Here is a 72,089-nt window from a genome sequence, read left to right on the forward strand (position 1 = left end):
TAATGATCCATGTACCTTGCTTATCGTTCATTTCTACCTAACTTGATCTGTTTAAGGTTCTTAAAATGTTTAGGTTTGAAAATAGTAGTTCGGGATGTTTGGACTTCATGGTACACATACCAGGTATGCATACCATCATTTAAAATTAAAATCCAGGGATTTTAGTACGCAAACCCGTTTGCGTACTGCTCCAGGTCACGAAAATTCGTTTGCAAACCGGTATGCATACTGGCCTGTAGACGTCGATTTTCGGTAAACTTGTTTTGGCCGTAACTTCTTCGTCCGAACTCGGAATGACCTCATTATTTTTTCATTCTCTTCCTATTTGAATTATTTTCAAAATGGTGATGAGAAGTCCTGAATTTGGATGAGTTAAGATTGGTATTTGTCCCAACTCATGTTTTTGAGTGTTTTGCTTCGTTTCATCGAACTTGTTCCACTTCCCTTGGACTTGGACACTTGTATTCTTGGAGTACCTCTCTTCTAAATTCATTTGAAGTTTTCAGAAGATAATTTTGCAGTATTAATCTTTATTGGTTTCATGTATTGAAAATATTGTTATGGAATATGTGTGTTTCCGTCCGTGAACTATGATTGTCCCATACGTGGTCAAAAGTTAAGTCTTTCATATGTCGGTATGAAAATATTTACAAAAGATAGAATGAACTTTTGACTACAAAAGTTAAGCCTATAATGTCATTGTGCAAATATTGATGGAAGATAGGATGAACTTTTGTTTACAAAGATTAAGTCTACTATATGTCATTGTGCAAATAGTGATGAAAAATAGAATGAATCTTTGAATATTCCGTATTATTGATCTTTCCTTGATCCATATATTTGTGTATGTACTATGCGGCTCCATAAGTTCTCTTATGTTGAGCATGGCCAATTAAATTTATCATTTTCCTTGTGGTTAATTCAATCTAGATTTGTTGATGCAAATTCATGTTTCATGTGATTTGTTAACGTCCAAAGAAATCCTTCTTTTCTTGTAAAAGTAAGGTCGCTCTTGTTGTTCTTTCGGGAATGACATTTTATGGGGAAGAGTTCTTAATTGAACTTGTGATTAATTTCCAAATCTTTGTGGGGAGTGCGACTGTGGAATATTATATAGGTTATCTTCTATCTTTATAAACTCCTTGATGAATGCATTTAGTTTCGGCTATACGATTGCATCTAAACAAGTTGATATGTGCTTCTTTTTTAGTCATGAAGTGTCTCTATGTAAATTTCATTAGGATCCCACTAATTTTCGTACCTTTGCCAATTTTTATTGACAAAAAAGGGGAGAATTAATGTGTAGTTCACACTAGAAATACATATGGTTTACGAATCATTATGTAAGGGGGAGTAGTTTTCATGTGAGATGAAGTATTGACTAAGGGGGAGTGATACGTATCACCATAGTACTGTTGTCGAAGTTGTGATATAATTGAACTTTGATGTTGTGTAATAATACTATGACATTTTATAATAATGATTGAGAGTTACTGTTTTCTAATTGTTATAGCTACGGATCTTCAACAACGATGATGCTGAGTTGAACACATTTTGAATCATTGGAGTACTTGGAAGTGGCGAAGATTTTGAGTAATGTTGAAGAACCAAGGAGATCAAGCATTTGGATGAGAATCTACATGAAGTTGGTGGATTTTAGTTCAGGGCTAAAATTGTAAAACCAAATTTAATGTGCTGACATCCTGAAAAGGATAAAGCCGTGTGCTGACATCCTGCAGAGGATAAAGCTGTTTGATAAGTGATGAGTACCTCTTCGCTTTATTAATTCACCTAGAATGGAGCATGTGGCAACAATCCCAAATATTTTATGAATTAAATACACAAATTCATCCAGGTTGGAGCATGTAGCAACAATCCCAAATATCCTGTGAATTTTTAGCATTGTTTATAATGCATGATTTGCCTAATATTTCCTGTGTTGTTCCCGCAGAACTCTCATTATTGGTGCGACATGACGACTGAGTGTTGCTCTTAACAGAGTAACACGAATCTCCAAGTGTCAATGATGAGGCATGCACGAAATACCCGTACAGGCTATTCTCTAGGCGTGTTATATTAGCCCGATTGAGCATATTTAAATGTCCTAAGGAAAATCTGGACTGTCCATATCAGTCTCAGAAATGATGACGGCCACGCAGGTTGACCGCGTGATTTAACTAGCCTAGACGAACCCTAGCAGGAGCAGGATATCACCGTGACGACCACCAGCGGTCCTGTTTGTTCCCTAGCCGGACGAACATCACACTCCTCTTCTCAGTGTGCCAAGACTCCAACCCAAAATAGGGTGGCCACGCTGCTTTGGAAGAAGCTCGAATGAGCAAGACTGCTTAAGGCAGTCTCAAAGTGATCATGATCGTCCAACTTCACTAGACTGATTGGACGGCTTAGATCGCACCATGAAAGATGTCTTTGAAAGGTGTCGTGGTGATTACCATCCGTCACTGTACCACATCATGTGATCGGCCAAGGGAGGGCTTGCCTGTGCAGCTTCCAAACTATCATTCGAAGATAACTAAGCATGCATCTGTTTTAAGACGCTTAATCCGCGACTTACTCCGTTAAGCCTTAAAACTACGATGCTTCATACACATTGATTATATTCTACGCATTACATGCATAGAGTATACACGATATTTCATGAATATCGATTTCCTAAATAACTCAGTTATTTAACCTAGCATCGTATGCTACTCCCTGTGGGTCCCACGATCCACTCATTCGCGACATCAAGCATGTCACAAACTGGGGGATACTTACTGGGGTATTGGTCTGGCGGTTTAAAGCGTGCAACGCGCCCTTACAAGAACGTGTCAGGAAGACATGGACGGTTAGCGATGATGGGATAAGTGGGCCAAGACGCGATCATGCAATCACTCACACACGACCCCACTACTTCATCACTCCACTTCCTCCAAGAGACGAGGTTTGTTCTTTATGACTTGTATAAATAGGTCCATCACCTATTTCCAAACACACAGACAAACACAGAAAACCAAGTGTTGTCGTTCGTATCCAGAAAACACCAGAACTGATAGTTTACATTTTGCAAGCCAGTTCAGCTTTCTGGTACAAGTCATAAAACAACCAACACCTCCACAATCTCAACACCTTCTTCGCTTCCCTCTCTAAGATCAACCCCATCTCCTTCACTTTGTGACCGAAGCAAGTCTAGAACAGCCATTTCTTGGTTTAGGACAAAATTGCAAAGATTGATCTCTCAAATCAAAAGCACTCCTGTGCACTGCATTTGTTTAGGGTTTAGATTCGTTTCTCTTCCACACACACCCAAAATTACCAAAACCAGCAGAAACAGTTTTCACCCATAAACAATTGGCGCTCACAGTGGGAGATTAATTTCTTGGTTGTGAAGTCAATTTCTTCAATACCCAATCCCATTTGGCTGATTTCAAAATGGTTGGTCTTAGGACTTCCCCAACAACTTCAGATCCCGGTCGGAGTTCCTCCAACGAAGATGCTCATCTTTCCAACTGTATGTCTGACGGCGCGGCTGGAAGAATCCCAACATTGATCGAGTTGGCACGAGTTCAGGAGGTTCGCGCACAGAACATAGACCTGATCAAAGAAGCAATAAACGGCATACTCGATCTCCTCATCAATATGACGTCAGATATGAGCGGTTTTCCTGTGACCGAGATTTCTACACTGGGGACTGATCCTTGCAATGATCCTCCTCAGGTCAATAGCTTCACTATGAACCAGAGGCCGGTGGATCAGGAAGAGGATTCTCTATTGGAATGTTTATGCGAACTTTTACATCTTTCAAAGGACCAGCAGGCGGAGACATTTGATGCAATCAACCAAATATCCCTAGACGTGCATTTAACTCCTTTGCGCCCAGAAACCTCAGAAACATCAGAGATGTCTTTGAATAATGTTACATTTACAGGAAGGTCACAATCGGGTTCTACATGTTACTGCACGCATCAAGGACTCAGAGTTCAAGAGGGCTCTCATCGATACGAGAGATTCTTCGAATGTGATTACTCTCAAAACTCTCAGGACGGCCAAGGTTCTCCCAGGAAAGATCGTACGGAGGCCTACCACGATGACAGACCTCGAAGGAAACCAAACCAACACGTACGGGTATGTCAATTTGAATTTATCTGTAGGGCCGGTTCAGTCAAAGGTGAAATTTGAAGTCATAGAGAAGGACCCGGACTACCATATGATACTGGGGAGACCATGGCTCCATGAAAATATGATTGTCCCTTCGATGTATCACCAGTACCTGAAGGCTATGCTGAATAAAGAAGTCGTTCGTATTCCTGCATCGTTGTCTCCTTACGCACCGATATGTGGAGTGGAATTATTTGAACCAAGAGAAGCTCCGCGGGAAGAAGCAGACAAAGTCCATTGCATCCCACTCCCCATGTGGGAGTCAATCCAAAAGGAGGACCGACTTGCATCATTGAGGGATAAACCCCACGATGCATCTTTGCTGACAAGGCGTTCCCACGTTCACACTAAGAGGGAGCGAACCTTTGTGGCAAGTCGTGATCAGGAAGGGAAAACCGTCTACCGACGCCGCTGTTAGCAATTAGCAGGGGAGACTGTTACCCAGTCTCTCCGGTCAATGGAATGCTACAACAACGACGAGCCACAGGAAGAGGTGCTGGATGCTCCACGACAACTGCAAGACGGCACCAGCTCCACGACCAATGAGCTCGAAATCGTTAATATCGGGAATGAAGAATCTCCCAGGCCTATCTCCATCAGCTCAACCTTGTCCACGGATGAACACACGGAGCTCGTGCAACTTCTCAAAAAATACCAGGACATATTCGCTTGGACGTATGAAGAAATGCCCGGTCTAAATGAAAAATTAGTCACCCATCATCTACATGTCATTCCTGGATCCAAGCCGATCAAGCAATCTCCGAGACAATTCAGGCACGAGGTAGAAGAGCAAATCAAGACTGAGATTCACAAGCTTCTAGCTGCTGGCTTAATTAAGCCTATCCATCATCCGACCTGGTTGGCTAATGTAGTTTCGGTGAAAAAGAAAAACGGAAAAATCAGGTGCTGCGTAGATTTCAGAGACTTGAACAGATGCTTCCCAAAATACGATTTTCCTCTACCTAACATTGACATGTTAGTAGATGCCACCAGCGGACACGACATGTTCTTCTTCATGGATGGATATAGCGGGTACAATCAGATAAGGATGTACGAGCATGACGCAAGTAAGACAGCTTTTTGAACTCCTCTCGGAAATTTTTATTATACTATAATGCCATTTGGTTTCAAGAATGCCGGTGCAACGTATCAATGCGCTATGACGGCAATCTTCCACGACATGATGCATAAGCAAGTCGAAGACTATGTAGATGGTATAGTCGTCAAATCGAAAGCTCGGGAGGATCACACATGAGTTCTACGACAAGTGTTCTAAAGGTGCCGTGAATATAAATTGAAGATGAATCCTTTGAAATGAACTTTCGGCGTTTGCAAGTTTCTGGGGTTCCAGGTAACTGGTGAGGGGATCAAGGTGGACCCATCCAAGACTCAAGCTATCCTAACGATGCCGCTGCCGCGAATTGTGAAGGAGCTCCAAAACTTCATGGGCAAGGTGAACCACATTCGAGGTTTGATACCTGGTTTGTCCCAGCTTGTTGCTTCATTCACTCCCCTGCTGAAGAAAGGAGCAAGCTTCGCATGGACCACACTACAACATGAAGCGTTTCGGAAGATTCAACGAATATTGTCATCTCCAAATCATCATAAAGGGTTCGCCTATTATGTCAGACCGGACGGAAAGCGAGCCCGGGACATCTTCAGATATACTGGAGCCGACACCTCAAGGGAGCAGCCTCGACAAGATAGCGATGTCCGCATCATCATGTCGAGAAAGAATCCGCAGCTTGGGTGAATCACTCTGTCATACTTAAGAGGAATGCTTCAGCGAAATAACGAACATCCAAATGATTATGTCAAGAGGTCCCGAATTCAGGCACTGAAGGGTCACAATCCAAGTGTGATTGAACAACAAGTGGTGTAATTGAGCATCAATAGATGGTACCTGTCAATCGTGTTTTGTCGAAGAGTCTGTGCTTTCAGACACCCTCTGAACTCCGTGAAGCTGCTAAACGCTCAGGTTTCAACATCACCTTCCCTGCTAGAAAGAACAAGCTTTCCCATAATAAAGAGCCTCATTATGTTCGTGGAAACATACATCTCACCAATAGGCAATGCAAGCTTCATCCTTCTGTAAGCAGTTTCGCTGAAGCAGCAAGAGGAAAACCACCGAGATACAACATCCTGCACGAATCTCCAAGTGTCAATGATGAGGCATGCACGAAATACCCGTAGAGGCTATATCTCTCGGTGTGTTATATTAGCCCGATTGAGCATATTTAATTTCCTAAGGGAAATCTGGACTGTCCATATCAGTCTCAGAAACGAACAGACCACGCAGGTTGACCGCATGATTTAACTAGCCTAGAAGAACCCTAGTAGGAGCAGGCTATCACCGTCACGACCACCAGCGGGCCTGTTTATGCCCTAGCCGGTCGAACATCACGCTCCTCTTCTCATCGTGCCAAGACGCCAACCCAAAATAGGGTGGCCACGCTGCTTTTAAAGAAGCTCGAATGAGCAAGACTGCTTAAGGCAGTCTCAAAGTGATCATGATCGTCCAACTTCACTAGCCTGATTGGACGTCTTAGATCGCACCATGAAATATGGAGGAAGAACTACTTAAGGATAAAAAGTGTAGTTGATCTCTAGACTCCACGACGTTCATCATGCAAAGACGAAGAACTACTCAAGGAACTGGTGGAACTTCATCGACTAAAAGGTATGTGGAGACTTGAACTTATATATCACTCAAAAGTTTATCTACTCTATCTCCTACCTTCGTATTGCTATATAGACTTCGATTATACACATTTGCTATTTTGAGCCGAGTTTATCTCGCTTATCTATTTCTAGAAATATGTGTTGGTAAGATTTCGCTTTGGCCAAGTTCATCTTTACAAGTGACGAAAGTCATGTTGATTATTTCAATATCTTGAAAATTGCTTTGATGAAAAATAGTGTGTGCATAACCTCTATTTAACATCCTCTAAGAATGTTTCAATGATTGAAATGAGAGTTTAGAATATATAACCTTGAATGGATATAAACATTGTATGTGAACTCATACTTGAGTAAGTCCAAAATCCTTGAACTAAAGTATGCGTAATTTACTGTTCAAGATGTCCAAAAACTAAGTCCGCGTACCCGTACACGTACTGCCGGAAGTTCACATCTCGTGAATTTCTGCTGGAGTTTGTGAACTGAAAACAAACTCAATCCAGGTACTTAAGTATGCGTACCGGTATGCATACTTGATTGGGTTATTTTCTGAAAAACGGTTTATTCATGAACTAAGACTAATATAAACTAAGACTAATATAAACTAAGGAATGCATATTTGAAAACCGTGGCTATAATTTTCATGAATCGATTCGAGTGAATCAAAATCGTTTTTGTTTCGATTGTGTCTTATATACTTCTATGAGATCTAAGCAATTGAACAACTCTCTAACTAGTTCTTATGAGTCATTTGAACAAGTTATGGTGAAGATGAATAAGGTTGATATGGAAGTGATCATATGGCAAACCATTGGTTAACTACTGTTGAACCAACTAGGTGTACACGTTTAGGTACGTTCACACAAACCTAAATGAACATGCATTTCATTTGTGTATAACAAGCTAAGATTCGATCTAATGGTTGAAATATATTAGCTTGAATCTAATCATGTTTTCATCTAACGGTGAATATTGAATGCTGTGTTACCAAGGTAGCATTGATTGCAAACCCTGATTTGAAGACTATATAAAGGAGAACTCTAGCAACTGGGAAACCTAATACCCACACCTCCCGTGTGATACTAGTTGTATAAGCTAGAGTCGATTCTCCTTTAACCTTAGGTTTCTATCGAGACCCTGTAGGTTAACGACTTGAAGACTTCATTGGGATTGTGAAGCCATACCCAACTATTTTCGCTATAGTTTCCTGATCTGATCCTGCTATTTCAAACGTATTGAGTACAATTGTAAAATTGGCTCGAGATTAGTTTCTCCGATAGGCAAGATAGAAAAGTAGTCACAAACATCTTCGTCTCATCGTTTGTGATTCCACAATATCTTGTTTCGCTAGTCGATTAAGATTATTTTGAGGTGATTGATATTTCTAGGCTTTTCTTCGGGAATATAAATCTGGTATATCAATTGGTTCATGTTCACCTTGATTTATTAAAATACGGAACAAAACTTGTAGGCATTTCTGTGGGAGAAGATTTATCTATTCCTATAAACTTTTCGGTGTGATAAAAATTTGTTTATAAAAGTCTTCGACTTTGGGTCGTAGCAACTCTTAGTTGTGGGTGAGATCAGCTAAGGGAATCAAGTACATAGTATCCTGCTGGGATCATAGACGTAAGGAGCGCAACTGTACCTTGGATCAGTGTGAGATTGATTGGGGTTCAACTACAGTACAGACCGAAGTTAGTTTGTAGTAGGTTAGTGTCTATAGCGGCTTAATACAGTGTGTGTTCAATCTGGACTAGGTCCCGGGGTTTTTCTGCATTTGCGGTTTCCTCGTTAACAAAACTTCTGATGTCTGTGTTATTTCTTTTCCACATTATATTTTGTTATATAATTGAAATATCACAGGTTGTGCGTTGAATCGATCAATTGGTAAATCCAACCTTTGTTTTTTGATTGAAATTGATTGATCCTTGAACATTGGTCTTTGGTACCGTTCAAGTTATTTCTCTTATATTCAATCAGGCTCGCAAATTCTTATTTGTTTGATTACGGATTGAATTGAGAAATTGAGATATAACTCTTTGATATAATTTTCTTATGATTGAGTCTGACTGTCTAGTTGATTCTCTTGAAAGTATATTGGAGTTAGTCCATACAGATTGCTAAGCGAAATATGGTGAGGTTGTTAGACCTCTCGAGATATGGTGAGGTTCGACATCATCAGCCTAGAAGGTTTGTTGGAATTGACTCCTTTCCCCACGAACCATATGTTCCCATGGCTATTGACGACAAGGAGTTCAGGGACGATAAAGAATTTTTCAGAGGTCTCAATGTCTAGGAAATCTTCTTATGAAAATTTTATTCTTATGTTTTTAAGAAGAATAACTAAAGTTTGGAATAGCCATTATTGTGATTACCCATAGCTATGTCCAACGATTTTCATCTTCAATGTTTTTAGATTTATTTGTTTGAATTCTAAAGTTTGTTTGGAAGATGATTTTTGCAGTATTAATCTTTATGGCTTATATATTGCAATTTGTTTATGGATATGTGTGTTTGCGTCCGTGAACTATATTTGTCCCGTACGTGGTCAAAAGTTAAGTCTGTCGTATGTCGATATGCAAGTATTGATAAAAGATTGACTGAACTTTTGACAAACAAAAGTTAAGCCTTTTATGTCATTATGCAAATATTGATGAAAGAAATGATGAACTTTTATTTACAAAGATTAAGTCTATTACATGTCACTGTGCAAATAGTGATGAAAGATAGAACGAATCTTTGTTTATTCCGTAGTATTGGTCTTCCCTAATCCATATTTCTTATGTATATACTGTGCGGCTCCGTAAGTTCTCTTATGTTGAGCATTTCCGATTAAATTAATAATGGGTTCTCTTGTGGTTAATTTAATTGAGTATTTTGGATACAAATGCATGTTTCATGTGATTTGTAATGTCCAAAGAAATCCTTCTTTTCTTGTGAAAGTAAGGTCTCTCTTGTTGTTCTTTAGGGAATGACACTTTATGGGGGAGAGTTCTTATTTGAACTTGTGCTTAATTGCCAAATCTTTGTGGGGAGTGCGGCTGTGGAATATTATAGGGGTTATCTTATATCTTTATAAACTCCTTGACGAATGCATTTAGTTTCGGCTATATGATTGCATCTAAAAAGTTGATATGTGCTTTCTTTTGGTCATGAAGTGTCTCTATAGAAATTTCATTAGGATCCCACTAGTTTTCGTACCTTTGCCAATTTTATTGACAAAAATGGGGAGAATTAATGTGTAGTTCACACTACAAATACATATGATTTTCGGATCATTATGTAAGGGGGAGTGGTTTTCATGTGAGATGAAGTATTGACTAAGGGGGAGTGATACATATCACCATAGTATTTTTGTCAAAGTTGTGATACAATTGAACTTTTATGGTGTGTAATAATACTATGACATTGTGTAACAATGACTGAGATCTTTTGTTTTCTCGTTGTTATGGCTACGAATCTTCAACAACGATGACGCTGATTTGAATATCTTTAGAATCATTGGAGTACTTGGAAGTGACTAAGATTTCGAGTAATGTTGAAGAACCAAGGAGATCATGCATGTGGAAGAGAAGCTGCAAAGTTTATTTATTTTGTATTCCATATGTATTGATAGTTTTGTCACTAAAATTGATAAAGGGGGAGACTGTTAGAGCACTGCTCGGTCGAAATCGCAAGCATTGCTATCTCAAGCTTGTTTTTCAAGTTTAGTTTCCAAAGCTATAAGTCTTGATTTCTAGTCTACTTATACCTAAGTCTCGGACAAGGATAAAAAGTATAGTTGAGCTCTAGACTCCACGGCGTTCATCATGCAAAGACGAAGAACTACTCAAGGAACTGGTGGAACTTCATCGACTAAAAGGTATGTGGAGACAAAAGGAACTGGTGGAACTTGACCATATCTATCACTCAAAAGTTTATATACTCTACCTCCTATGTTGAGACAAAAGTCGTATTGCTATATAGACTTCGATTATACACATTTGCTATTTCGAGCCGAGTTTATCTCGCTTATCTATTTCTCGAAATATGTGTTGGTAAGCTTTCGCTTTGGCCAAGTTCATCTTTACAAGTGACGAAAGTCATGTTGATTATTTCAATATCTTGAAAATTGCTTTGATGAAAAATAGTGTGTGAATAACCTCTATTTAACATCCTCTAAGAATGTTTCAATGATTGAAATGAGAGTTTAGAATATATAACCTTGAATGGATATAAACATTGTATGTGAACTCATACTTGTGTAAGTACAAAATATTTGAACTAAAGTATGCGTACTTTACTGTTCAGGATGTCCGGAAGCCAAGTCCGCGTACTGCCGGAAGTTCACATGCCGTGATTTTCTGCTGGAGTTTGTGAACTGAAAACAAACTCAATTCGGGTACTTAAGTATGCGTACCGATATGCATACTTGAGTGGGTCATTTTCTGAAAAACGGTTTATCAATGAACTAAGACTTATATAAACTAAGGAATGCATATTTGCAAACCATGGCTATAATGTTCATGAATCGATTCGAGTGAATCAAAATCGTTTTTGTTTCGATTGTGTCTTATATACTTCTATAAGATCTATTCAATTGAAAAACTCTCTAACTAGTTCTTATGAGTCATTTGAACTAGTTATGGTGAAGATGAATAAGGTTGATATGAAAGTGCTCATATGGCTAACCATAGGTTAACTACTGTTTAACCAACTAGGTGTACACGTTTAGGTACGGTTACACAAACCTAAATGAACATGCATTTCATTTGTGTATAACAAGCTAAGGTTCGATCTAACGGTTGGAATATATTAGCTTGAATCTAATCAAGTTTTCATCTAACGGTGAATATTAAATGCTTTGCTACCAAGGTAGCATTGATTGCAAATCCTGATTTGAAGACTATATAAAGGAGAACTCTAGCAACTGGGAAACCTAATCCCCACACCTCCCGTGTGATACTAGTTGTATAAGCTAGAGTCGATTCTCCTTTAACCTTAGGTTTCTATCGAGACCCTGTAGGTTAACGACTTGAAGACTTCATTGGGATTGTGAAGCCAGACCCAACTATTTTCTCTGTAGTTATGTGATCTGATCCTGCTGTTTCTATCGTATTGAGTACAATTGTAAAATTGGCTCGAGATTAATTTCTCCGATAGGCAAGATAGAAAAGTAGTCACAAACATCTTCGTCTTATCGTTTGTGATTCCACAATATCTTGTTTCGCTAGTCGATTAAGATTATTGCGAGGTGATTGATATTTCTAGGTTGTTCTTCGGAAATATAAGTCCGGTATATCAATTGGTTCATGTTCACCTTGATTTATCAAAAGACGGAACAAAACTTATAGGTATTTCTGTTAGAGACAGATTTATCTATTCCTATAGACTTTTCTGTATGTAAAGGATTTGTTTAATAAAGTTTTTGACTTTGGGTCGTAACAACTCTTAGTTGTGGGTGAGATCAGCTAAGGGAATCAAGTACGTAGTATCCTGCTGGGATCATAGACGTAAAGAGCGCAATTGTACCTTGGATCAGTGAGAGATTGATTGGGGTTCAACTACAGTCCAGATCGAAGTTAGTTTATAGTAGGCTAGTGTCTGTAGCGGCTTAATACAGTGTGTGTTCAATCTGGACTAGGTCCTGGGGTTTTTATGCATTTTCGGTTTCCTCGTTAACAAAACTTCTGGTGTCTGTGTTATTTCTTTTTTGCATTATATTTTGTTATATAATTGAAATATCACAGGTTGTTTGTTGAATCAATCAATTGGTAAATCTAACCTTTGGTTGTTGATTGAAATTGATTCATCCTTGAACATTGGTCTTTGGTACCGTTCAAGTTAATTTCTCTTGTATTCAATTAGACTCGCAGATTGCTATTTGCTTGAGTAAGTATTGAATTGAGAAATTGAGATATAACTCCTTGATATATTTTTCTTAAGATTGAGTCTGACTGTCTAGTTGATTCTCTTGAAAGTATATTGGAGTTAGTCCATACAGTTTGCTAAGAGAAATATTGGATGAGGTTGTTAGACCCCCACTTTTTCAAAAGGGGGAGATTGTTAGAGAACTGCTCGGTCGAACTCGCAAGCGTTGCTATATCAAGCTTGTTTGTCAGGTTTAGTTTCCAAAACTATAAGTCTTGATTTCTAGTCTACTTATAGCTAAGTCTTGGATTAGGATAGTAAGTGTAGTTGAGATTTAGACTCCACGGCGTTCATCGAATGAAGACGAAGAACTACTCAAGGGAACTTGTAGAACTTCATCAACAAAAGGTATGTGGAGACTTGAACTTATCTATCACTCAAAAGTCTATCTATTCTATCTCTTATTTGAGACAAAAGTCGTATTGCATATAAACTTCAATTATACACATTTACTATTTCGAGCTGAGTTTAACTCACTTATCTATTTCTCGAAATATGTGTTGGTAAGCTTTCGCTTTAACCAAGTTCATCTTTACTCTTGACGAAAGTCATATTGATTATTTCAATAACTTGAAAATCGCTTTGATTCTAATAGTTTGTGGATAACAACTATTGTTATCCTCTAAGAAAGTTTCAATGATTGAAATGAGAGTTTAGAACAAGTAACCATGTTTGGATATAAACAAATCATCCGTAAAAGGGGTGCCCAGTAGAAATAACATTTAACTTTCAAGTAATTATGGCATGATTTGGAAAACAATACATGTTTTCCCAAACATTAAAAGACAACCAACTCAATGAAATAAACAATCATGTATATGGAACTAACTCCTTCTTTATCTCTGTGGTGACATTTACACACCACAAACAATTATTTCTGTGGTGACATTTACACACTGTAATATTGGTGATAATTACACACCTCGATAGTCTGTGGGTGACTGTACACACCCGTAATATTGGTGACAATTACACACCTATATAATCTTGGTGACAATCAGACACCAAGATATGCATAAAATATAAATGAAGGAGCGTATCCTATATACCACAAATGGGAATCTTCATTTCCCAACAATTCATAATGACAAGCTAAACAATACAGGTCCTTTCCAAACTATGGAAAGATTAAAATAAATAATAAAACTTCTGAAAAATAAAACAAACAATCGAAAAGATTAAAAGAACCAACATAACCGTCGGAATTTAAATTAAAAAATGCATGGAAAGCGCAACCAGACGATGCATGAGTTTGTTAAACATAAACTTTTGTAAAAGAAAACAACAATAATCACAAAAAAGTTAAATGTAAATTCCCACCTCTTTTTATGACAAGACACGCCTACCTCGAGATCCACGATCCACTGGTTCATCATTTGAATCGATCGTTGTTAATAAAGACTAACTGTTAATCACACAAGAACTCTAAGAATCTAGTCGGAATGGCTCACACAAGAATCATACAGTCTATCTAATGGCTCTAAGCCCATTTATGTTTCTACACCTTTTTATTATCTATCTTTAACACATCTAAGGTTTTCTTATTCAATTAGGTTGCTTCTATATTCCTTTAGCTCAGTCTTATGAATATCTATAACTTTGTAGAAGAAACCAAAGGTCAATTCAGACCATAAGGGGTCCCCGAATCATCAAAAAAATGCAAACTAGCCTTAAGCCCAAGCCCAACAAAACATCCCCTTAATCTAAGGCCTGGTCCATCTGGTTAAACTGACGGTCAATAACGGTCAACGTCAGGTCAGAGAGGTCAACTAACATTCGATATCAGTCAAAAGAGTCAAAGTCTGGTCAACAATCAAGGTCAGGTCAAGTCAATTGTCTAACTCGGTCAACTGAGTCTACTCAGGTCAAATAAGGAATCAGTGAGTCAAAACGATTCAACTCAGGTTAATAGGGTCAACTCGACTCAGTCAGATATCTGAGTCAGCTAAGGACAAACCAGCCAGACCTCTGACTGGGATGACTAACAGGTCTAAGTTCAAGAAGCAGAAGTTTAAACAATCAACACTACTAATATCAATTCTAACAAAATTTTATAATTTAATACAATTGCAATTTAAGCTTTACCTGCAATTGCAGTACTAAGCCACGCTCCTTCTACATTTAGTCAGCTATAATACTAATCCACAAAACAACAACAACACTAGGTCTACAGCCTGCACCTACAATTTCCCTTAACAACCCCATAATCCTGCACATACTAAACCAACTTCAGTTTCATTCATTGTACAAAACTATCACTTGTACATCCATATTATCTTACTTGTACAAACCCACATAATTCTCAACTGTAAGCTCATTCTTCATACTGAAGTTCACTTGCACCTCCAAGTCCTCACAACTGCAGTTCAATACTAGGAGTTATTTTAATTCAGCTCAGGTCAGCAAGCCTGCAGTTTCCTCCATCGACTTCATTAACTACAACTGTAGATAACCCCCTCCAAGAACTCAACCACAGAACAACAACCTTCAACCATTACCAGACTTCATTTGAGAGTCCCACTAGCGCCACCACTAACCTGAGCTACAACATAGCACCTGTAACATCACCACTAGCAACAACTCAGCTCCAAAATTAAAGCCAAACATTTCAACCATATTCCGGTACACTGCCACCACCAGATTCAATAACATCACCACTACCAGTGCAAGCAATCCTTGACACATAACAATATTCCATATACCTTCACCTATTACATCTCTTTCCAGCACAAATAACTTCATCTCTCACAAACAACTCCAACAACTGCAACTCCAGCTATCCCTTCTCCAGTGAGTACTAACACTAATAGTTCCATCTCTAAAGCCTTGTTACTCATAAATACCACCACCTGCAACAGTTCAGTTGAGATCATACTCAATCCATTCATACTTCTCTAGAGATCCATCATTAATGTCTTTACAACTCAATAATCACACCACCTGAAATAAATCCTCCATATGCTAAAAGATTTATCTTACTGCAATTCTAACAACCTCATAAACTGATTCTCAATTCCATAAACTCAACTATACAAACAGTTCAATACAAAATATTCAAATTTCAACAACTCAGAACTTACCCAAATACCAGCATCCTCAGAATTGTTGCTTCCACCAACCACCTCCACAGAAATCCTAAACTAATTAAACCCAACAGTCTTCATCATTATCATCTTTAATTCTCGGAAACGCTAACTTCTAATTTGGGGAAGAACAGAAAACTTAATCTTCTTTAATCTCAAATTACTCTTCATCATTGACCCTAACTCACTCAATTGATCAATACCCATCTCAAGTCGCCTTTCCAAAACATCAATTTCATCTTCTACAGCTTCTCTGAATTTCTTACAAACCCTAACTAAATGATTCTTCATCAAAACAACTTCATATCATTAAATTAACAACTCCTCCTTCCATCTCTGTTAGAAACCCATTCTCTTCATTATTCTTCTAAACCCAAATCATTATTACAAACCCTAATTCTCACAGAATCACCTCTCTTCAACTCGATCGAAAGTTCTAACCTAATCCAATATCTAAACTCATCAACACCTTACTTGATCCATTGATTTCGCTTATTTTCTATGAAGTTTTTCAACAGAGATTTAATTCTCTGAAACACCAGAGGAGGAGATGGAAGAGAAGAAGAAGAAGAAGAAGAAGAAAGAGGATAGAAAAGAGAAAGTGAGAATTCCTCTTCGATTCGGTTTTGGTGATAAGGCCAACTAAATTGCTAAGGGAAAAATATGGTTTGGTCCTTTTTTAGGTGGTATCATGTCTATTTGGTCCTTTCAAAAATCACCTTTTTCACTTGGTCCATAATTATTTAAAAATATTGAAATATCTAAAGTACCATTTTTCTCTCTTATTTTCTTTACTCCTCACGTGAATCATTTTTTTGGGTTTCTCTCTCTTCTTTATTTTCTCTACTAATTTCTCTCTCCTCTTAACCTTAATAGATAAAAGTTTAAAAATTAAACATCTCTCAAAATATAAGTCAAAAATTAATAAATTTTATATATTCGGAAAGCCCTCGACGATAGCTTTCCAACGAGTACCATTGTCGCTATGTTTCAAAGTTTTTAATTTTATTTTCGGTATAATAGTAGTTCATAATCGAGAATGAACACTATTTTATAACATGGTAGTTCATTCTAGTTCTAGTAGTTCATTTCGTAGAATGAACTCGTATACAATATCAATTTATTTTGTAGAATAAACTCATAGTAATTGTTCAATTTGAAGAATGAAGTCGCAATGATAGTTCATTATTGTAGTTCATATTGAAGAATGAACTCGTGATAGATGTTCTTAATCTCGAATGAACTCATAATAGTTGTTCATATTGTAGGATTGATAATTCATTTTGTAAAATGAACTCGTAATAGTAATTAAGAATGGTAGTTCTTATTGTATAATGAACTCGTAATAATAGTTCATTATACCAGTTCATTATACCTGTTCATTTTGTAGAATGAAGTCGTATGGTAGTTCATTTTGTAGAATGAACTCGTATGTTATTTAATCCAAAGAGTTCACTTTTTGGAATGAACTAACTAGCATGATAGTTCATTAAAGTAGTTGATTTTGTAGAATGAACTCGTATAATAGTTCATTAAAGTAGTTCATTTTGTAGAATGAACTCGTATAATATTCATTTTATAGCTAAAAAATAAGGCAAAAATTAACAGCTCTGAAACATAGCGACAATGATACTCGTTGGAAAGCTATCGTCGAGGGCTTTCTGAATATATAAAATTTATCATATTTGGACATATGGTTCAAAAGACATTTAAGTTTTAAGTTTTTATTTATTTATTTTTATTAAGAGAGAGAAAAAAGAGAAAAAAGGGTATTTTTGCCACTATCAAAGGACTGTGACATAATTGATGACATCATCCCGCATGGGTATTCTCCTAGGACCAAACAATAATTTTTTGGACCAAACAACAATTTATATTTTTAAAAAGGACCAAACAGACAGTTGACTGGGTCAACTGGACCAAACTAATTCTAATATATTATTCTTATGACCAATTGGTATTTCCTACAATTGTTAAAGCACCCACGAAAATGATAAGGCAGCCAGGTCGGTCTAAAGTAAAATTATTATTTTGCCCTTCATACAAAACTGATGATTTCTTCTCCGTCCAGTATCCGAATGACACGTTCGAGTATCCCATTTCGCATAACTTTTCGAGATCTATCTAGTGGTACTAGTTTCGTATCTAAACTATTGTTAGATTAATTTCTATTAATTACTATCTATATTAACTAATCGAGCCATTGGCGGCTAAATCGTCTCTTGATCATCGCTAGACATGTCAAATAGCGTTGACGAGCTTGAGGGTCATTACATTCTCCCCACCTTATTAATTTTTTTTTCCGCGAAAATCGAACTGCCCTTCTAGTCTTCAAAACTCCCCACCTGAAAGAATAATCATATCTCTTGTCTAAGCGCAAAAACAACATGAAAACGAAGCACAAACCTATATGGCTTTCTACAACTAAAATTTGTGGCTCTAGGTTCAAACGACTATATTCTGTCTTCAATAAATTACTGGTTCCAAGTATATTAGAAGATATTCTATAATAAAGTTTCTATACGAAATTCAGGATCTATGAAATATACTAATCTCACTATTTTCCTAGTATTTGATTGTTTATGCGATCATAATTTTTAAACTAATTATTCTTTAATCTATATCAATTATTAGATTATAATACAATTGACTTATCCTATAAATTTATATTCCAATAAATAAGTATGTCTAAGTTTCTTTGCGATAATATTTATCCTGACTAAATTGGGGCCTATGCCACTTAATTGGGGCCTATGGATTTCTTCATCCACCCAATGGAGAATGATAAGGGGTGTCTAAAATATTGTAAAAATACTAAGCTAACCCTTAAAGAAACCTTAATTATTCTAACACAAATACAAATACAAAATCATAACTTAATTAACAAATACAAAAATCATTAATCAAAACTCAATTTATTTTTCAATTTCCATCAAAACCAAAACTAAATCTTAATCAATCACAAACAAAAATTAAAATCTTCTTTTGTTGTTTGTAAAAAGAAAACCCAAAAACAGACAATTCAAGTGATTGAGTTAAATCCCTTTAAACCATTCCTTCTAAGAGATACTCTACAATGATTTACCTCTAAATCTTAAAAATTCACTCATCAAGTTTTCTGGAAATCCACCCAGAATCGGTTTATATGTTCAACACAGTAATTCGTTTGTAATCTTAATCGGATTTTAATGCGAACCTACATAAACCGATTCTGGGTTGATGTGATGAACATCAACTATAATCGGATTACATTAATACACATATAAACCGATTCAGGATTCCTGTTCGGATCATTTTGGACCATATGTAATCCATTTGTTTAGTTAAAAATCTCTATACCATTTTCTTCCAATAATCAGATTACATTATCCTCCATATAAACTGATTCTGAAAAAAACTGCAACAAACTAACTCCAGAATTGGACTCTATAAATGAATAAGAAGTCTGATTTTGTTACAAATTTCTATAAATGAGCCCAAGTTACCCAAAAAAAAGAAAACCACTTTCATTCATTAAGGTTGGTTCAAGTTTGCAAAATACAATATAAGAAAGCGACAAAATATAAGCATCCGATAGATCAAGTTTTTAACATAAGGAAAATACTCATTCCAACAAATGAAGACCATCGAATTGATCCTGCCCGATCAATTCCTCCCATCGCCTCATGTTGGAATCGTATTTTTTTAGCCACTCCTTGGTGACCTCCGAGACCTCATGAAACCCATCCAGCGGTGGTAATGGACAATCATCACGTACTCTAAGACCGATATAATGTATGTTGTTATGGTTGAATAAAACAATTTTCCGATCCTTAAGCGATTCATCCCAAATGGTGTATTTTGGTGCTTATGTATAACATGATCCCTTACCAAATAGATGAACAACGCAACTCCACGTTTCCGCCAAGAGATGACCACATAGAGGCATTTGCATCCAATGCTCTCGGGTAATTGGTCCATTCCCCTTTCGCCCTTGTACTCTAACAACTATTTTTTCAAAAATCACTTTTTTGTCTTCTCTTGTTTTTCCTTCCTTCATCATCGATATGTAAAATTCCTTGTCTTCTTGTAGGCGCAAGGCCATCATCTTTCTAAAATATTGACATTGGGTTAGGTTCTCATCGTCCTCCAAACTTATATGGCCTATTTGTTCCGATGCAACGTGATAACCACAATTGCCATCTGCATCCACGTCGTCGGTGGATAACACATAGGGCTTAATGATTTCAGGAAATTTCGAGTAATACACCTCGAATATGGTGTAACAAGTTCGATGGGGTCTACCTCGTTCATCCCTAGGAGTGCTTCCATCACCAAGAGCGGCCCTTTGAGTCACCATAAAATCATTTTGTCTTGCTTATCCCTTCCATGCATGTAACCTTGATACTCGTGTTTTACTCACTTGACTCTCTTGAGAAGAAACAAATAGATTGGTTTGCGCTTGACTCTCTTGAGAAGGATCAATTGGATCCACATGTTGCGAAGGAGCGCTACTTGTCCCACATTCTCCCTTCTTTGGTCGACCCCTTTTCCTCTTAGCCGGTGCCTCTTCATTCTCAATTTGTGAAGGAACGTTTGAAACATTTGTCTTGGCTTGTGCGCTACTTGTCCCACTTTCTCCCTTCTTTGGTCGGCCCATTTTCTTTGGAACCTTCGCCTCTTCATATTTAGCGTCTTCACGCTCGTGTTGACAAACGATTCTTTTATGACTCAATAACGGGTTTTTTCCGGTACTCATTGCAACCTTAAACTCTTTCCTTTCTTCCTTCCTATCCATGTTGGTAGGTGGTTTTCCCGTCGGCGGTAGAAACGTTGGTTCTCCGACCGGTACCATATGGGGGTTCGCGGATAATTTTAAGTCGTACATCAAACTTTTCTTCCCAAGCCATCCTTTTTTGCGAATTTCTCGATGATTTCCCTCCAATATCCGTGTCCACAAAAGATTCGAGTAGTTCTTTGGTTAGGGGTGGTTTGAAAGTAAGTTTCTTCCAAAAACGGATCAATGATTTCAAAAGGAATTCCTTGTTGGTACTTTGCGATCATGTGATGACATCGAAATCCGAAGGCCGTCATCGTCATACATGAACATTCAATTCTTCTTCTCCCCATCTCCTTATCTACATAATATTTGTAATCCTTCATCATAGAAATGATTGCCCAGTGAGACACCCTATAATTTAAATTTCTAATCAACCGATGGTGTTCCTTGTAGCTCGTGATGATTTTCATCCTACTCTCTTCCATTTGAGCGGTTATCTTGATGATATCGGCCTTGGCGTATTCATGGATGGCTTCTTGTAATGTAACCACGGTGTTTTGGCTCCCTCGGAGCAAGCTTTTCAAACGTCCATGAGATCCTTCCGTGATACTTGTCGCCTCATTCTTGTAAGGCATGTGTTGGTACGTGTAAGTATACACAAATTTTTCCTTGTACGAATCCAACAATTCTTCAAGAAATAAACCACACACTTCTCGTAATCTTTCTTCCATAGCCCAATAAAACTCTCCAAGTAGGATTCGAACTCGGCCACAGACATTGAGTGTACCATTAAATCCCAATGATGTTGAAAATCCTTCCATAGTAACCCATTCGCTTCATACTCCGATTGCCTTTTCTTCTTGTCCGTTTCTCTTTGTTCCGGAGTTAGTTTTTGAAGACGCTCATCTTCGGCCATTTCACGGGCGGTACCTTTTTGTGGCTTTGGCTTTTGGATATGACCCCTATAATTACTTATAATATTTCATTGTATGTGCCATGTGCAAAGAAAATGCTTAGCATCCGGAAAAACCACTCCAATGGCATTCATTAGTGCTTGGTCCTTATCCGTTACTATGATCCTCGGAGTTTGATCGCCACTGTATATCTCCTTCAAGGTCTCTAGCATCCAAGTAAAACTCACATCATTCTCCCGATCCATAAACCCCCATGCTACCGTGAAAGTTTTCTTGTCGGAAGTATGGCAAGCAATGTTTAACAACGGCATATTGTACTTGTTGGTCTTGTATGTACAATCTATTAACAAAACTTGATAAAATCATTGTGCCAACTTGATCATCTCCGTATGCGCCAAGAAAATACGAGTCACTTTTCCTTCCAATACTTGCTTCCTCATTGTGTATCCGTGTTAATCGGATAACCATTGAGATTGTTGCATAACCGCTCTACCATCCCATGACCTCCTCCTAAAGGCTGCTCTTGCTGTGTAAATTTTCCTCAAAGTGGACAAGTTATCCTTATCATCCTCCTTAATCTTTCTAAGGATGTCACTTGGTTTACACGCTTTCATCGACCTCACCGTTTCCAATTGATGTGGTTTCAACCCACAAACAACCGCGTGTCCAACAAGAGATTCCTGATCATCATGATTGTGACAACCATTCATCACTTTAGAGAACTTGTATACCTTACTATCATCGAGTCTCTTGGGTTTATTAACTATAATATTTAACGGGCAACCATACTTCTTTGATTTAGTAACCCATTCCCTTGTCGTCTTCTTCACGTACAGTCTTTCCTTTGCCCAGTGACTTTCTTGCTTTCCACGTCTCTCACAAACAATTTCCAAAAGATCTTCACTTGAATGACGACCTAAAACTAAGGCGCATTTGATCTCTATTCCCTTGTCTATAAACCACTGCTTTACATCGTTTCTATCTTGCCATTCCAAATCGGTGAAATAGTGGGAAGAGGTATCAGGACCCAACAGAGATACAACTTTGGGTTGATCCTCTTCAAACTCCACAACAATCTACAACAAATATCAACAAGTTTATGATTAAAAATTGGTTTATATGTTACAGTCGATTAAACCGATTTCTCACAAGGTTTATATGTGCAACTATAAAGACCGATTAAAGATTTGTCTAAAAAATTCAATGTCCACAATCGGTTCACGTCTCATGTCATATAATCCGATTGTTGTTCACATTTCTCCTGGAACTTTAAAATAGGATTACATATACACGAAAATAAACCGATTGTCGACTTACGTGATTATTCAAGTGAAGAAATCGGGTTATGAACATCACCAACAAAAACCGATTCTGATCACGTACCCATCGCGCCAAAAGTTTACTACAATCGGTTCATATGGTGATGAACAAAGACCGATTTCTGTACTCAATTTGGGGATTTTACCCAGAATCGGTTTATGTAGGGTTATCGAATAAACCGATTTCGGGTTAAAGTTTTGAAAAAAATTCCTTTTTGGGCGATTGGGACATGCAAATACATGTTTCTATATCGTTACAACTCATATCTGTTTATTAAGAGCATTATCAACTTTTTCGCGACGAAATTGTTCTTGTGCTTGAATAATATCCTCAAGCATTCTTTGATTGACATCCTCTTCTTCTTTCAACAACTTATCCAATTCGGTAGGATCGAAATCATGATAATCTGATGCACCCACTTCTTCATCACTACTAGAGTCTTCATCATCACTATAAAGTTTCATTTTTGCTAAGAAAATCACAAACCCTAGTTTTTTCTTTTTTCCCTCTACTTCTTCTTTCCCTCCAAACCTTAAAAGAGGAATGAATTTCTACTCTAGTCCTAACACTATAATCAAACTCAAACACTAATTAATTTAACTAATACTAACTTATTTAATGATCACTAATTTAATAAGGGCATATTAGGCATTAACATAAATATTGGATAAGGGGTTTCTACAAATTACTTCCTAATGACCTTATTTTGTCATGTAGTTATAGGCCCCAATTAAGTGGCATAGGCCCCAATTTAGCCAGGATATTTATAGGCTCATATTTAGTAATAAGATATGGTTTTATGTTTCTTATATATTTATCCATATAACTAGTTCAAATTTGATTCCACTTCAATTTATAATATCTAATATTTTAATTTTACTGTTATACCATATATAAATTTTCTAAATATTATCTGTTAAAAGTTTGCTATCAACTTAATTACTCAAAATACTGTTATTCTCATCATTCCTACTACTATCGTTACTGTTTTGCTGATTGGCTAGTTGGTACACTGAGCCTTAATTTTCTAAGCATAACTCTACATTCACGTACAAATTAATATAATTAATTTTAGTTATTCATATCGAGTATGTATACTATATATATCCTGTTAAATATTACCGTTGGTAACTTAATATTATTTCAGTTTGAGTCCGCATAAAATTGTAATGTATCCTAATAGTCTTTAGATTTTGCTATTAATATAAAGTATCCTATTAATATACGAAATTTATTTTCTTTCAGGTCTATTTTGTACTAATCATCCAAATATTATTTTTATTTCTTCATGTGTGTTTGTTTAATTTTATTAAATTATAAATCAGTTATTGAACTAAAGATAATTTGTATTAAATCAGTTATTGAACTAAAGAAAATTTGGGTATAAGATTACTAAGAAATTTAGTCTTTTTATTTTATGCAATATATCCGCATGTTCATAGGTTTATATAATAAGTCTTATATTATCTATCTGATTTCAATGCACAAGAAAGTATTTCTAATTTTATTTACTTTACAAAATCTGACCGTAGATAATCACTAACAATTTTGCGTAGCTACTTGATTCTAATTGTTACTTTTGTCTTTATATACTTACTATAAGATTTTAAATAGATAAAGTTCAATACAATACTATTTGATAAGTGTTAATATTACTTTTGATATGATTATTATTGATCTTATTATCATTTATTATCATTAACATTAATGGTCCAACTATTATCCTAACTATTCTTACAACTTAACTTCATTTCTACTTTAAATAGATTAATGGTTCTAATTACGAGAAAAGGTACTCGATTAGTTTCTAAGTAAAATTAGAGATCCATTGTTTAACTAATAGAAGCAAGTCCTCCTTATATGAATGGTAATCCCTGCTTGTAGTTGGCCTGTCCAGGTTAGCAAGACCCGACGATGGTTTCCTACGAACAAAGAAAACACAAACACACCAGAATTTCAAACATCACTATTCCCCAATGCCGGATTATTTAGGTGTTAAATAACTGAGACTAACTAATCACTAATTCTCTATTAAATTTCTAGCTATAATGTAGCTGGTTTCAACATACAATTTTTAATTCATAATTATAAAATAATAAACCTAAACAAAACAAAGAACAAGCAATCAACATGTTATACAAATCAATCAATCTATTCAAAATATTTTACTTCTTGGTTGTTTTTAGTAAATTAAGATTTATCTCACAAACTTAACCCAGTTCTAAACTAATCTATTTTACTAACTAGCAATGGCTATTTTAGAGGATGATTTTGCAGTATTAATCTTTATTGGTTTTATATATTGCAAATAATGTTATGGGATATGTGTGTTTGCGTCCGTGAACTATGATTGTCCCATATATGTCAAAAGTTAAAGTCTATTATGTCATTATGCAAATTTTGATGGAAAATAGAATGAACTTTTGATGTCAAAGATTAAGTCTATTGTGTCATTAAATATTGATGAAAAATAGAATGAATCTTTGAATATTCCGCAGTATTGATCTTTCCTTGATCCATTTCTATGTGAAAATATTGTACGGCTCTGTAAGTTCTCTTATGTTGAGCATTTCCGATTAAATTAATCATGGGTTCTCTTGTGGTTAATTTAATTGAGTTTTCTGGATACAAATTCATGTCTCATGTAATTTGTTAATGTCCAAAGAAATCCTTCTTTTCTTGTAAAAGTAAGGTCGCTCTTGTTGTTTTTCGGGAATGACATTTTATGGGGGAGAGTTCTTAATCGAACTTGTGCTTAATTACCTAATCTTTGTGGGGAGTGCGGCCGTGGAATAAACTCCTTGATAAATACACTAAGTTTCAACTACGTGAAATCATCGAAACAAAGTTGATATGTTCTCTTTTAGTCATGAAGTATCTCTATGAAAATTTCATTATGATCCCGCTAGTTTTCATACCTTTGCCAATTTATATTCACAAAAAGGGGGAGAATTATTGTGTAGTTCGCATTACAAATACATATGGTTTACGGATCTTATGTAAGGGGTAGCGGTTTTCATTGTGAAATGAAGTATTGACTAAAGGGGAGTGATACATATCTCCATAATATTATTGTCAAAGTTGTGATACAATTGAACTTTTATGTTGTGTAATAATACTATGACAGTGTATAACAATAAGAAAACAGTCTTGTAAAATTATTGTTATGGATACGGATCTTCAACAACTATGATGCTGAGTTGAACATGTTTAGAATCACTGGAGCACTTGGAAGTGACGAAGATTTCGAGTAATGTTGAAGAACCAAGGAAATCAAGCATTTGGATGAGAAGATACAAAGTTTATTTATTTTGTATCCGTATGTATTGATAGTTTTTTCACTAAAATTGATAAAGGGGGATATTATTAGAGCACTGCTCGGTCGAACTCGCAAGCGTTGCTATCTCATGCTTGTTTTTTGTCAAGTTTAGTTGCCAAAACTATAAGTCTTGATTTCTAGTCTACTTATAGCTATATCTCGGATTAGGATAGAATGTGTATTTGAGCTTTAGACTTCACGACATTCATCGATTGAGGACGGAGAACTACTAAGGGGATCTTGTAGAACTTCATCAAGAAAAGGTATATGGAGACTTGAACTTATCTATCACTCAGAAGTCTATTTTTATTTTATCTCCTATTGAGACAAAAGTCGTATAGCTATATAGACTTTATATTATACACATTTGATATTTCGAGCTGAGTTTAACTCGCTTATATATTTCTCGAAATATGTGTTTGTAAGCTTTCACTTTAACCAAGTTCATCTTTATTCTTGACGAAAGTCAAAATATGATCATGTGAAAATTGCATGGTAACATCTTACATGATTTGTGTGAGATAGTCATTTGATGTTGACTCGGAATGTTTCGTATTGATCTATTGACCACTTGAAAATTGCTTTGAAGCAATAGTTTGTGTGAGACCGCTATTCCCGTCTTCCAAGAATGTTTCAATGATTAACATGGATTTTAGAACGATTAACCACTGATTGTATATAACACAATATGCGAACTTGTATGCTAACTGTTGCAAGTTATTCCAAGTCCGGGAACCATAGTATGCATACTCGTATGCGTACTGGTTTGATAGTTGAAGTCCTGGAACTTAGTACGCATGCGCATATGCATACCGGATTAAAAGTTCAAGTCCGGGATTTCAACTGAGTCTGGTCATGTACGACAGTATGCGTACCCGTTCGCATATTGGTGAACCCGAACCATGTCCGGCTACTTAGGTGTGCGTACCCGTTTGCATACTTGAGCGAGTTAAGTTCTAAAATCGGTTTGTTCATGAACAAAAACATTTATATAATAAGGAATGCAATCTTTTGCAAACCCTGGCTATAATGTTCATGAATTGATTCGAGTGAATCAAAATCAACTTTCCTACAATTGTGTCTTGTATACTTCTATGAGAATATAAACAATTGAACAACTCTAGAACTAGTTTCATTTCAGTCATGTGAACTAGTTGTGATTAAGATGAACAAGGTTGATATGAAAGTGTTCATATGACTAACTTCAATTAACTATTATTGAGCCAACTATGTGCACACGTTTATGTACGGTTACTCATATCTAAATGAAGTCACATTTCATTTGTGTGTAACAAGCTAAGTTCGATCTAATGGTTGAAAGATATTAGCTTGACTCTAATCAGGTTTTCATCTAACAGAGAATATTGAATGCTTTGTTACCAAGGTAGCATTGATTGCAAACCCTGACTCGAAAACTACATAAGGGAGAACTCTAGCAACTGGGAAACCTAATCCCCACACCTCATGTGTGATACTAGCTGCGACTAGAGTCGATTCTCCTTTAACCTAGGTTTTTTTATAAAAACATTATAGGTTAATGACTTAAAGACTTCATTGGGATTCTGAAGCCATACCCAACTATTTTCTCTATAGTTGTGTGTTTTGATCTTACTTTGTTCTATCGTATTGAGTACTATCTTCTCTAAGATTTTCTCGGTTAAAATAAAAATTAGTCACAAACATCTTCGTCTCATCGTTTGTGATTCTACAATATCTTTTTCCGCTTCTATACGGTTAAGATCATTGTGAGGTGATTGATATTACTAGGTTGTTCTTCGAGAATATAAGTCCGGTGTATCAATTGGTTCATGTTCACCTTGGTTTGTCAAAAGACGGAACAAAAACTCGTAGGTATTTACGTGGGAGACAAATTTATCTATTTAATGGACTTTTCTGTGTGAGACAGATTTGTTTATCAAGTCTTCTACTTTGGGTCGTAGCAACTCTTAGTTGTGGGTGAGATCAGCTAAGGGAATCAAGTGCGTAGAGTCCTGCTGGGATTCAGAGGCGTCAGGAACGCGACTGTACCTTAATCAGTGTGAGATTGGTTAGGGCTCAACTACATTCCAGTCCGAAGTTAACTTATAGTAGGCTAGAGTCTGTAGCGGCTTAATACAGTGTGGTGTTCAAATCTGGACTAGGTCCCGGGGTTTTTCTGCATTTGCAGTTTCCTCGTTAACAAAACTTACGGTGTCTGTGTTATTTCTTTTCCGCATTATATTTTCTATATAATTGAAATATCACAGGTTGTGCGTAGTTCAATCAATTAGATAATCCAACCTTTGGTTGTTGATATAAATTTATTGACACTTGAACATTGGTCTTTGGTACCGTTCAAGTTCTTTATCATAATAATCAGGCTCGCGGATTTCTATCTATTTGATTTGCTGATTACATTGAGAAACAGAGATATAACCCTTTGATGTATTTTCCTTGATTGAGTATGACTGTCTAGTTAATTCTCTTGGAAGTATATTGGAGTTAGTCCATACAGATTGCCTAAACGAATATTGGGTGTGGTTGTTAGACCCCCGCTTTTTCAGTTATCTTCCTTCTTATAGGCCATGAGAGCTTAAGTGGGTTGCTACCCCTGCCCGTAAGCGTCAGGTGCAAATCTTTCGAGCTGTTGAGGATGCGAAGGTAGAAAATACCGCCTTACTATTAAGTTATATATACATTGCCCCTGTTTTATAGCTTAGCATCTGATATCGCTTTTTTGCAGCGAGGAAAGGCTGTGGATGGATCTGGGCCTTCAAGTGCTCATGTTGGTGTTGCTACTCATGCTTTGGATGTTGATCTTTCTTCTTTGTTTGATGATGATATGGATGATGTGGTTATAGTGGATGGTATATATGATTCACTCTTTTAGGATGTGGACAATGTGCCCATGTACGAGTCTTTTCTCTCTCGAGGTGACGGTGTTGCGTCGAGGTCAAAGCCAGAGATTCCCCATGCGAGTAGTATCGCTGATAAGGGTACTATGTCTGATGTAGGTGCTCCTGGTGGTGGTGGTGGTGTTGTTAGTAAGGAGATTTAGTAATGTACTTGTGTACCTAGTTCCTTTGGTGGTGGTTTTCCAAGTTCTTCCGGGGTTCATTCTTCTCCTTCCTTCACCGTGTTTTGTGGAGCTGCTAGTGTTGCTTCGATGCTATGCTCCGAAGAGTTCATGAAATTGAATGAGGATGAGCAAGCTCGAGTTTTAAACTTTCTAAACAAGTATACTCAAAATCGGCTTGTGACCACTGTAAGTTTTTATAACTTTATTTCATCTATAAGATGTCTCCAGTTGCCCCAGTCTAACTAATGGTGTTATCTGTTTTTTTAGAGCAACAACCTGAGGACTGCCATGCTGGCTGAGTCTCGGGTGGCTAGGAAGCGAGCTTAGAGCTGTTGAAAGCGATGCACGTCGGATGCAGGTTTGATTTGGATGCTGCCAGGATAGAGGTTGAGACGTTGCGCCGCGATAAAAAGGAGTATGAAGGTATTTTACTTTATCCTTTATACTTTCTTTGTTAGAAGGTTAGGTTCCTTGGGTCTGAATTAATCCTTCTATTAGTAGTCACCATCTGTCAACTCGAGGAGAGGATAGAGGTTACTGCGCATAAGCATGCTAGGGAGCTTCACACTGAAGATTAATTTAAGCTCGCGCCAATGTAAGATATATTCTTTAGAGGAAGAACTTGTTCATAGCAAGACAAATGTGGATGTTCATCGTGATCGCATTGTAGATCTTCGCCCGAAGGTTGAAGAGATTAAGCAGTTGGTTGTATCTCGTTCTGAGGAGATTAAGTTGCTCCAGTCTCATAAGAACAAATTCATCGAGTGGCAGTCAGATCATATGCTTATACTGGCGAAGGAAAAAGAGGATAAGGAGGAGCTTCATCGACTCAAGCGAGACTATATCAAGATTGAGAAAGCTCGCGACAGATATATGCTTACATGTCCTGCAGGCGATGGTGTCATTACTTCGTTTGAGGCACAAGTTAGTGCTTTAGATAATCGAAGGACCCAATTAGAGCATACCTTAAATTATTTCTTAGATAACCATGAATGTTGCTTTTTGCAGTTTCTAGTGTCTCTTAATCTATTTCTTCGAACGTTTTTATTTACTAACGTCGTTTTGCTGTCTCACAGAGGCTCACAATCGTGTGCTAGAGATGGAGAAGCAAGTGAATGATCTAAGAGGAGAAACGAAGAATTTGGACGGTGATCTTAGTGGCATTGAGGCTCGTTTTAAAGAGGAGCTAGAGGCCGAATGTGCCGACTGGAGAATGAAGGTTAGTGATCTTCATGTTGACTATGTTACGAAGATTACCAGTTCATGCAAGGTTGTTCTTCTTCGTGAGCGTCAAAGAGTTGTTGCTGCCTCTCAGAATGTTGTGATCCCTACCCATCCCCTTGTTGAAGAGACTGCCCCTATTGGAGATTCATCCGAGGGTATAAGTCAGGTTGTCCCCGAGCTAGTTTAAATGTTTTTGCACCTGTCTTAGGTAGTGGTAGTCTTATTTTTCTCCTTCATCATCAAGTGTGTCTTTGGGATTTTTTTTTTGTGAATCCTCGTGCTCCTTGTGAGGCGATGTCTAAACGTACGTTTTTTGGTAAGTCCTCGTTCTCATTCCGTGGAAATGTTTAAAGGTCTTTCGGTTGGTAAGTCCTCGTGCTCATTCCGAGGCAATGTTTAATGTTTGTATTTTCTTGGTAACTTTGTCAGTTAAGTCCTCTATTGTTTGAGGCGATATTCAGTGGTTCATCTAGTGAATATTTTTGAGTAAGTCCTCATCTGTTTGAGGCAATGTTCAAAACATTTTTCTTGCACAACTATTGTAGCTTTTATGGCCTTGCAATCTTTTGGAATGAAATACTCATTGTTTATTTTATTGTGGTTTTGAGGATTGTGTTCATTCATTATGCTAGATTAATTGTGGGTGACAAGGCCGAGGAGTGATCAACTCCTCATTTGGACAGGTCATCTCTTACGATATTAAGTCTATAGTAGATTGAATCATCTTTCTCACCTAATATGTGCCCTCGTGGGCTTTCTGATTTTAGTGGTGCACCCTTTAGGATGCTCCTGCCCTTTGGTATTATGATCAGATGTTTGAGTCACATCTTTCTAACCATTTTTTTAGGGTGATCTCGCTGCCAATAGATTCGCACCTTAGCCAAGGGTGAGTCGATTAGTTCCGGATACTTCATATCGTACATGACATCATCTGATTCGAGATCATGATGGAATTACCCTAGGTATGTTTCCCTCTCAGGTATCTTAGGGTGTCCCCTGCTCCATCTCACTTCATGAGTTCAGATGGCATTTCCCTAGGTCTGTTTATCCGTCTCAGGCAGCTTGGGTTGTGCCCGCATCATTCTATGGAGAATGAAAGGTGTGACTAGCATCGTTCCATGCTTGATGGTCAGTTGAGAGTGATTTATCTTGTACTAGTGTCATGGATTGATGAACTTTTATAGAGTAACCTGGTAACATCCTAATTCTATATGCAGTTGTTTGAGGGTAAAAACTGGTTCTGCTGTTTTTAGTAATTTTGGGTGTGTTGATGAGAAACGAATTAAAACCCTAAACAATGCACTGCACGGGAGTACTTTAGATTCGAGAGGTCAATCTGTAAGACTCTGGCCTAAACCAAGAAATGTCCGTTCCAAATTCAATTCGGTCACAAAGTGAAGGAGAAGGGTTGATCTTAGGGAGGGAAGCAAAGAAGGTGTTTTAGATCAGAATGTTGAATTATGAAGGTGTGGATGTTTATGACTTGTATCAGAATGTTGAAATGGCTTGCAGAGTGGAATCTATCAGCTCTTGAAGGTTTCTGGATACTTGTGTTAACACTTGCGTTGTTCGTGTTGTTGTTGAAATAGGCTGAAAGCCTATTATACAAGTCATTGAGCGCAAACCTCTGATCTCGTAGGAAGTGGAGGAGATTGAGTAATGGAGTAGTGGGGTTGTGTATGTGGTGATCGTCACATCTCCACTATGAGGGGAAATCGGTCACTCTTTCACCCACTACTCTCATTACTGCTGACCGTCCGTCTTTTCCTAACACTTTCTCGTAATGGGCGCGTTGCACGCCGCACGCTGTAAACCGCCAGACCAATACCCCAATGAGCATCCCCTAGTTTGTGACACGTTTGATGTCTCGAGTAAGTGTGTCAAGTCGTGGGACTTTCCGAAAAGAATAACACGTGACGCTATTAGGTTAAACAACTAAGTTGTTTGTGAAGCCGATATAAGATATCATATGTACTTGATGCACGTAAAGCATCGCTTTTAAGCAGATCAAAATAGTTGATGAAACATCGTTGTTTTAAAGATCGTCTAAGTTAGTCGCGAGTCGATCGTCTTAAAAGAAGAGCGTGACCGAACACGTTTGGGCGGCCAAGTTGAGTAGCTCAAGGAATGAGTTATTGCTTAGTCGATCGCTCCCTGAAGGCGAGTGGCAGATGGTAGCCATTCTAAAATCCTACCGGTCAATCTAAATTAGATCTCTATCGCTCAAATCGGCCGTCTAAGTTGAGTGGTCGAGAAGATTTGCGGAAGTTAATGACTGATGTTGAAGCAGCGCGAGGGGCCGTTTTTGGGCGATCGTCCGGATCCGCACGGGCAAGGCATATCTTGGAAGATTATTCCTTGCAGAAAGGGGGTGGTCAGTGATCATTGCCACGCCCCATAGATCGCTTAATACTCAATCTAAGCGTCCGGCCAAGTCGGAGAAGACGGACGGACGAGATGGCTTTGAGATAGCTATCAGCTGTCGCTGATTTAGGGTTTGGTGGCCGCGCGACCACCCTGTTTTAACTGATCGAACCCAAGCGTCGTGTGCTGATTCGATTAGGCCGATTGGCCATATGTGAAGAAGAGCTTCCAGTGAGCGTGTTGACATCTCCCGGGTCATCTAAAATCAGATGTAAGCCACTTGATTTGGCTGGTGAAAATGAGTGGTCACGATCGATTTGCGACAGTAGCATACTGCCGCGAATAAGAATTAGGGTTTCAGGAAAGCCGCGTCCACCCTAGTTCGATCAGGCGATTTGCTGCCTCATTGACTTCCCACAGGTAAGTCGATCGAACGGGGACAATGTTGGGCCGACGGTGATCTTATGTGCACCTCCTTGATCGTACGAAACGCGATCTAAGCCGTCCAAGCTGGACGGACACGATCGATTTGCGACAATTTCTTACCGCCGCACCCTAATTAGGGTTTTGGAAACAAGCGCGTTTGCCTTAATTTGGGCAAACGATTTGCTGCTCTATGAACTTGTCGTGGGCAGGTAGATTGAGCAGGGGGAAAGTCGGGCCACCAATGTGCATGTAGGCGCCTCTTTGATCATTCCAGGGAAGATCTTAGCCGTCCAACTAGGCTGGCTAAGTTGGACGGTCATGATGCATTAAAGACCTTTTTTAACGGTCTTAGCTCGTTTGAGCTAGTTTCTTAAGAGCGCGAACACCCATAAGGGTTGACGTTCGTAGTGATTAGGAATTCACCTAGTGGGACTCAATCGACTAGGGTACTACTGGGCCCTCTGGTGGTCACCACGGTGATTTCCTAGCTCTGTTAGGAGCAGGCTACACTTGTTGGATCATGCGGCCAAATTGTGTGGTCGTGATCATTTTTTGAGACTGATATAGACAGTCTGGATTTTCCTTTGAAGAATTTAAACGAGTTCGATCGATCTAGCTTCTTAAAAGCGCGTCGATACGAAGATCTCTTTTTCAAAAAACGATGCACCCTGTGTGAGTACTTTCATGCAGACTTAAATACTGACATTTCGGGAGATTCATGCTACTCTGAGAGTGAACATTAATCGTCATGTCATGCCAACATTAAGGGTTCTCTTGCGTAACATAGAGTAGGAAAATACAAGGCACACAATGTATTAAATGGATAATGCTACTAGGAAAATTCATAGAATATTCGGGATTGTTGCACCATTCTGAATGAATTCCATATATATTGAATTGCTCAATGAGTGAAGATGCCTTTTGCACTCATCACTTCTTAAATGGTTTTATACCCTTGCAGGGCGTCAGCGCATTAAATACAGGGTATTACAATTTTAGCCCTATTCGAAAAACCATCATCAACATTAAGTCCCCTGCTTAGCACGTAACAGTGACATTGTTGCGGGGTAAGCAATGGATGGTGACGGTTAAATATAAAACTTATGAGGCAAGGTAGACAGATGTTATCAGGATAGAGGTCGTCTAGGTCTTTAAGCAAGATACGCTTAACGAAGTATCAAGGCTTGCAGTGATCGTCCTCCTATCATACGTCAATTGCCTCTAGGTAGATTTCGAAATTTGTTAAACTCCATTGCGCTCGATTGCGAGAGGCCTTGACTTAAGTTTCTTGGAGTCCGGACTGCTGAGTCGCAACGAAAATCTTCTTTAAACTCCTGAACATTGACTGGAATGGAACTGCGTTCATTCTGACCCTTTATCTCATAGGCTCATTCTTGCCCTTATGATTGCGATGGTGAAATGCTTGGAATGCTTGTGTCGGAAAAATCTTTCGGAGTCTTTGAGTGAAGTAAACAAGCTGAGAGGCGTTCTGTTGCTGACGTGCTGCTATCAAGTCTTTAAGGACTTCGTTCTAAGCGACAGCCTTTGAACCATCCTCTGAATCTTGGATTGTTGTATGGAACATGATGCGATTGAGCAGTCCCCAGTTATACTTTAGATCCGATGGCGTGGCCGGATATGTTAAAATATCCCTGGTGTACTTTTGGAGCCTTTGATGCACATGTACAGCTTCATGTCGAGAAATTTCTGCGGCTCGTAAAGCTTTGACAATGATGATGCTGATATCTGAAACAACCTGGTTGAGGGACATGAAGGCATCGCATGCTGGAAGTCCCCAGGTGTAATTATCCTGAGCCTATTTTCTACTGAAAATGCAAGGTGGTTGACGAATTGATGAAGACGGAAATCTTTTGGATTCGTCATTTGTTGATTAATGAGCGGGAGTCGCACTTTATGAACCTGTGTTGTATCCAAACATCTGGCCGTCCATGCAACCTTTCCACATGAAATTGGAAACACCAAATATGTCTTTATTGGCCGTTGTGGCCGACATGATATGGTTGATCCGTGTGTCTTGCTGAGGCGTTGAAGCGAACATTGAAGCAGCTTCTGAAGGGAACGTTGAAGCATCTCCTAGAGCGAACGTTGGAGCGGACGTTGAAGCGGCTCTGGGAGGGAGTATTGAAACGGCTTCTAGGGAGACTCCAGTGAGGGCGCCATTAACCCTTCAGTTTGATTTTGCCTTGCAAATTACATGCTTCTTGATTGACCGTCTCTCTTGTGTTGAAGAGATCCTTGACTCTGTCCGTAGTAGTTCTTTCTATGGTGAAGCTCCGGCTGGTATCAGTCAACGAGCAACAACGATTCTTGGAAACAACTGTGATCAGAAGAGACCGGCAGGGAGAGGCGCGGTAGCTACTTGCACGAACTTGGTAGTCTTCATATAATGGTAGAGATCGTCTCGTTATTGGAGGGAGAAGATGATGATGGAACCGATATCTCCCTTGATGTTTCCTCATGGAATGGAGAAGCGGGAGACAGTCCCATGCTCACGAGTATCTACTGAGCTTTCATCTTGTCTTGATAGATGCTGTCCCGCTGGGTTTCTGAAGAAACAATTCGGATGAGAGTTGTTGTTGAAATAGGCTGAAAGCCTATTATACAAGTCATTGAGCGCAAACCTCTGAAATCGTAGGAAGTGGAGGAGATTGAGTAATGGAGTAGTGGGGTTGTGTATGTGGTGATCGTCACGTTTCCACTATGAGGGAAAATCGGTCACTCTTTCACCCACTACTCTCATTACTACTGACCGTCCATCTTTTCCTAACACTTTCTCGTAATGGGCGTGTTGCACGCCGCACGCTGTAAACCGCCAGACCCATACCCCAGTGAGCATCCCCTAGTTTGTGACACGTTTGATGTCTCGAGTAAGTAGGTTAAGTCGTGGGACTTGCCGCAAAGAATAACACGTGACGCTATTAGGTTAAACAACTAAGTTTTTTGTGAAGCCGATAAAAGATATTGTATGTACTCGATGCACGTAAAGCATCGCTTTTAAGCAGCTCAAAATAGTTGATGAAGCATCATTGTTTTAAACCTCTTCTAAGTTAGTCGCGACTCGATCGTATTAAAAGAAGAGCGTGACCGGACACGTTTGGGCGATCGTTTGGTAGCTCAAGGGATGAGTTATTGCTTATTCGATCGCTCCCTGTAGGCGAGTGGCAGATGGTAGCCATTCTAAAATCCTACCAGTCGATCTAAATTAGATCTGGATCGCTCAAATCGGCCGGCTAAGTTGAGTGGTCGAGACGATTTGCGGCAGTTAATGACTGATGCTGAAGCAGCGCGAGGGGCCGTTTTTGGGTGATCGTCCGGAGCCGCACGGGCAAGGCATAGCTTGGCCGATTATTCCTTGCGGAAAGGGGGTGGTCAGTGATCATTGCCACACCCCATATATCGCTTAATACTCAATCTAAGCCGTCCAGACAAGTCGGAGAAGACGGACGGACGAGATGGCTTTGAGATAGCTATCAGCTGTCGCTAATTTAGGGTTTGGTGGCCGCGCGACCACCCTATTTTAACTGATCAAACCCAAGCGTCATGTGCTGATTCGATTAGGACGATTGGCCATATGTGAAGAAGAGCTTCCAGTGAGCGTGTTGACATCTCCCGGGTCATCTAAAATCAGATCTAAGCCACTCGATTTAGCTGGCAAAAACGAGAGGTCACGATCTATTTGCGACAGTAGCATACTGCCGCGAATAAGAATTAGGGTTTCAGGAATGCCGCGTCCACCCTAGTTCGATCGGGCGATTTGCTGCCTCATTGACTTCCCACAGGTAAGTCGATCGAACGGGGACAATGTTGGGCCGACTGTGATCTTATGTGCACCTCCTTGATCGTCCGAAACGCGATCTAAGCCGTCCAATTAGGTCGGCCAATTTGGACGGACAAGATCAATTTGCGACAGTTTCTTACCGCCGCACCCTAATTAGGGTTTAGGAAACAAGAGGCGTTTGCCTTAATTTGGGCAAACGATTTGCTGCTCTATGAACTTGTCGTGGGCAGGTAGATTGAGCAGGGGGAAAGTTGGGCCGCCAATGTGCATGTAGGCGCCTCTTTGATCATTCCAGGGAAGATCTTAGCCGTCCAACTAGGCTGGCTAAGTTGGACGGTCATGATGCATTAAAGACATTTTTTAACGGTCTTAGCTCGTTTGAGCTAGTTTCTTAACAGCGCGGACACCCATAAGGGTTGACGTTCGTAGTGCTTAGGAATTCACCTAGTGGGACTCGATCGGCTAGGGTACTAGTGGGCCCGCTGGTGGTCACCACGGTGATTTCCTAGATCTGTTAGGAGTAGGCTACACTTGTTGGATCATGCGGCCAAATTGTGTGGCCGTGATCGTTTTTTGAGACTGATATAGACAGTCCGGATTTTCCTTTGAGGAATTTAAACGAGTTCGATCGGGCTAGCTTCTTAAAAGCGCTTCGATACGAAGATCTCTTTGTCAGAAAACGATGCAGCCTGTGTGAGTACTTCCATGCAGACTTCAATAGTGACATTTCGGGAGATTCATGCTACTCTGCTGAGAGTGAACATTAATCGTCATGTCATGCCAACATTAAAGGTTCTCTTGCGTAACATAGCGTAGGAAAATACAAGGCACACAATGCATTAAATGGATAATGCTACTAGGAAAATTCATAGAATATTCGGGATTGTTGCACCATTCTGAATGAATTCCATACATATTGAATTGCTCAATGAGTGAAGAGGCCTTTTGCACTCATCACTTCTTACATGGTTTTATACCCTTGCAGGGCGTCAGCGCATTAAATACAGGGTTTTACAATTTTATCCCTATTCGAAAAACCACCATCAACATTAAGTCCCCTGCTTAGCACGTAACAGTGACATTGTTGCGGGGTAAGCAATGGATGATGAAGGTTAAATATAAAACTTATGAGGCAAGGTAGACAGATGTTACCAGGATAGAGGCCGGCTAAGTCTTTGAGCAAGATACGCTTAACGAAGTATCAAGTCTTGCAGTGATCGTCTTCCTATCATACGTCAATTGCCTCCAGGTAGATTTCGAACTTTGCTAAACTCCATTGTGCTCGATTGCGAGAGGCCTTGACTTAAGTTGCTTGGAGTCCGGACTGCTGAGTCGCAACGCAAATCTTCTTTAAACTCCTGAACATTGACTGGAATGGAACTACGTTCATTCTGACCCTTATCTCATTGGCTCATTCTTTCCCTTTTGATTGCGACGGTGAAATGCTTGGAATGCTTGTATCGGAAAAATATTTCGGAGTCTTTGAGTGAATTAAATGAGCAACGAGGCGTTCTGTTGACGAAGTGCTTCTATCAAGTCTTCAAGGACTTCGTTCTAAGCGACATCCTTTGAACCATCCTCTGAATCTTGGATTGTTGTATGGAACGGGATGCGATTGAGTTGTTCCCAGTTATACTTTAGATCCGATGGCGTGGCCGGATATGTGAAAATATCTCTGGCGTACTTTTGGAGCCTTTCATGCACATGTACAACTTCATGTTGAGAAATTTCTGCGGCTCGTAAAGCTTTGACAATGATGATGCTGATATCTGAAACAACCTGGTTGAGGGACATGAAGGCATAGCATGCTGGCAGTCCCCAGGTGTAATTATCCTGAGCCTATTTTCTACTGATATTATAAGGTGGTTGACGAATTGATGAAGGCGGAAATCTTTTGGATTCGTCATTTGTTGATTAATGAGCGGGAGTCGCACTTGATGAACCTGTATTGTATCCAAACATCTTGCCGTCCATGCACCCTTTCCACATGAAATTGGAAACACCAAATCTGACTTTGTTGGGCATTGTGGCCGACATAATATGGTTGATCCGTGTGGCTTGCTGAGGCGTTGAAGCGAACATTGAAGCAACTCCTGAATGGAACGTTGAAGCATCTCCTGGAGTGAACGTTGGAGCGACGACTGCTGGAGCGGACGTTGAAGCGTCTCTGGGAGGGAGCATTGAAACGTCTTCTAGGGAGACTCCAATGAGGGCGCCACTAACCCTTCAGTTTGATTTGCCCTTGCAAATGACATGCTTCTTGATTGACCGTCTCTCTTGTGTTGAACAGATCCTTGACTCTATCTGTAGTGGTTCATGCTATGATGAAGCTCTGGCTGGTATCAATCAATGAGCAACAATGATTCTTGGAAACAACTGTGATCAGAAGATACTGGCAGGGAGAGGCGCGGTAGCTACTTGCACGAACTTGGTAGTCTTCATATAATGGTAGAGATCGTCTCGTTATTGGAGGGAGAAGCTGATGATGGAACCGATAGCTCCCTTGATGTTTCCTCATGAAATGGAGAAGCGGGAGACAGTCCCCTTCTCACGAGTATCTACTGATCTTTCATCTTGTCTTGATAGATGCTGTCCCGCTGGGTTTCTGAAGAAACAATTCAGATGAGAGTTGGAGTTGAACCCAATGTTGATGAGGATCGTACGAGTTGATGATCATGAGGCCGTCTTTGTGTTTACGTTGTGTTTCATAGACATCCAGGCATACCGCTGGTCTTTAAAAAATACATATGCTCCCTCGAATACGTCTACGTCTTTGGGCATCTTGGAATCATACTGACAGCGGGATTGCGTCTCTCCAAATTCAGCATCTTTGAGATAGGTGGTGCTAAGCAGTCTCCAGCGACGCTCCTTTGCCTTTATCATATTTGGATCGTGTCTTTGAGGAGTCGGGAAGTTCCCTCATGCGAATGACTTAACTAATAGGTTCTACAAATATGATAAAGCTCTTGACGTGGAGAGTCTGTGTGTACCTCTTAAGTCCCAGGCGCAACCTCCTTTCGTGACGCAACTACTTCTTCTACGGGAGACGAAATTCTGAAAGCGTCCCTCATAAATGTTGTTGTCGTCGAGCCAGATATGGAATATCTTGGACGTTTTTTTATCATTGTGGCAGTCGTGCATGTGGTACTGGAGTTGAAGTAAGCGATTTTGGACGCGCAGGATGTTGTATCTCGGTGGTTTTTCTCTTGCTGCTTCAGTGAAACCGCTTATAGAAGGTTGAAGGTTGTATTTCCTGTTGGTCCGACGTGTCGAAGAAGCTTTATCCTCAATTCATATCATGAGCAGCGTGACTGGGTGCACTGTTTATGAGGAGGTGGTTTCAAACTGGGAGTTCCACTGAGATGTGTTTATGAAGTTTGAATTCAATGCTTCCTGGTTCTATGAAGGGTTTTCTAAAATCCAGAAGCTGCAAGATGAAACAAACAAAGTTCCCTCTGTGGACTTCATTGCTCGGTAAGAGGAGGAGATCGAGAGGCTATCCTTGGAATTGAAGCTGAAGCAGGCTGTTCTCCGCAAAATGAAATGCGCTCTTTCCAAAAAGAACGAGTTGTTGCTGAAAGACTTCCCTTGAGTACTTGCACATTTTCTTTTACATTTCCCTTTTAGGTGTTTTGAGTGATGTAAGGAATTCCTTTCACAGTTTTATTTCCTGGTTTTGAACTAGTAGGTGATTGAATTTTTGAATTGGTTTATTTTTGAGATGATTGTATGAATGACTTTCTGAAAGGAATTATGTTTGAATCGGCTGAAAGCCGGCATTCTGGTTTTGAATTCGATCATCCTAAGTATCTCGTAAAAATTGCAAATGTTGCATAAAAAGGGAAACATGTAAAAGGAAGATAATGTGGTGTTTAAGAACAACTGTATCATTGACTTCCTTCCTCGATGTCGGACGCATGCGTCAAATCCCCAGCAGGTTTTTAAAATGTAAAATTGTTTAACGAAACTTACTTGTTCACAAGATCTCGGTTGAACGAGACTTGAATTCTCCAAGGGTGATCACTTCGAATCCAAGTTGTTATGGCGTGCCTCGAGAAAACCGTAGTTGGTTCGATCACTTCGATGAAATTGCGCACGTTAATCTTCGGAGAAAGGGGGTAACTCTCCTGAGTTAATCTTCCTCGGGTCCGTCATCTCTTGATCATTTGGAGGACGCCATACGGGAGGTAATTGAACTTCCCCGTCTCGCACCCAAACTCCTAGTAATTCCAGAATCTTCCTTGTTGGAAATGGGAAGTGCGGGTATTCCAGATCTGGTTTCTCTTGTATACCCATAACTTTTCTCAAGGACTCTTGGTTAATTTCTCCTTCTTCAGGTGCTTCTGGCAGAGTATGAGCAGTTGAGGCTGCGCCATTGTTGAATAACCCTCCGGACTTCTGCGAGGGTCTCTTGATACATATTTTTTAACAAATCTTCGTAAGCTGGGTGCTTATCTTTTATCTCGCTGGTACCATGACTCTCTTGGCGAGTCGTTTCCCCGTGAAACTGTTTCGGCTCCTTGCTGTTGGTTGAATCTTGTAGATTGTTTTCTTTATGGTCATGTATGATGTCTGCATCGTTGATAGCATTAGCTGGGTGGACGCTTTCCGATTCCTCCCACAATCAGTTTACATTCCTTAGAATATGAAGCATCTCGTCTTGCTGCTCGGCGATGTTAACTTGATTCGCGAGAACATCTTCTAACATCCTGGCCATATCTTCCATAATGATTGGATTCTGATCACTTGTGATCTTCAAAGAATTCAACTGGTAGGGATACATCACGGAGCGGAAATCGAGATTGGTGATTGGAATAAAATCAGGTTAAGGACTGAGTTTTAAATTGAGATTGGTGATTGGAATGAAATCAGGTTAATGACTGATTTTTAGAACTGAGATCTACCCGTTCTCAATTTAGGAAGATTGAAATTAATTTTTTGCAACCGAGAGATCAACCTCCCGCTGTGGTCGCCAATTGTTTGAGGGTAAAACTGGTTTTCTGTTTTTGGTAATTTTGGGTGTGTTGATGAGAAACGAATTAAAACCCTAAACAATGCACTGCACGAGAGTATTTTAGATTCGAGAGTTCAATCTGTAAGACTCTGGCCTAAACCAAGAAATGGCAGTTCCAGATTCAATTCGGTCACAAAGTGACGGAGAATGGTTGATCTTAGGGAGGGAAGCGAAGAAGGTGTTTGAGATCAGAATGTTGAATTATGAAGGTGTGGTTGTTTATGACTTGTATCAGAATGTTGAACTGGCTTGCAGAGTGGAAGCTATCAGCTCTTGAAGGTTTCTGGATACTTTTGTTAACACTTGCGTTGTTCGTGTTGTTGTTGAAATAGGCTGAAAGCCTATTACACAAGTCATTGAGCGCAAACCTCTGATCTCGTAGGAAGTGGAGGAGATTGAGTAATGAAGTAGTGGGGTTGTGTAGGTGGTGATCGTCACGTTTCCACTATGAGAGAAAATCGGTCACTCTTTCACCCACTACTCTCATTACTGCTGACCGTCCGTATTTTCCTAACACTTTCTCGTAATGGGCGCGTTGCACGCCGCACGCTGTAAACCGCCAGACCAATACCCCAGTGAGCATCCCCCAGTTTGTGACACGTTTGATGTCTCGAGTAAATGGGTCAAGTCGTGGGACTTCCCGCAAAGAATAGCACGTGACGCTATTAGGTTAAACAACTAAGTTGTTTGTGAAGCCGATAAAAGATATCGTATGTACTCGATGCACGTAAAACATCGCTTTTAAGGAGCTGAAAATAGTTGATGAAGCATCGTTATTTTAAATCTCGTCTAAGTTAGTCGCGAGTCGATCGTCTTAAAATAAGAGCGTGACCGGACACGTTTGGCCGGCCAAGTTGAGTGGTCGAGACGATTTGGGGCAGTTAATGGCTGCTGTTTAAGCAACGCGAGGGGCTGTTTTTGGGCGATCGTCCGGAGCCACACGGGCAAGGCGTAGATTATTCCTTGTGGAAGGGGGGTGGCAGGTGATCATTGCCACGCCCATTAGATCCCTTAATACTCAATCTAAGCCGTCCGGCCAAGTCGGCGAAGACGGACGGACGAGATGGTTTTGAGATAGCTATCAGATGTCGCTGATATAGGGTTCGGTGGCCGCGCGACCACCCTGTTTTAACTAGTCGAACCCAAGCGTCGTGTGCTGATTCGAGTAGGCCGATTGGCCATATGTGAAGAAGAGCTTCCAGTGAGCGTGTTGACATCTCCTGGGTCATCTAAAATCAGATCTAAGCCACTCGATTTGGCTGGCGAAAACGAGAGGTCATGATCGATTTGCGACAGTAGCATATTGCCGCGAATAAGAATTAGGGTTTCAGGAAAGCCGCGTCCACCCTAGTTCGATCGGGCGATTTTCTGCCTCATTGACTTCCCAAAGGTAAGTCGATCGAACGAGGACAATGTTGGGCCGGCGATGATCTTATGTGCACCTCCTTGATCGTCTGAAACACGATCTAAGCCGTCCAATTAGGCTAGCCAAGTTGGACGAACACGATCGATTTGCGACAATTTCTTACCGCCGCACTCTAATTAGGGTTTTGGAAACAAGCACGTTTGCCTTAATTTGGGCAAACGATTTGTTGCTCTAAGAACTTGTCGTGGGCAGGTCGATTGAGCAGGGGGAAAGTCGGGCCGCCAATGTGCATGTAGGAACCTCTTTGATCATTCCAGGGAAGATCTTAGCCGTCTAACTAGGCTGGCTAAGTTGGACGGTCATGATGCATTAAAGAAATTTTTTAACGGTCTTAGCTCGTTTGATCTAGTTTCTTAACAACGCGAACACCCATAAGGGTTGACGTTCGTAGTGCTTAGGAATTCAGCTAGTGGGACTCGATCGACTAGGGTACTAGTGGGCCCGCTGGTGGTCACCACGGTGATTGCCTAACTCTGTTAGGAGTAGGCTACACTTGTTGGATCATGCGGCCAAATTGTGTGGCCGTGATCGTTTTTTGAGACTGATTCAGACAATCTGGATTTTGCTTTGAGGAATTTGAACGAGTTCGATTGAGCTAGCTTCTTAAAAGCGCGTGATACGAAGATCTCTTTGTCAGAGAATGATGCAGCCTGTGTGAGTACTTTCATGCAGACTTCAATACTGACACTTCGGGAGATTCATGCTACTCTGCTGAGAGTGAACATTAATCGTCATGTCATGCCAACATTGAGGGTTCTCTTACGGAACATAGCGTAGGAAAATACAAGGCACACAATGCATTATATGGATAATGCTACTAGGAAAATTCATAGAATATTCGGGATTGTTGCACCATTCTGAATGAATTCCATACATATTGAATTGCTCAATGAGTGAAGACGCTTTTTGAACTCATCACTTCTTGAATGTATTTATATCCTTGCAGGGCGTCGGCGCATTAAATACAAGGTTTTACAATTTTATCCCTATTCGAAAAACCACCATCAACAGCAGTGTAAAAAAGATAAAAGAGAACAAACAAAGAAGAAAAACAAAGGCCAATAAATAATACAGTAAATACGAAAAATAAAAAAAGACAAGGATTAAACTATAAGGACAAGCATTCAAAAGATAATATTTTATTAATTCTCAAAAGAAGGTTTCATAACCTTTTATAAGTTGGGATTCAAGGTCCCTTTCATCACTTTCCGAGATCGTGCTAGGGGTGGTATGTTTCGAGATACTTGATGTTCCATGGACGTTGAAATTCTTCCCCATTGGGTTTTAGAAATTTGTATGCCCCTTCTCCTTCCTTTCCGATGATCGTGAAAGGTCCTTCCCATATAGGTCCGAATTTTACTGAATCTCGTTGATAGGGAGGGATTTCTCGTAAGACCTTCTCGCCTGGATTAAAATGTCTCGCATGGACATGTTTGTTATATTCCCTGGCTAGTGTCTGATGGTGATTTTCTATTTTTTGTAGAGATATTTCTCGATTCTCTTCGAGGTCATCTAGCTTTGCTAGTATCATGTCTGAGGTTAGGTTCTTCTCCCATGCCTCTGTTTTGGTTGTGGGGATCATCGTTTCAGTAGGTATGATCGCTTCTGTTCATTAGGTGAGTGCGAAGAGTGTCTCCCCTGTTTCCTTTCTTCATGTGGTCATGTATGTGACTACTCGTTTTCCCGTAGTCTACGTAATTTATACAACTCTGAGGATCTGATACTAAGCAGTATTGATACCTCTGTTGAACTGATAATGCTAAGTAATAAATGATATCTAAGATAGCAATGATAACGAAGAACACAAATATAACGTAAAAGCTTCAAAGTTATCATGAGACACAAGAGATTACGTGGTTCGACATTTGTCTACATCCACGGGGTAATGAGTGATTGTTTTGTATTAAGTTTGAGGTGGTTACAAAGATCTTAAATGCTTCCCAAAGTAATAGAGAGAACTCAAGTGGAAGTAAATACTTAAGTTCTAAACATTAAAGAGGTATAAGCTTAAGACTAGATCTTCTCTCCTAGATATTGAATGCCATTAGTTTGTTGGTGAGTCTTGGTATTTGTCGCCCCTCTTGCTCCAGGTATATCTTTGATGCCTCTGGGTCCATCGTCTGCTGATATACCTTTCGTACCAATGGTACCTTCGTCCACCGCGTACCTTCTCCAGTGGTATTTCGCCACCTCAGCTGGCCCACGTTCCTTCGGGAACTACCCAACCTTAGTACAGGTTGTACCTTTGTTTACCGCCAGCTTCCGCCAATCGGGTTCTGCCACGCCTTCTATCTCAACGTGCCTTGATTCATGCGTGTAGATAAGAGATTTGAGCATTTAATGCTGATTAGATGCGTCATCTACCTCTGTCCCCTCGCCAGCTGCCTCTTTGTAGACTAGGCTTTTACCATTCTTATCTTGACCGTTTAGGCCTTTTTTCTTGGGATGAGATAAAGTGGATCTGCGGAGGAATCCTTTGCTACTTAGGCTTCTCAGTTCATCGAAGGCTACACAGTTGAATATATGTTCGGACACTAAGATCGACACACGTGCTCCACAGAATATTGGTATTCACAGTTTTCCCCTTTTCTTTCATATTCTACCGTTTGGTAGAAGTGGAAGAAAACTTCCGTTACGCCGCCATTTTTGCATGTACCGATTGGGTGGTCCCCACATGTCCTTTCATGCAATAACTTCCCCTTGAATTTTGGGACATCCAAATTTTTGGATTCTCCAGCCGCATATAAGAAGGGAACAAAGAGAAGGAGTTTTTATTAATTCCCTTTCTCCTTCTTCTTCGAACTGTCTCCCTCCATCTCTTTCATTGAGATTCTTCCGCTGCCAACTGCTCTTTCTCTCCTTCAATCTTTCGAGTGCTTTGGCTTCACAGCTTATCGTGCAAGTAAGTGATGCTCGTCTCTTTAGTGTTGATTCTCTTCACATATTATTTGAGTATGGTATTACTGATGTTGTGATTATTATCTGCATGTGAGAGTTTTTGATCTCTTTTAATTGCTTGCATTGTATTGGAACTTGGGTTTCACTCCATTTTGATTTTTGAAGATAATTCTGCCATGATCGTTCCTTGCCTGCAATTTTGCTTTTCGTGATGTATGATATTCATTTTTTGCCTTATGGTGTGTTCAAACCGTTCCTTTGGTTGGTTTAGTGAAACCCATGCCAAAGTATGTCGGTTTTTTCCCCTTTCTGCTTTTGGAATGAACTGTGATTTTCCTCCGCCATTGTTGATGGAGATGTTCTTCCTGATGGTGTTAGGTATCATGAGGCTTCCAAATAAACCTACGCGTAAGGGTCCGACGATATCTTCGTCGACTGATCCCCCTCCGAGAATGGATCATCCTGATGCTACGCCATATCCTCCTCCCGAGGACTCTGAGGTGCCTGCTGGTACTGAGGTGGCTATGGTTGTTGAGGGGGTTGCGGACCCTGATGTTGAAGAAGTTGTTGTTGAAGACCTTCCGCCTCCTCCTCCTCACTATGAGCTTCAGAGGCTCCAACTGCGTGACAAGGACATCTTTGCTCATCTGTCTATTGCTGAGATTACCAAGTATTTTCGCCTCCAGATTCGAGATTTCCTTTGTCAATGGCCCTGATGTTCTCACTGAGTCTCTCATCCGGGATTTTCCTTATGATGAGAATAACCTCCTCATTAGCGTTGGCCAATTGGCCGCATGTATGTTCCTCCCTTTGTTTAGTAGAAAGGATCCCTTGTACTATGATGTTTTGTCTTCGAGGGATGACCCGGCAAACAAGACTCAGGTTAGAGGAGTTATGCAATATAATGGAATTACTAGCGTGCCCTTCGCGAAAGCTGGTACCGTAGCAAGGGCAAAACAACCCTGGAGTCTTATGACCCCTTTGCCGAGGGGAGATCTAAGCGGGAGGATTATACCCCTGACAACTTCAATGCTACGTATGCTGATGCTATTCAGAAGAGTAATCTTCTTCCTTGGAGTGTTGGTCCTCGTCGTATCCATGTTACTGCTAGGCAGATTAGGGAAGGTAATAGCCTTCGCTTGCTGGAGGAGATTGATAAGACTGGTTTGACTACCATCCCCTATTCTGCTAGGCTTCCTTTGCCAAAGTCTGATCGCATTCGTCTTGATCACGATGATCATTAGGCTCGTACTCCTCTTCGTGTGGTTGATCTTTGGGCTTATGGTTTTACCACCGCGGATCCCTCAGTTCCTCGTTCAACTCGTTCTTTGCCCGAGAAGTATGATGGGTATCGGCCTTGGATTTTTAATCCTGCCCCTTCCCATGAGGTACCTTCGTTTTTGATATCTTCGTTCGCTTTGATATCTTTGTCTGCTTTGATACTTTTGTTCTGAAGGTTTTCTTTTGCAGTCTGCCCCTGCTTCTTATGCTAGGACTGCTCCAGGTTCTGCTGGTAATTCTGTGGCCACAAGGACTAGGAAGAGAAAGGCTTTGGTTGAAACGCCTGCGGAGGTAAGGATCATTATCATACCTTTGTGCTTGTAAGTTTCTTAGTACCTTGCCCCAGATTCTTAGCTGACGCATGTGTTTTTTTATAGTCTTCCCAGAGGAAGGGTAAGTTGAAGACTGTCATTGATTTTGATGCTTTGGATGATGATACTAAGGCTGTCGGTGAGGTACCAGGTGACGAAGACATGGAGGATATCGAGGATACTGGCCTCAACCCTCATTTGGATGATATCGAGGAGGATTTTGCCAAAGATAACCCTAGTCCCGTCCGAGCTGCCTCAGTTGAGGGTGAGAACCTTCTTGTTGGTGCTGGTGCTCAGTTGGTAGAGTCTTTTAGTGTTCAAGACCCTGCACCTGCGCTGTCCTTGAAGATGCCCTTGTTTTCTGCTCCTAGCAAGGCTTTTCCCGTTACTTCCGTCGCTGCTGGAGCTGCTGTTGTGGCTTCTAAAAGTCTGCCTTCGTCTCTTGCTACCTCCCTTCAATCAAGTGGTTCGTTTTCTAAGGTTGTTACCCTCACAGTGAGGGTTGGTAGCTCAGATTCACAGCAGAAGAAGAAGGTTGTGATTTCACTAGCCAGCTTCTCCTTCAATGCTGCTCCTGCTTCACTAGGGAGTGCTCAGTCTGTCTTTACTGCCCCCGTTAGCGAAGTTGTTGGACCCCCACCTTCGTCACCACATGGATTTGGGCGGCTCTCAAGCTCCTCTTTCTGTTCCTAGCTCATCCACCATGCCATATCTTCGTCGTGGTGAGGGTTCATCAGTCGTGCCCCTTGCTCGTGTTCAAACAAACGAGGGAGCTGCCGCTGAATCTAGACAAGGTAGGTTGCCGGAGAGCTTGAGCTTAGGTAGTTCTGATGACGCTATTCTTGAGGTCATCCTGCGGGATTCCAAGGGTCCCTTTTCTGTTGGAGTTGATCATCATCATCTTGGTAGTTCTTTCGAGAGAGCATCCAAGAGATGGAGGCTTTCATGGATACCTACGCAAACTTCCTCCCTCGTCTTTCAGCGTTCTCAGTAAGTGATTCTTACCTTGTCATTTTTCTTCTTAATTTGATCCTTCGTCCGTCCTTATACTCCTTTGTTTGCAGCTTTGCAAGCAGATCGATGTTGGTTATACCTTATTCAAGGTTTATAGGGATAAGTGCACTCATTTGAGTTCCCTGTTGGAACGTGCTCGTCAAAAGTATGCTCTTGCTGTTGCTCAGCATCCTTCGTCGGTGATGCTACTTCTTCTGCTAAGATATCTTCGTTGGAGGATGATCTGAGGAAAACTCAGAGGTCTCTGGAAGCTTGTTTATTGGCTCTTGAGAGAGCTAATAATGCTGCTAAGGTTGCCGAGGATGGTCACAAAGCTGATGATACTTCCTTAGATGCTGAGTCCTCTAAAGCCATATGTTCGTTTCTTCTTCTCCTTAGCTTTTTTCTTTACTTTCTGGTTGCATAGTCCTAAGACAACCTTCGTCTGCCAGCCGACAGCTCTAGTGAACTTAGATGTCTCCAAGATCAAGTGGCCAAGTTAACTTCCGACGTTTGGTATTATCAAAAGAAGTTTGATAGGCTGATGAACGTAACTGTTCATAATGAGGCCCAACTTTCCCTTGGGTCCGCCCATAATGCAGACTTAGTGAAGCAGATGGCTTCGCTTCGTAAGGAGTGTGACGAAGCTCTTAGATGGAAGGAGAGTATTATTTTAAAGCAAAAGGAAGATATTACCTTAGTCTAGAAACGTCTCTCAGCCCAAGAAATTATTCTTAAGAAATATCACGCCGATTTTGAAGATGCTTGTGCTTCCTTAGCTAAGGTTAATGCGGAGCGTAATGTATTAACTTCTGAGGTATGTTATCTTAAGAACAAACTTGTTGATGCCAGCTATGTGCCTTCTTCCATGTCTCATGCATCCTTAGTAAAAAGGTTTGAAGAGTTAGAGAATGTGTACCAAGCTTTATCCTCTGAGAATGCTTGGCTCCGGATAGATGTTGATGATCTTCAGACAGAAAGGGATACCCTCGTGGAAGACCTTGATGCGGATGAGATGGATCTTGCTGAGGCTCAACATAGTTTAGAAGAGTCTCTTAGCCATGCCGTAGGTAGCTTAGGATAATTATTTTTTCCGTAGCATTCTTTGCATCCTTAGCTGCTTTTTCTCGTTGCTGATACCCTTCGTATCCGCAGGTCTCCAAGAGCAGTTGGTGGGTGCAAACGCCAAGATTAGCCGCCTTGAGGGTAAGATATCTCAGTTGGAAATATCTCGCCAGTTTGATGCTGCTGCTAAGTTTAAAGCTGAGGCATTTCAGCAAGCTAATGATCAGCTTAGCGCTCAGATCAGGGAGCTCCATCAGAAATCGACTTCGGACCCGGAGGCGCAAGCTTCTCAAATGAAGGTGCAGCTCGAGCGTTCTGCCATTGTTTACATTAATGATGCTTTTGCGGTGGCTGAGCTCCAAGCTGAGGGTGTTGTCTTCCCTCGTCTTCCTTACCCATGATTATGTTATGCTGACTTTGTTTTCAACTGAAATCCTTTGTTGTATTATTCCCCCAGCTGGGGGGCCTTTGTTGTGTCTCCTTTCTTTGAAACAATGCTTCGTTACTTTCTGAACCTTTGTCATCTGCAACTTTTGAGATGTGTTAGTTTTATTTTGGTAGTACTATTATGGTACCTTTGTTATTATATATAGACGTATTGTGTCTAATTATTTGCACATTCGAGTCGTCACAAGGTGCTAAGGTGTTTTTAAACTTTGATGGAACATTCATCATCCTACCCAAGTGGAGAGGAGACACAAGGTGCTAAGGTGTTTTTAACCTTTGATGGAACATTCATCACAAGGTGCTAAGGTGTTTTTAACCTTTGGTGGCGAGGGTTCCTACGTGGGTAATAATTTTTCTGTAACCCTACGCGTTCAGCGCGATGGATGTTTTACTTCGACAAGGTATCTCTCTTTGTGGGATATATTGCTTATTATTTGCCTTTTAGTGGGATTCATTTTCCCTTAGGATCCGAGATTGACATATGCGCAGTTATGTCGTGCCTTGCCTCATCGTCAATTCTGACGGAGGGTGTCTATTCTAACCCAATTTGTATTTAATAAACATGCAATTTTTCTTAGCAAAAAGTTTCTTTCATTGATCAGTTAGGTTTATAATACCTTTGATCAGGGATAGAACATGGTGGGCCATTGCCCCTTCCCTTCTTCTCCCGAGTAATAACCATTCTCTTATGGGTAATACTTCTTTAGGTACATTGCATTCCAAGGGTGTTGCAATACTTCTCTTTTGAACCCTTTCCGGCAATATTGTGTATAATATAGGGTCCGTCCCATGTCGGAGCTAGATTTTCCCACTCTTTCTTCATTTGATATGGTGGTATTTGACGTAGTACGTATTCTTCAATGAGAAGCATGTAAATGCTACATTTTATACCCATATTTATATTAGCTAGGATACAATATTTTAGTTAGTAATACTATTTTAGTGCTTTTGTAGAAAGTACAAGTGAATTCGATCATCCAGCGAATAAACAACAAAATGTGAGACTTAATGGTGTTTGCGACGAAAATGGCAAAATGTGGTTGGCCTGGTACTTCCATATATCAACAACCACAACGATGAAATGTGGTTGGCCTGGTATTTCCATGTATCAGCAACCACAATGATCAAATATATTGGCCTGGTATTTCTATATATCAGCAGCTTATTATGCTGGCCTGGTATTTCCATGTATCAGCAACCGGGTTGGCTTGGTATTTCCATGTATCAGCAACCACAATGACAAAATGGAGTTGGTCTGGTATTTTCATGTATCAGCAATCACGATGATCGAATATGATTGGCCTGGTATTTCAATATATCAGCAACCACTTAAGTTATTCATGACACCAAACAGAACAGTTAAATTAATTATTTATTATGTTGTATTCAAACGCCAATCACACTGCCTAAGTCACCACTCGGCTAGAGAAGATAATAAAGAATTGCGTTTCTTTGTTTCAAGCAAGTGAAGGCCCACTACTGAGCAAATTAACATGGCCTCACTATCACCACTAATTGTTAGTGGAATTATTAGGGAGCAATAGGTGGTATTCGTCTTCAGAACACGGTTTCGAGTGATAATCTGTGAGAAATGTTGGTGGTACGAGATGCCTGGAATTGCAACGGTTGCGAAGTATGGATGGGTTCGAGCTAGTATGGTGTGTTCAAAGCAGCTGCAGTACAACCATTTTTCCTTTGGTGTGGTGTGAGATAGATAACCACAAATGGGGTTTGAGAGAATGAAGACGTTTTTAACTACAGTAACGTGATTCTTGCCATCGTCGTGGTCTCTAGGCAGATGCAGTGCAGTTCCTTCCTCCGAAATCAGAAATGTAAGATGGCAGCAAACAGATTACCTTACCTGAGACGCTGGCCGATGGATTCAAGACAGACTAGGAGTTGGTGATGCATGATAGTCGCTGCTAACGAGAAAGCAACAAGAAATGAAGAGTTTACCGCCGCTGTCGTTGTTGGCAGTTAACTGGTGATGTTCACGGTAAATTAAGGCAACTGGTGTTGGCTGATATTAAGCTGTTCTGATCGATGGGTGACGAGGTTTAGATACCAAGGAAGCGATTGGGTTGAGTGAGGTTCTACGGCATCAGTCGATTGCGATGGAGACGGACATCAATGCTTGAAATCTGCGATTGAGAACAACAGTATTTCGCAACAGCAAAAGCGAGTGTTGCTGCCTTGGTTTACATGGGAGAATGCGTTGTAAGGCATGAGAAGAAATGGACAGTCAACATTCCATGAGATTTGTTCTCGGTGCTACAAGGAGAAGTTATACAAAGTTTGCTAATGGCCTGAATTTGGTTCATACGATTGAGATTGAAAGAAAGATGGCTATCTGTTGGATTTTCTTGCAGCTTAGGAAGGAACGGATGTTGGAAGGTGGTGCTTAGAAGCTCAGAGCTGCTGATACTCAAATTGATATGGCAGCGACACAATGAAATGGCCAGGAAATGGTTAGTAATGGAACGAAGCTGCTGGATGGTACACAATAGAACTGTTGGCTCAGTGAAGGTGTTGAGACGATCGAACTGGTGGAGATGCTGATGCTATGGCTGCTGTGAGCTTTCGAATGATTAAGAAGTGGGTTCTTGGCACGAGCTGAAGTTGGAAGGAGCTGGTTGGATTTAAACTGAAGCTCCGGGAGTCGTTTATGTGTTTGGAAATTGGAGTTAGTAATGGACGGAGTATGGAGTAATACAAGGATGTCAGAACGAAGAAAGGTGTTGTGACCAAGTTCCAGTTGAAGTTTGCAGTCCAGATCTAAACAAGGGAAAATCTGGTGTTGGTTATGATGGATTTCATCGACGGGTTTTGAGAAAAATTGCTCAAACTGTGCAGTTGGAGGTGGACTTTGAATGAATTGCGAAGTCAGGCTACAGAGAAGTTAAAACGCATGAGTTACACAGTTGGCTTTTGTCTGGTGCAACGGTGGGCGACGATTTGGAGTTGGCCGGACTTTGGCAGAGGTGTTGTGGTCGTTATTGAAGAGAGTTTGGATTTGGAGCGTGAGAGTTGACACTGGACTGGGCCTTGGCATTTATTGCTAGGTCTTATTTCGAACACAACACCTATATAACTGAACATATAGAAGAACGGAAAGGGGGTTCCGATAACTGAAAGTTGCGGCTGCAGAGCCGGGAGCCGCATAGAAGACGAGGGTTTAAAGTTTCATTCTCTCGGTTTCATCTTTGTTTAGCTAGTTTGATTTATATATGTTTATGGTTTTTGAGAAAGCCATGCCTAGCTAATCCATGTTAGGGTGAAAGAATGAAGTTGTAGGTTAATTTATTTTGTGTTCTAAACAATGGGTTTTTCATAATATGAGCTTAATGATAATTGATTTGCTTCTCTTTCAATGTTTTTACCTTCTAGCTATATTTTTCATGTTCTATGCCATGTATAGTCCATAGTTAGATTAGTAGAAGAACTCATTGAACCTTTGCGATAATTGAATTATGAATCTCATTTGACTGTTTATGCCATGTATATCTAATGCTTAGAAATTCTACTTTAAGGTGAGAGCAAACTACCATTTCAATAATTCTTGTCAATGGTTTTAATGAAATATCTTCTGTGTACTAGTAGCTAGGTTTGCTATTTTACATGAGTAAATTCGAGACCTTTGTGATTGAACACAAATAACTTACCTACAACGGATTCCCGGATCCCTAACACCTTCATATTCTTGGTTACATTTTGCTTTCTTAATTTCGTGAATTTCTGAATCATTGGAGTTGATTGGTTGGTTATTGATATCAGTTAGAAGTAGTATTTTCACACTCCTTGTGGGAACGACCTGTACTTGCCATTGTCTGCTAGTTAGACACTATGCACTTGCAGTATTTTATTGTAGGTTTCCCAACCTATCATTCAACCACAAAGTTTCTAGGAATTACCCGTTTGTTGTATTCACGAGCCAGCCTTCGTTGGTAGTTCACCATTCTTTGTAAAGCTACTTCCCACCTTTCTTCAAGGTCATCAAGCTTTCCCAGCATAAGATCTGTTGTCAGATTCTTTTCCCCTGCCTCTGTCTTTGTCGGTGGCAGTATTATCTCTGTTGGCATGACTGCTTCGGCTCCGTAGGTTAGCAAGAACGGAGTTTCTCCCGTGGCTGCCCTTCTTGTAGTGCGGTAGGCCCATAGGACATTGTGCAGCTGCTCGCACCATCTTTTCTTGTATGCCCCCAGCTTGTTTTTTAAGTTCATTGATATCGTCTTATTAGTGGCCTCCGCTTGTCCATTGCTCTTACGATATATTGAAGTAGACTTGTTTTTCTGAATGTTGAAGGCGTTAAAGTGCATGTCTATGTTCTTTCCTTCCAACTGTTTGCCATTTTCGGAGACTATGGCGGCTGGTATCCCGAACCTGCAGATGATTTGCTTGAACAAAAATTTAAAGACATCTGTGTCCCTAATTCTTGCCAAAGGCCTTGCTTCCACCCATTTGGTGAAATAATCCGTAGCTACGATAAGGTATCTTCTTTTTGATGTCCCCTCTATCAAGGGTCCAACAATGCCAACTTCCCATTTGGAGAATGGCCATGGGCTGATGATCGAGTTAAGCTCCGTTGCTGATGCTTTAATCTTCCTGGCATAGCGTTGGCATCTTTCTCAACGCCTTGCTACGTTCTTTGCATCTTCGTCCATGCTTAGCCAATAATATCCTTGCATTTTGGCTTTGGTTGCCAAAGACATTCTTCCGCTATGATTGCCAGCTTCTCCGCTGTGTATATCATGCAGTATTCTTCTACCTTCGGTTTGTGAGAGGCACCGCATCAAAGGTCCAAGAAATGACCTTCTATACAGTATTCCGTCTCGTAGACTGTACATTGCTGCCTTTGACTCGAGTTTTCGAGCTTCTTTGACATTAGTCCTTCTATCGAAGGTTCATAAATTCTCCCAATTTGGACCGAGGTAGTGTTTCTGACCCTCAACATTGGTGATATAAATGCTAAGGCATCTGCGTGTCTGTTGTCTTTTCGGCAGACATGTCTGAATGTGACCTTGTTGATCTTTGACGCATGCTCCTATGCTAGCTTTAGGTACGAGGATAGTATTGGATCCAGAGTTTGGTATTTAATCTCTATTTGTCTAATGACCAATTGTGAGTCACTAGTCAAACGAACATCTGATAAGCCCAGCTCCTGTGCTAGGCGTAGGCCGTGTATGACTGCCTTATATTCCGTGATATTGTTAGTGTATTGTTCGAATTCTAACCTGAATGCATAGATGAGTCGGTCTCCGGTATGGGTTGTTATTACGATCCCTATACCTGCACCTTCTCCGTTGGATGAGCCATCTACGAATATCTCCCACCTTCGTGAGTTTTGTGGTTCCAAGAGGTCTTCTGGTTCCGGCTTTTCTTCCTCCATTCCTGGGATGTCGTCTATCTCTGCTTCGTCATTCAGAGGTAGGTCCGCCAAGAAGTCTGCTAAGATTTGTGATTTCTCTGCTTTCCTGGTTTCGAAGATTATGTGAAACTGTTTGATCATGGCATTCCATTTTTCCACTCTTCCAATCTTCTCCGTGTTGTCGAGGATTTGACTTATTTGAGCCTTTGTGAAAACTCGGATGGTGTGTGCATCGAAATATATCCTTAGCTTTTGTGTTGCCACTACTAAGGCATATATGAGTTGTTCCACCTTAGTGTAGTTACGCTCCGCTGAACTGAGTGTCTTGCTGATGTAGTATACAGGCTTTTCTCCTTGCCCTTGGTCTCGTACCAATACTGCGCTCACAGCGTAGCTTGTTGCTGCTAGGTATAAGGTGAGTATTTCACCTGACTCCGGTTTCTGCAAGATGGGTATTGATACTAAGTAATCTTTGAGCTTGTAAAAAGCTTTTTCGCACTCTTCGGTCCATGTAAACCCGCTTCCTTTCCTTAGTGTGTCAAAAAATGCTTTGCATTTATCTGACGACCTTGATATGAATCTTCCCATGGAAGCTAAAATTCCATTTAGCTTTTGTACTCCTTTTAAAGTTTGTGGAGATGGCATCTCCATTATTGCTCTGACCCTTTCAGGGTCTATTTCGATTCCTCGTTTGGTAACCAAGTAACCCAAGAATTTCCTGAGGTAACTCCTAACGTGCATTTGTCCGGGTTCACCTTCATGTGGAAGTTCCTCATGGCTTCAAATATCTCCCTTAGGTCTTAGAGATGGTTTTTTGCTTTTTTGCTCTTGACGAGCATGTCGTCCACGTAGACCTCCAGTATTTTTCCTATCCATGGCTTAAAGATTTTGTCTACTAATCGTTGGTATGTTGCCCCCGCGTTTCTTTAGTCCAAAAGGCATCCTTGTATATCAATACAAGCCTCGTGGGGTAAAGAACGCAGGATGCTCCTAATCTTCTTCCGCAAGGGTTATTTGGTTATAACCTGAGTATCCATCCATGAAAGACAGCCTTTGGTGGCCTTCAGTTGCATTAACCAGCTGGTCAATATTTGGCAGTGGGTAGCTATCCTTGGGGAACCCTTTGTTGAGATTGCTAAAGTCGATGCAAATGCGCACGCCTCCGTTCTTCTTAGGAACAATGACCATAATGGATATCCACGTGGGATATTTGACTTCTCGTATGAATCCAGCTGCAAGTAACTTTTGAAACTCTTTTTCTACCCCTTCGTGGTAGATGTCCGCCACCTTACGTATGCGTCGCTTAAATGGTGGTATTTCCGGTCTGAGCCGAAGGTAGTGTGAGACCAAATTCGGATCAATTCCTGGCATGTCTTCCATTGACCATGCAAATACGTCTACGTACTCTTTTAGTAACCTTTGTAGTTGCACCTCCTCTTCCTCTTCAAGTAGAGTTCCGATATTGAGCATCTTTGGTTCTGCCTCCGTCCCGATGTTGATTTTCTTTGTTGGTTCCACTGGTGAGCAGATTTTTTGCTGAGGTCGTTGAGGAGTGATTTTATGTAATTGTCATTTGACGGAGACATCTGCGCCTGGAGTGGTGGAGGTGCTTCTCTCCGGGGCTGAGACGACTTTGGGTACTAAGGAGGCTGCGTCCTGCACTTCCTTGATACTTGCCTTGCGTCTCTTTCTTTCATGCTGTTGAGCATCAGTTCTTTCTTCGTTGAGTCTGATTTCCGCTAGATTGCATAGCCTTGCGTCTTGCTGGTCGCCTTTGATTTCCATTTCACCCATAGGTGTAGGAAAGCGTAGGTATTGGTGATACGTCGAAGCTGTTCCTCACAATTTATGGACACATAACCTGCCCATGATTACATTGTAGGGAAAAGGTGCTTCTACCACACAGAAGCGTGTATTGGTTACTAAGGGTACTGCATGTACTTGCAAGACGATTTCTCCTTTTGGTCTAGAGACTGCTCCGTTAAAACCATATATTGTGCAAGTGGAAGAATCCATTTGCTCTGCTGTCAAACCCATGCGTAGGTATGGTTCGTTAAATAACACATTTAACGAACTGCCCCCATCTATGAGGACCTTCATAACATTCCATATGTGTATTGGAAGAGTGATCACTAGTGGATCGTTGTGCATTTCAACCTCCTAGTTGACGTCCTTTGTTGAAAACGTCAATGGCGTGGCCATCCATTCCTCCTAAGTGCTAGTGTGTGGTCCACTTAGCTTGAACACTTCATGGGATTCAATTTTCTTTCTGTTTCGAGCTAACTCGAGTATGTCTTCGAGCATTTCTTCTTGGCTTCCACTGGAGAAGGTGATCATGTTGATGTATTTTCCATCCTGAGGTAGTTCTACCCTTTTCTTTGGGATCTCCTCAGTCTCTGTAGCTGTACGTACTCCATGAATTTGCCTTCGTCGCTGAATCTTTGGATCACGTTGCGCAGGTGGTAGCATGTATCAGTAGTATGTCTGTATTATTGGTGGTACGCACAGTACTCCTTAGCTTCCTTCGTCTTTTCTGGCTGCTTTCCCCTAGTATTAGGGTAAGGAAAGCCTGGCTTTGCTCCCTCCTTGCTTAGGATGTGAGAGAAAGTTGTATTCAACTTCGTGTAGATTTTATCCATAAATTCTTCTCTTCCTTTGCCTCTTTTTCCATCTCCGCATTTGGATCGCTTGTCTCCAGAGTTGGTCCTTCCCCCGGCTTCGTTTTGTCGCTTAGGTACCTCCGGAATTGGTTCCAGAGAGTTAGTTCGATGTGGAGCTGTTGTTTTCTTTGCTTGTGCCCTGGGGTTGTCCTTCTGGATTTATTCGAGTTTGATGTAACGGTCTTGGACAACCCTGAGATCGCCTTCGGAATCGAGGGCTCTGTTGTAGAGCTCCACGAAGATGGCTGAGGTTCTATCAAGTCCGTACTTATAGCAGTTTATGCTAATTTCTGGATTTACTTTCCCAATTGCTTGGCATGTCTTTTGCCACCTGTCTATGTACTGCATCAGTGTTTCCCGGGGCCTTATAGCTAAAGCAAATAGCCCATCTAACCATGCCTTTGTTGATTTGTTGTACATGTATGTCTCCGAAAACACCGTAGATAATTGCTCGAAGGAGTCAATTGAGTTCGTTGGTAACTTGTCATACCAGGCTAGTGCTGATCCCGTTAAGCTTACTGGAACGTACCTACAAAGTACCACCTCGTTTCTTTTCCAATGGGCAAGGACACGAGTGTAATACCGTAGGTGGGCCGCGGGATCTGAGGTACCGTTGTATGCTTGGAACGTAGGTACCGGGCATTTCGGAGGGATGGATTCCCTCAAAATGCGAAAAGATAGTGGGGGCGTGGTTGCCTCTTGTAGCACTTCTTCTAGTCTTGCGCCTGCGTGGCTAGTTTTTAGGCCTTGGATTTCCTTCTGCATTTTCTCCATTTGCTCCATGACCATGTTCACATTGTGGGCATCTTTGGAAAATGATTCATCGTAGTAGGTTTGAGAGGGATTGTATGTTGAATACGTTTCGTTTGGATCATGGTGCGCTCTCCTTTCTCCCTTAGGTTGATTTGTCTTTGGTGGGTTGAGATCCACCCTTCGTCTTCCTGAGATAGCTCCGTTTTCACACCTCTGTTGCGGAGGGTGAGTTTGGGAATCTTCGATTTGTATGTATAGCATACCTTTGAGGTTCTGGTTCTACTGGGACATCTCGTGCATTGCATCTTCGTTTTTCTTGTTACGAAGTAACAAAGCTGCTATTTTTGCCGCCATTTGGTCTTCGTTGTGGGCTCCACCTCCTTGAGGAGTGCTGTCGGTTAGATCCTCAGAGTTTTACACTCCTTCGTCTACAATTGGCGCGTCTGGATCTATCTGAGTTGGGGTTAGGTTTCCCAACCTTCGTCCCGTATGAGCTAAGGTTCTGGGTAACCCTGCGTTGGCCGCAGGTGGCTCTGTAGTTGTAACGTGCTCCGATAATGGCATGCCGTAGATTGTTTGGGCTCCCGATGTCTGCCCCATCCCTTCAGCAGGAATAGGTGATTTGTTAGCAATTGTTATTCTTGCTATTTCACTTTGTCCGTCCTCCGCTTTTCCTTTGGTTTGCTTGAGACTACTTTTGGGATCTCCCTCTTGTGATAGTTGGTCGTGAGCTTGTTGGTACATCAGTTGGTTTCTGCATGCCTTCAGCTTTTGTTATCCTGCGGTCACAGAAAAGGAGAAAAATTCTGCTACTTGGGTATCTTCATTAAAAGTAGCAATTAATGCTCTGACACGGAAGACGGCTAAGCAGCTTTTTCAGAAAAAGGACTGAGATAACGTTTTTGACAGACGAGTATTAAATGTTTATGACACCCTTGGAAAAAACAACCTTAAAACATTGAAACCAATGAAAAGGGGTGTCAGATCTTGCGAAAAACAAGGCTATTAAATGCGTTAGAAGATCTTTTTTCTTTAAAATTTGAATGAGATTCCTCTGTCAGTCAAAGGTTCTCAGATCTAAAATATACTCTGTTTAAGAAGAGCTATTTTAGTATAAAACAAACATTTTGGCGTTTTGTGAGTATGTTTTTTGAAAAAAATTGTGGATCTGTAACGAGGCACGTTTTTAGAGGCTATGAACTCAAAAAACATACACAAATAATGGATGAACGAATCACTAGAGAGTGAGATTCATCGTTGGAACACAGATCCCTTCGTTTCATAAGATGTATAAGTAAAATGTAAAACTGTGTCTAAACTCAGGTTCGTGAGAAAAACACGGTGGGAGCCAAACTGTGACTACTCGTTTTCCCGTAGTCTACGTAATGTATACAGCTCTGAGGATCCGATACTAAGCAGTATTGATACCTCTGTTGAAATGATAATGCTAAGTAATAAATGATATCTAAGATTGCAATGATAACGAAGAACACAAATATAATGTAAAAGCTTCTAAGTTATCATGAGACACAAGAGATTACGTGGTTCGAAATTTTTCTACATCCACGGGGTAATGAGTGATTGTTTTGTATTAAGTTTGAGGTGGTTACAAAGATCTTAAATGCTTCCCAAAGTAATAGAGAGAACTCAAGTAGAAGTAAATACTTAAGTTCTAAACATTAAAGAGGTATAAGCTTAAGACTAGATCTTCTCTCCTAGATATTGAATGCCCTTAGTTTGTTGGTGAGGCTTGGTATTTATAGCCCCTCTTGCTCCAGGTATATCTTTGTTTCCTCTGAGTCCATCATCTTCTGATATACCTTTCGTACCAATGGTACCTTCGTCCACCGCGTACCTTCTCCAGTGGTATTTCTCCACCTCAGCTGGCCCACGTTCCTTCGGGAACTACCCAACCTTAGTACAGGTTGTACCTTCGTTCACCGCCAGCTTCCGCCAATGGGTTCTGCCACGCCTTCTCTCTCCACGTGCCTTGATTCATGCGTGTAAATAAGAGATTTGAGCATTTAATGCTGATTAGATGCGTCATCTACCTCTGTCCCCTCGCCAGCTGCCTCGTTGTAGACTAGACTTTTACCATTCTTATCTTGACCGTTGAGGCCTTCTTTCTTGGGATGATATAAAGTAGATCTGCGGAGGTATCCTTTGCTACTTAGGCTTCTCAGTTCAGCGAAAGCTACACAGTTGAATATATGTGCGGCCACTAAGATCGTGACACGTGCTCCACAGAATATTGGTATTCATAATGTACGCCCATAAAACATTATGAAGTTGTTCGCACCAACTGGCTCTGTGTCCATCAAGCTTCTTTTTCAGCACGTCTGCGATTGTTTTATTAGTAGCTTCGTCTCGGCCGTTGGTTTCAGGGTAAAATGGTGTAGATTTATTTTTCCTGATTTTGAAATGTTTAAATATGAGGTCGATGTTCTTTCCCTGGAGTTGGGATCCATTGTCATACACGATGGCTGCAGGGATTCCGAAGCGTCATGTGAAGTGCTCGAATAGAAATTTGAATACATCCTGATCTCGGATGTTTTTTAAAGCTGATGCTTCGACCCACTTCGTAAAGTAATCAATGGCCACAATCAAGTATCTTATTTTTCCTGTTCCTTCTCGTAGCGGTCCCACGATGTCGACCCCCATTTTACCATACCTTTGGAATTCTTTATATCGAAACTAAGATGTAAATCTCATTCTTTACGAACGATGAGACGAAGATGTTTGTGACTACTTTTTATCTTGCCTATCAGAGATTAAATCTCGAGCCAATCTTAGAGAAGATAATACTCAAATACTATAGAAACAGCAAGATCATATCACGCAATTACAAAGAAAATAGTTGGGTCTGGCTTCACAATCCCAATGAAGTCTTTAAGTCGTTAACCTACAGGGTTTCGTGAAAAACCTAAGGTTAAAGGAGAATCGACTCTAGATTATACAACTAGTATCACACAGGAGGTGTAGGGATTAGTTTTCCAATTGTTAGAGTTCTCCTTTATATAGTTTTCAAATCAGGGTTTGCAATCTAAGTTACCTTGGTAACAAAGCATTCAATATTCACTATTAGATGAAAACCTGATTAGATTCAAGCTAATATCTTTCAACCATTAGATCGAACTTAGCTTGTTATAAACAAATGAAATGTACCCTCATTTAGGTTTAGTAACCGTACCTAAACGTGTACACCATGTTGGCTCAACCGTAGTTAACCGAGGTTAGCTATATGAACACCCTCATATCAACCTTATTCATCTTAACCATAACTAGTACAATTGACTCAAATGAAACTAGTTAAAGAGTTGTTCAATTGCTATATTCTCTTAGAAGTATACAAGAACACAATTGAAGCAAAATCGGTTTGATTCACTCGCATCAATTCATGAACATTATAACCACAGTTTGCAAAGAATGCATTCCTTAATATATAAATTTATTAGTTCATGAGCCAACCGATTTTTGAACTTTAACCACTTAAGTATGCAAACGGGTACGCATACTTAAGTAGCCGGTCTGAGTTTGGTTTCGCCAGTATGCAAACGGGTACGCATACTTAGTACACTCCCAAAATCCAGCAAAAATTCCCAGACTTATACCTCACGCAAGTATGCGTAATGGTATGTGTACTTGGTACACAGAATTTCACAACTACAAGTACGCATACTGGTATGCATACTTAGTTCCGGTCACGGATCGCATACATGCAAGAATGCACATTATGTTTATAATCCAATGATGGTTAAGTATTCCAAACTCTTATATCAATCATCGAAACTTTCTTAGAGGATGAAAATAGCCGTTTTCACACACTATTAGCATCAAACCAATTTTAAAGTTATTGAAATAATCATAACGAAACATTCCAAGTCTATACCAAATGATTATATCACACAAACCATGTAAGATGTTACTCGACGATTTTCACATGATCATCTTTTGACTTTCTTCAAGAATATAAGATGAACTTGGTTGAAGCGAAAGCTTACCAACACATATTCCGAGAAATATGTAAGCGAGTTAAACTCTCCTCGAAATCTCAAATTTGTATAATTGACAACTATATAATAATAGGACTTTTGTCTCAATATAGGAGATAGATTAGAAATAGACTTTCCAAGTGATAGATGAGTTTTAGTCTCAACATACCTTTTGTTGATGAAGTTCCACAATCCCTCCTTAGTAGTTCTTCGTCTTCAATTGATGAACGTCGTGAAGTCTAATGCTCAACTACACAATTTATCCTAGTCCGACATTACATAAGTAGACTAGAAATCAAGACTTATAGTTTTGATCACTAACATTGACAAACAAGCTTGAGATAACAACGCTTGCGAGTTCGACCGAGCAGTGCTCTAACAGATATGATTGTGGTTATAAACTCTTACAATATCTTCTTAAAGATCGTGAAGAAGATGTGCGTTCAATAAACTCTAAATGTGATAATCTTCGTCGAAATCTCTTTGTGTTGAAAGAAAGACTTGCAGAAACTAAAGCAAGATATGACTCTCAACAAAAATGCTTTAATGAAAGAGAAATCGACTATCTCGCCAAAGAAAAACACCTTGAGGATGATTTAGCTGTTGCTCTTGATAAAATCAAGATGTTGGAAGATGACTTGAAAAAGTTCAACACTAGTTCAAGCAAATAGACTACTATACTAGGAGCAAGTAGAAATCATCGTGATATACGAGGATTGGGCTATAAGGGAATAAATGATCCAAGTATATGCAAAGAGGTAAAATTTGTCAAGGCTAGTGATTATTCTCAACAAAAGGTTTCAACTGATGGAAAAATAGAAATACCTTCACCGGCAGTTAAGGTTCGAAAGAGCAAAGTATATTAATCTCCAAAGTCAGCACACATGGGTTGAGGTAAGAACATTCCTTATGTTTGCCACTAATGAGAAACTTCATAATGTTCTTGTTTGAGCATCACAAGAAGTTGTGAAACCAAGATCATATATTAAGACTAATCCCCTTAATGTTACAGGTTGTAACTGTACAACCTTTAGGAAAAGGAATCAGTGATGTGATAAACCTATATTTTCCTATAAACATCATAAGAATCTTTTTCAGAATCGTAATGGTTATCAAAAGGATAACTTCGTAAAGACAAAGACAAGATTTGATGCTCCCAATTGGAGAAAGACTAACTCTCAAAATAATAGTCAATCCAATTCTCTTTCGTGAAATCTAAAAGAGAGTAATGGGAAGAAGGTTCATATTATTCCTAAACGCACTCAGAAGAGGGTACCAAAGAAATCCAATGATGCTTTGAGTGTGAAAAGGAATGATCTCCCAGAAAATTCCATGACTATGGAAAAGGCAGTATCCATGATGTTGGAACTTAAAAGGTTCTTTGGAAAAATGGATTTGGATATGAAAGGTTCTAAAAGTTATGTCTTTCATAATAATCCAAAAGTGAAACAGAATAAGCCAAAAACTATGGATGGTGAAAAATCCATAGTTACGGAAAAGTCTGTTTCAGTCACTTGTGGTGAGCAAGACATTGTTCACCTCAACACAACTTGATTATATTGTAAGTGCATCCTCACCAAGGAAGGCCCTGTTAAGTATACGGTGAGGGAAGCACGAGAATTGGGGAGCACATATTGTGTTAGGTATGATATTGATTATTTGGTAAAGCCGTAGGATTCACGACAGGATCCTTCTAAAAAGTATGTTTATAAACTTGTGTAGATGGGGAAAACGATTTACTGGTTTTTTAGGAAGTGAAGAGACGACCGTGCGGATGGGGACTCCTCAAACTAGCAAATTGCTTAACCTCAAACAGATGCACTGCATGGGAGTGCTTTGAGTCCGAGAGATCAATCTGTAGGACTCCGGCCTGAACCAAGAAATGGTCGTTCCAGAGTCAATTCGGTCACAAAAAGGGAAAAGGATCGATCTGTAGGAGGGAAGCTGAGAAGTATGTGAGATCAACGGTGATGAATGTGTTGTAGGTTTCTGCAAATGAACCGCTGAGTTCGAATAAGTTTGAATTCTGCTCAATTAAGAGTGATTGTTCAGATGAGAATTGTTGTGATAATTCCCGTATTTCTGTTGTTTTTTCAATCATGAATTCAGAGAACCTATTTATATTGCTAGAACATGGACACATTGATCTCCAGTAAGTGTGACGGTTGCTCGAGTGGAAGAGTGGGAAAGTGGAAATCGTGATTAAACCAGTTCCAGATCGTGCGCAGACTTGGTTGATTGTCCACCCACTACTTTTCTAACTACCTCAACTGATTGCACGACTTACTCTCATTTCTCATCGTGGATGAGCACACGTGCCATAGGCCGCCAGACCAAAACCATAATTAATATCCCGCCATGCGACATGATTGATGTCTCATGATTTGTGGAGTCTGCAAGGCAGACGTGTATTTAATTAGTCATTTGTTGACTTGATTAGACGATGGATCTACATATAGTTCTCAAATGAATGTTGATACTTGAATCAACATGATGAATATTGATAGTCTGAGCAAATATTGCTCGTTTGAACGATTATTGGTAGTATGACCAAATAAAATATTAACTAAAATATTGGTAGCTGGACCGAATATTACTTAATTAATCAAGATGTTGATTGCTGGATCAACATAAAATTATTAGTGCTTAAACTTGCTCAGAATTATGATCTGCAGAGTATTCAGTTCAAAACCCTAATTTTGATCGATTGCTGATCAATTGATGATTTACTGAAAATCGACCACTGAGTGAAGGAGGGACTGGATACATAGGATGATGGTCGATCATGTAACGTCCAGGTCCTCGAGTGAGCATGCACCAAAGTCCTTTGTTGACCAGTTGGTGAGAGGATGATTAAATGCTGGTTTAGTCATTTATTAAAATAGTACCTGTCTGAGCGTTAAATAATAAAACCTAATTATGGAGAGATGAGGGACCATCCAAGTGGTGTGAAACCAGCCCTTGGTGGTCGTGGGATCAACTGGTGGTCGATTTAGCAAATTCCAAATAGGTTGGAAAGAGTTTGAACCCAACATGAACTGTTGAAAGCTAATTAGGTCAAAATTGTGAAAGAGTGTGGGACCGGCTCCTTGCAAGCCTAAGAGCCGACCTTGGTCGGTCAAGGTAGCATGCTCGTGTCACCATAGTGTCCGTGTCTCTCAGTTCTGAGAATTTTGGTACTTTGGTGCGCGTTTGAGCAACATTTTGGATTTTCAGAAGAGTTTAATCTTGACTGAAACTCTCTCGATTTTTGCTCGAATGAGCAAGTAAAACTTTTCTCGAGCGATCAATATTTTCAGAATATTAAAATAATAATATTTTAATATTATCCGTGAGCAGCCTATTCGGTCATGTGACCATTTGACTTTTTGGCCTTTTGATGGTTTGAACAATATTCGAGAAAATATGCAAACCCAGGGTTTTTTGCTCAAACGAAAGAGTTTCATGAGATGAAGGGAATAATAATAATAAGAAGAAAATATGGGATAATAGGGTGCGGGACTGGCCACGGCTAGGGCATGGCCTGCCGGCTAGGTGGCCCGGTCCCATGACTCATTTCCCTATTTTTAATTATTTTTCATCATTTGAAGGAAAATATGGAGAAACTAAGAGTTTTGCTCAAACAAGGAAATTTTCTCGAATGAAGGAGTTTTCATGAGATTAGGAAAAATTAATAAAATAATGATAAAATAATGGGAGAAGCGTGGGGAAGATCGATGGGTCCGGTGAAAAAGCGGGGGTCTAACAGCCACACCAAATATTTCACTTACCAATCTGTATCGACTAACTCCAATATACTTTCAAGAGAATCAACTAGACAGTTAGACTCAATCTTAAGAAAAGTATATCAAAGAGTTGTATCTCAATTTCTCAATTCAACCTACAATCAAACAAATAAGAATTTTCGAGCCTGATTGAATATAAGAGAAATAACTTGAACGGTACCAAAGACCAATGTTCAAGGATCAATCAATTTCAATCAACAACCAAAGGTTGGATTTACCAATTGATCGATTCAACGCACAACCTGTGATATTTCAATTATATGACAAAACATAATGCGGAAAAGAAATAACACAGACACCAGAGTTTTGTTAACGAGGAAACCGCAAATGCAGAAAAACTCCGGGACCTAGTCCAGATTTGAACACCACAATGTATTAAGCCGCTACAGACACAAGCCTACTACAAATCTAACTTCGGTCTGGAATGTAGTTGAACTCTAATCAATCTCACACTGATTAAATGTACAGTCGTGTTCCTTACGTCTCTGATCCCATCAGGATACTACGCACTTGATTCCCTTAGCTGATCTCACCCACAACTAAGAGTTTCTACGACCCAAGGCGAAGACTTGATAAACAAATCTGTATCACATAGAAAAGTCTATTGAATAGATAAATCTGTCTTCCACAGATATACCTACGAGTTTTTGTTTCGTCTTTTGATAAATCAAGGTGAACAGGAACCAATTGATAACCCGTATTTATATTCCCGAAGAACAACCTAGAATTATCAATCACCTCACAATAATCTTAATCGATTAACGAAACAAGATACTGTGGAATCACAAACGATGAGACGAAGGTGTTTGTGACTACTTTTCTATCTTGCCTACCGGAGATATAAATCTCAAGCAAATCTTACGATTGTACTCAAACAAGATAGAAACAGCAAGATCACATCACACAACTATAGAGAAATTAGTTGGGTTTGGATTCACAATCCCAATAAAGTATTTAAGTCGTTAACCTACAGAGTTCCGTGAAAAACCTTAGGTTAAAGGAGAATCGACTCTATATTATACAACTAAAGTATAACACAGTAGGTGTGGGGATTAGGTTTCCAAGTTACTAGAGTTCTCCTTTATATAGATTTCAAATCAGGGTTTGCAATCTAAGTTACCTTGCTAACAAAGCATTCAATATTAGATGAAAACCTGATTAGATTCAAGCTAATATCTTTCAACTGTTAGATCGAACTTAGCTTGTTATACACAAATGAAATGTAACTTCATTTAGGTTTGAGTAACCTTACCTAAACGTGTACACTTAGTCGGTTCAACAATAGTTAACAAATGGTTAGCCATATGAGCACTTTCATATCAACCTTATTCATCTTTGCCATAACTAGTTGAAATGACTCAAATGAACTAGTTAGAGAATTGTTAAATTTCTAAGATCTCATAGAAGTATACAAGACACAATCGAAGCAAAATCGATTTTGATTCACTCGAATCAGTTTATGAACATTATAGCCACGGTTTGCAAAGATTGCATTCCTTATTATATAAATGTTTTAGTTCATGAACAAACCGATTTTAGAAAGCAACCTACCTAAGTATGCAAATGGGTATGCGTACTTAAGTAACCGGATTGAGTTTGTTTTTCTCTTTCAAACTCCACCAGAAATTCATGGACGTGAAACTTCCGCCAGTATGCGTACGGGTACGCATGCTTACCCGGATTTCCAACAACCGCCTGTACGTGTACGGGTATGCATACTTTGGTCAACATGACTTTCGTCACGAGTAAAGATGAACTTGGCTAAAGCGAAAGCTTACCAACACATATTTCAAAAAATAGATAGGCGAGATAAACTAGGCTCGAAATAACAAATGTGTATAATTGAAGTCTATATAGCAATACGATTTTTGTCTCAAATAGGAGATAAAGTAGATAGACTTTTGAGTGATAGATAAGTTCAAGTCTCCACATACCTTTTGTTGATGAAGTTCCTCAAGTTCCCTTGAGTAGTTTTTCGTCTTCAATCGATGAACGTCGTGGAGTCTAAGGCTCAACTACATTTACTATCCTAATCCGAGACTTAGCTATAAGTATATTAGAAATCAAGACTTATAGTTTGCAACTTGACAAAAAATCTTGAGATAGCATCGCTTGCGAGTTCGACCGAGCAATTCTCTAACAATCTCCCCTTTTGTCAATTTTAGTGACAAAACTATCAATACACATGGAATACAAAATAAATAAACTTTGTAGCTTCCCATCCAAATACTTGATCTCCTTGGTTATTCAACATTACTCAAAATCTTCGTCACTTCCAAGTACTCCAATGATTCTAAAGGTATTCAATTCAGCATCATCGTTGTTGAAGATCCGTAGCTATAGCAATGAGAAAACAATAGCTCTCAATCATTGTTATACAGTGTCATAGTATTATTACACAACATCAAAGTTTAATTGTTTCAAAACTTCGACAACAATACTATGGTGATATGTATCACCCCCTTAGTCAATACTTCATCTCACATGAAAACCACTCCCCCTTATACAATGATCCGAAAACCGTATGTATTTGTAGTGTGAACTACACATTAATTCTCCCCCTTTTTGTCAATAAAATTGGCAAAGGTACGAAAATTAATGGGATCCTAATGAAATTTCCATAGAGATACTTCATGACCAAAAGAAAAGCACATATCGAATTTTAGAGGCAATCATATAGTCGAAACTAAATGCATTCATCAAGGAGTTTATAAATATACAAGATAACCCATATAATATTCCAAAGCCTCACTCCCCACAAAGATTTGGCAATTAAGCACAAGTTCAATTAAGAACTCTCCCCCATATAATGTCATTCCCGAAAGAACAACAAGAGCGACCTTACTTTTACAAGAAAAGAAGGATTTCTTTGGACATTAACAAATCACATGAGACATGAATTTGTATCCAAAAATCTCAATTGAATTAACCACACGGAAAATGATCAATTCAATTGGTCATGCTCAACATAAGAGAACTTACGGAGCAACACAGTACATACACAAAGATGTGGATCCGGGAAAGACCAATACTGCGGAATAATCAAAGATTCATTCTATTTTTCATCACTATTTGCACAATGACGTATAATAGACTTAATCTTTGTAAACAAAAGTTCATTCTATCTCTTATCAATACTTTCATACAGACATATAATAGAGTTAACTTTTGAGCATATATGGGACAATCATAGTTCACGGATGCAAACACACATATCCCATAACAAGTTTTGCAATATATAAAACCAATAAAGATTAATACTGCAAAATCAATCTTTGCTCTTACAAGGTAGAATCAATCTTTTTCGCACAGATTTATACCCAGAATAGTTACCAAAGGCGTATAAAAATATTTTCTTAACAAAGAAGAACATACAAAGTCAATAAAGACCATGCATCATAGTTCACATAAGATGATTGTGCACATCCCATAGTAATGCGTACTACTGCCCATTCTTGAACTTCCTTCTTTGTGATTCACCAACAACATTCTTGTAAAATATATGAATGAGCTTAGAAAATTAGTACTCCAACAATCCAAGTGCCCATGTCCAAGAGAAGTGGAACAGGTGCGACAAAACGGAGCACAACACTCAAAAACAAGAGACGGGACAAATACCAATCTTAACTCATTCAAATCCAAAAATTCTCATCACCATTTTGAAGAGAATTCAAATATGAAGATAATACAAAAAGAATGAGGTCATTCCGAATTCGGACGAAGAAGTTGCGGTCAAAACGAATTTATCGAATATCGACGTCTACAGGACTGTATGCATACGGGTTTGCAAATGAATTTTCGTGACCTGGAGCAGTATGCAAACGGGTATGCATACTAAAATCCCTGGATTTTGATTTTAAATGATGGTATGCATACCTGGTATGTGTACCATGAAGTCCAAGCATCCCGAACTACTATTTTTAAACCTAAACATATAAGAACCTTAAACACAGATCAAGTTAGGTAGAAATGAACGATAAGCAAGGTACAAGGATCATTATAAGTACTCTAAGCAAATAAAAACACAAATATTTATAAAGTTTATAGACATACCTTTTTAGAAGAATCCAATCGAATTCTACAGCCTTACCGAACATAATCTGTGTTCCCCAATTCTCGTGCTTCCCTCACCGTATACATAGTAGGGCATTCCTTGGTGAGGATGCACTTACAACAAAATCAAGTTGTTTTGAGGTTAACAATGTCTTTCTCACCACAAGTGACTTTTGGATTATCATGAAAGAGATCGCTTTTAGAACCTTTGACATCCAAATCCATCTTTCCAAAGAAATTTTTAAGTTCCAACATCATGGATACTGCCTTCTCCATAGTCATGAACTTTTCTGGGAGACCATTCCTTTTCACACTCAAAACATCATTGAATTTCTTTGGTATCCACTTCTGAGTGTGTTTAGGAACAACCGGAACCTTCTTCCCACTACTCTCTTCAAGAATTCTCGAAAGAGAATTGGATTGACTATTATTTTGCAAGTTAGTCTCTCTTCAATTGGGAGCATCGGATCTTGTCTTCGTCTTTACGAAGTTATCCTTTTGATAACCATTACGATTGTGAAAAAGATTCGTATGACATTTATAGGCAAAACTTGGTTTATCACAGCACTGATTCATTTGCCTAAAGGTTGGACAGTTACAACCTGTAATGTTAAGGGGATTAGTCTTAACATATGATCTTATTTCACAACTTCTTGTGATTCCCACACAAGAACATCATGAAGTTTCTCATTCCTTATACGGAAACGAGATCTCCTTTCCAGGTGACCTTTATTTTCGTAATTTTGGCAAACATAAGGAATGTTCTTACCTCGATACGTGTGTGTTGACTTTGGAGTTTGATATACTTTGATCTTTTGAACCTTAACTGCCGGTGAAGGTATTTCACTTTTGTCATCAGTGGAAACCTTTTGTTGAGAAGAATCACTAGCCTTGACAAATTTTACATCTTTGCTAATACTTGGAGCATCTATTCCCTTATAGCCCAATCCTCGCGTATCACGATGATTTTTACTTGCTCCTAGCATAGTGGTTAATTTGCTTGAACTAGTATTGAACTTTTTCAAGTCAT

Source organism: Papaver somniferum, chromosome 10 (genome assembly GCF_003573695.1).
Source record: "Papaver somniferum cultivar HN1 chromosome 10, ASM357369v1, whole genome shotgun sequence".
Lineage (NCBI taxonomy): Eukaryota > Viridiplantae > Streptophyta > Magnoliopsida > Ranunculales > Papaveraceae > Papaver > Papaver somniferum.